Consider the following 72,089-nt stretch of genomic DNA (forward strand, 5'->3'; position numbering starts at 1 on the left):
ATGTAGCAGACCTAGACCTGTCGCGCAACAAATGGATGATTTTATTCACGTCAGGGACAGGTGAGGATGATGATGCTTTATTATTTTATTTCAATTGACATCGGCTTCAATGGAATGGGTGTTATGTTATTAGTTAAATTTAGATTTATTAAAGGAGTCTGTGTGTTTCTTTCAAATAAATTAACTGATTCTGGGTATTTAAAAATTGAACGGCACTCGCAAGGTCCGAGAGCCGTGTGATTTTATTTTTCTCGCACCCATTGACTTGCGATTTTTTTTCTAAGTCCGATTTCAGCTGTGAAAAAAATTACAGATGAGCGGTAACTCATAGATTAATATTGGTCAAAGTAGAATCCAATTTTTTATCGGATTGCACTCGTTCGTTTTCCTTGAAAATGAATGTGAGATAAAACATTTCCCTGCCTGTTTTTAAAAAATGTTTTACCTCAAAGAAAGAATTTTTTGTGATCCAGTCCTGTAATGTCTGTAGACTCTTTTGCGTCTCCCCCTTCCCAGGAGCTGTGGAATTATCTGTCCATGTCCCTGCACCGTCAGACAAAGCCATTACACAGTACACAGCAGGGGCCCATTTATAAGATTATCTCAGCACAGGAACATTTTATTTAAACACATCCAATTGTGGAATTTATTATTATCAAGATCTATTGATTAAAATGAACTTTGCGGGTAAACCCTTTAAGTTTTACTTTGGCTGTGTTCACATATGTTGTGTTTTTCAGCTTCAGAAAACTGCATCAAAGCACAATCTCTGGCAGGAAATTAGCTGCGTCAAAAACGTTTTGCTGCGTTTTTTGATGCATTTTTTGTGAGTTTTTTCAGCGATTTTTTTCACTGTCCTGTCTCTATTTATGCATGTACATAAAGTTCTGTTAAAAAAGAACCCCATTCTATTTCACCATCAAAAACGCTGCTGCAAATTTTGGTGCATTTTTTCAGCGTTTTTTTCACCACTGTATAAGGATGTGATTTTCCTCCAAAATATCAGTAATTAATGGGGGCACTCTCCTACACCTCTACTGAGGTCCGATATTAACTATTAACATCAAACTTGACTATTAATAATTAATTTCCACTAACGTTATCTGTGCCTTATACTATATACCAACTGAGACAAAACCGTGTGCTAATAAAAGGTATTTATTACACAAAAGTCTACAGTTAATATACTACTAGGTATCACACTAACACAGTACACAAAACGGATTCACAATTCCCAATTACCTAATATATTTTCCACCCACGTTTGCTAATCACTCATGCAATATCGGCCCACCCAAATATACCAACTTTGCCTATATATATCTATCAATATCTAGGAGGGTTAGTACAGGGTATGTAGGGCTAGTAAGTAAAGAAGTTACAGGGGAAGAGAGATACTCAGCCATGTGTTGTTATGTCCATCTTCAAGAGTCTAAGGGGCCTTAGCACATGTGCATTCTGGGTTTTTAAGTCCAGCCAGTGTCCAGCTTCATGTCACAGGAAATGATGTATTATTCCCCGCCCACTGGCTAAGATCTTTGTTCATGTCCAACCATACTCGCAAAACCTGATTTAGCACATGGCTGGACATTCTATTGAAACCTCCTCCAGCAGCAAACAGACTGAAACACATGGGGAGATGTGGGGCCAATATATACATGTATACTTATCTGCAAGCATGGCTAGCATGCAGATACGTATATACATGTACAACCTGGGACACTTCCCTTTACAACCACCCATTATTTCCCATGGGTGAAAAAACACTGACAAAAATGCTGAAAGAAGTGACATGCTCTATTTTCCAAAAACCCAACCAAGGCACAAAATACACAACAACAAAAAAGCATGATGTGTGAACAGAGAATTCTGGTTTCTCATAGACTTTGCTGGTACTGCAAAACACAACTGAAAATTTGCATAAAAATCTGCAGCAAAAAATGCTAAAAAAACACAACATGTGTGAACATAGCTTTTAAGTGAAGTTTAACTTGAACTTATTATATGTTGTCAAAATTACTCATAAAACGTCACTTTCAAAAGCCACAAAAGACGACGGAGGGGTTTCCTCATTTCTTATGAATTTCTTTCTGTAGAAACATACAAATCAAGGTCTGTGTTAAGAGTCAAAGTGAAAAGAAAAATACTATTTTAAATGATAAAACCATCAAGGTAGAGGGAGTTGTACTTGCAAATGTGGAGTGAAGAAATGTTCATTGTTCTCATGGGTCTTAATTCACCAACAACTACTTGGATATTGCATTTTACCTAACCAGGAGGGTGTCAAAAAGGGCAGATAGACACCTACACCATCACAAGACCCTACAATTACCATGAAAGGCAGCACCCACCACTTCCTCACTGATACCTCAGATGACGCTCCTAGATAAGAGCAGTCTATGCGGTATGCAATGTATCGTCCTTCAGGGAGCGCTTCTTCCCAGACCATTTCAAGGTCTCTATCATATCCAACTCCTTTTGAGTACCAGCCTACTGCTCCAATCATGCATTCCCCGTCACCTCTTTTGCCATACTTACGGATGCAAAGTCTGCTTCCAATATCACGGGCTGGAGTGACTTGTAAGTTTCGTAATAGTGAGATCACAGATGTCTGTGGAAGCACCGTGTAAAGCATGTTACACAAGTCTTGAATGGTAGCTCAAAAAAAGATGAAGAAGCATCGACTTCAATATCATCATAAGAAGCGTCGACACAAGTTTGCAAAAAGGTATGAAAAGTGAACTGTAGAAGATAGGAAACGGGTGGTTTGGAGCTATGGGACAAAAGTCAATAGACTAGGCTATGATGGATGAAAATGGGTCTGGAAGAAACAAAGGAAAATGGGGCTAAAGGATGGAGAAATTGAAGGAACTGTCAAGTTCGGTGAAGGAAGCCTGATGATATGGGGTTGTTTCACAGCTAAAGGCGTTGGATACTTTACCAGAATCGATGGTGGTCTCAATGCTGAGCTATATGTGAGTATCCTACAAGACAAATTACTTTGTACACTCGAGTACCATCGGTATGAAAAGGACAACATAGTGTTCCAGCAGGACAACGACCCAAAGCATATGTTGAGATTGGCAAATAAATGGTTCAATGACAATGAAGTCGAAGTGCTGGATTGGCCCCCACAGACCTCAGACCTTAATCCAATTTAACACTTGTGGGTAGAATGGAATAAAAAACTATATACATATCCAAGCGAGTCGAAGAGCATGCACCAACTGGGAACATGTAAAAGAGACCCGGAATTAGATGTCGGTCAAGACATGTTTGAATCTGATCGAGAGCATGCCCAGAAGGATTCAGGCAGTGTTGAAAGCTAAAGGTGGATTTACAAAATACTAATAAAATAATAAAAAATTGTATTTAGATTTTTAGGAGCAAAACAGTAACAGTGCAGTGACATGACAAGAATCTGCATAATTAATCATATGCCAAATAGTTGCAACTCAAGTTTATATATGAGATAGACAAGATGATTGTCTATAAAATGAGGGTAGTCTCACAATAAAATAAGTAGTGGATGGTGAGATATGGAGCCTGAAAGTCAAAAGTTCAAAAGATTGATACTCTTTTGCTCTTCACTGTATTCATGTGCAGTTGGTGGTTCTGGCGATGTATTCAATTAATAATGATGGTCCCAGTGCTATATTCAATTACCGATTATGGTTCTAATAATGAATTAGTGTATTAATGGTTGTTTTGGTGCTGTATCTAAGTACTGATGAGGATGCTGGTGCCATTCATGTACTGATGGAATGTTCTGGTGATGTATTCATTTAATGATCATGGATCTGGTGCGGTCTTCCCTCATTAAACACAAATTAAACAATTAAAGAAAAATTGGTATGTCCACATCCTTAAAAGTCTGATCTATCAAAATATAAAAAGAACTAACATATGCAGTAAAGAGAAAAAAAAATAGAAGAACTACTTTTTTTTGTCACCACACCTCTTACAGCAAAAAGCCATCCAAATGTATGCACCCTGAATTGATAGCAATAAATATTTCAACTTACTGTGCAAAAAACAGCCCTCACATAGCTTCATAGATATATTTTTATTGTTCTAACAGGTCCTTAAAAAAGCATCACAAGCTAAATGTTGGTTTTTTTTTTACAAAAATAAGAATCTCTGAAAGTTTGGGATTACTGTAATCACAAAGACCTGGAGAATCATGTTCACACGTCACTTTTACCACATAATGAATATCTTAAAAGCAAAACCTAAAAAACAATGATGGGATTGTGTTTATTCACTGCAGGTATACCATGAACTGCTGGGAGGGGTGCCACTTGAATTTTCGCCTTGGGCACCAAAAAAAAAAGCTAGAATCAGGCCTGTCCCCACAGATGTTAGGAAGCTAACCGATTCAAGCCAAAATCACCGGGTTTAGCCAACTTCTATCTCATGAGTCTGAGGGCATTTAGAATTAAATAACTTTTTGATCGCTGGGCATCAAAACAGCTCAGACCCCAAGTGATAAAGTCACAATATGATGCTGTTTTTCAGTTACAGTATGGTGGTTCTAAAATCATGTTATAAAAGTATAATTTAGTAACTATATGGCAGTATTAGTTACGGTATTAACCACACATGGTATAGAGAGATTCAGTAATGCTATGGTGGTATATGGTGGTACTGTTCAATCAATACAATCAGTATAGTTGAGGATTTCTGTCCTTTAACCCTTTCACGACGTTGGGATTTTCCGTTTTTCGCTCCCCTTTTTCCCAGAGGCATAACTTTTTTATTTTTTAATATGTCCCTGTGATGGTTTATTTTTTCTGGGACGAATAGTAATTTTGAACGACATCATTGGTTTTACAATGTCGTGTACTGGAGAAAAAGGAAAAAATTCAAAAGTGCGTCAAAATTGCAAAAAAAGTATAATTCTACACTTGTCTCTTGGTTGTTTTTTTTTTTTACCATGTTCACTAAATGCTAAAACTGACCTGCAATTATGATTCTCCAGGTCATTATGTGTTTGCAGATACCAAACATGAATAGGTTATTTTTTTTAAAGTGGTGAAATAAATTCTAAAGTTTGTAAAAAAAATTATAATGGCGCCATATTCCGAGACCCGTAGCGTCTCCCTTTTTCAGGATCTGGGGCTGGGTGAGGGCTTATTTTTCGCACGCTGAGCTGAAGGTTTTATTGATAATATTTTTAGGTAGATATATATATATATATGTTTTAATCGCTTGTGATTGCGTTTTATTGCGATGTTGCAGCGACCAAAAAAACTTAATTCTGGTGTTTTGATTTTTTTTCTCGTTACACCGTTTACCATTTGGATTAATTCTTTTTATATCTTGATAGATCGGGCGATTCAGAATGCAGCAATATACAGTTATATGAAAAAGTTTGGGCACCCCTATTAATCTTAAGCTTAATGTTTTATAAAAATTGGTGTTTTTGCAACAGCTATTTCAGTTTGATATATGTAATAACTGTTGGACACAGTAATGTTTCTGCCTTGAAATGAGGTTTATTGTACTAACAGAAAATGTGCAATCTGCATTCAAACAAAATTTGACAGGTGCATAAGTATGGGCACCTCACCAGAAAAGTGACATTAATATTTAGTAGATCCTCCTTTTGCAAAAATAACAGCCTCTAGTCGCTTCCTGTAGCTTTTAATGAGTTCCTAGATCCTGGATGAAGGTATGTTTGACCATTCCTCTTTACAAAACAATTCCAGTTCAGTTAAGTTTGATGGTCGCCGAGCATGGACAGCCCTCTTCAAATGATCCCACAGATGTTCAATGATATTCAGGTCTGGGGACTGGGATGGCCATTCCATAACATTGTAATCGCTCCTCTGCATGAATGCCTGAGTAGATTTGGAGCGGTGTTTTGGATCATTGTCTTGCTGAAAGATCCATCCCCTGCTTAACTTCAACTTAATCACTGATTCTTGAACATTATTGTCAAGAATCTGCTGATACTGAGTGGAATCCATGCGCCCCTCAACTTTAACAAGATTCCCGGTGCCGGCATTGGCCACACAGCCCCAAAGCATGATGGAACCTCCACCAAATTTTACTGTGGGTAGCAAGTGTTTTTCTTGGAATGCTGTGTTTTTTTGCCGCCATGCATAACGCCTTTTTGTATGACCAAACAACTCAATCTTGGTTTCATCAGTCCACAGGACCTTCTTCCAAAAAGAAATTGGCTTCTCCAAATGTGCTTTTGCATACCTCAGCCGACTCTGTTTGTGGCGTGCTTGCAGAAACGGCTTCTTTCGCATCACTCTCCCATACAGCTTCTCCTTGTGCAAAGTGCGTTGTATAGTTGACCGATGCACAGTGACACCATCTGCAGCAAGTTGATGCTGCAGCTCTCTGGAGGTGGTCTGAGGATTGTCCTTGACTGATCTCACCATTCTACTTCTCTGCCTTTCTGATGTTTTTCTTGGCCTGCCACTTCTGGCCTTAGCAAGAACTGTCCCTGTGTTCTTCCATTTCCTTACTATGTTCCTCACAGTGGAAACTGACAGGTTAAATCTCTGAGACAGCTTTTTGTATCCTTCCCCTGAACAACTATGTTGAATAATCTTTGTTTTCAGATCATTTGACAGTTGTTTTGAGGAGCCCATGATGCCACTCTTCAGAGGAGATTCAAACAGGAGAACAACTTGCAAGTGGCCACTTTAAGTAGCTTTTCTCATGATTGCATACACCTGGCAATGAAGTTCAAAGCTCAATGAGGTTACAAAAACAAAAAGAGTGCTTTAGTAAGTCAGTAAAAAATAGGTAGGAGTATTTAAAACAAGAAAATGATAAGGGTGCCCATACTTATGCACCTGTCAAATTTTGTTTGAATGCAGATTGCACATTTTCTGTTAGTACAATAAACCTCATTTCAAGGCAGAAACATTACTGTGTCCAACAGTTATTACATATATCAAACTGAAATAGCTGTTGCAAAAACACCAATTTTTATAAAATACTAAGCTTAAGATTAATAGGGGTGCCCAAACTTTTTCATATAACTGTATGTATATTTTAGTTTTATTATTCATTTATTTTGAATGGGGCAAAAGGGGGGTGATTTGAACGTTTATATTTTTAAAAAAAAAAAACATTTTTTTTTTACTTTTTTCTGGCCTTAATAGTTTCCTTAGAAGACTTGAAGGTGCTTTCATCCGATCACTTGTGCTACACATGGTTAAAATGATCATCTGCTATGAGCGATGGCCAACGGGTAACGCTCATGGCAAATCGGCACATGATCCTGCTAAAAAACAGATTGCAGTAAAAAAGAAAACAATTTAAGACATTCCCGTCCTTATTTGAATGAACTAATTTTGCATTGTATCTTTTCATTTTTTATCACCCCTAACAAATCCAAAAACAGGTATAACTACCAGACATGTGAACATAGCCTTACAATACAATGTAACGAATGATAGTCGTATTTAGTGCTTACGTTGGCTGCACCTCCTCATCCTCACTGTCTTCAATTATTGGGTGCTTTAAGCCTTTTATTCTGGACGTCCTTCCTAAAATATATAACAAAACTGATTATGATTCTCATTCACCTCCAGATTTACACATCATCAGAGAAGCAGTCTCCACCTCTCACCATGGAAGAAGCAGAACCTATTACACACTGTAGGGATAAAATTATTGGGACACATACACATTACTCCTGGAGGAAATTTTATGACATTCCTTTTTAAATCCAGGGTCATTAACATGGAGTTGATCTCCCTTTGCAGCTAATAAAGCTTCCACTCTAAAAAAAAAATTGGGGGACATTTCTGTGCAATTTGTTGTCCATTCTTCCAGAAGAGCAGTTATCAGGTCAGACACTGATGTTGGACAAGGGGACCTGGCTTGTAATCTCTGGTTAATCCAAAAGGTATCTATCTGATGGAGTTGAGGTTAGGTCTCTTGAAGGGTCAGTCATGTTCTTCCACACCAAACTCACCCAGCCATGTCTTATTTGAACTTTCATGAACTGACTTGTGACAACATATGACAGCAAGATGCTGAATTCAGGGAGCTCTTTAGAACGAGCCATTTTATCACAACTGTTCGCACAGGCAGACTACATGCTTAGATGCTGGATTTTATACCCATGGCAATGGAACCAAAAGAGAAAACCTTAATTCAATGATTAAGAGGTGACTTTTCATACTTGTTCACACAGTGTGTAAAGCTTCCTTCACATGTACATGTTTTCAGCACGTGTGGCATTCGCTTTCACATGCATTGAAGACACGTATCCACACATACCTATCATAATCTATGGTGATCTTTGCATGAGACTCGTCCGCATGGATTACAAGGGCCAATACACATTTCTGGCTCCGTGTGAAACATCCTTGTGACAACCGTGTGCTGTACATGTTTAACACTGCAAAGTATAGGAGAAGCTTTGGAATTGATATTTAAGTCATGGTGGAAAAAAAATGAATTGCACACGGATGGAACACTGATGGCACACGGATGACACACTGATCCAAAATACTTATGACACCGGTACCATTTTTCCAGTACCGGTATTATATGGACATGTGAAGGGTGGTTTAGTCAAAGGAATCTGTTAAACATGTCGTCGGTCGGGTAACAAACCCTGAGCTGGAGGTTTTCAGGAGGCAGACACAGAGCTTTTCCCCAGGATATTGTAACTTAGTTTTTCCTCTCCTTGTAACAAGAACCATAACCTTTCTAATATTTCGACATAGCCGCAAGAGGGCTTGTTTTTTGCAGAACACCACTTATTCTATGAAATAAGTGGAAACGGTGAGGAAAAAAACTGTAATTCCACATTTTCTTTTTCAAGGTTTTGTACTAGCGCCGCTTACTTTGTGGTAATCAGGTGGTGATCTGTTACCTTTGCTCTATGGGTCAGTATGGTTACGGGATCCCAAATCTATATATTTCTATTCATGATTTACTAATTAAAAATAAAATAAAAACATTTACAAAAACAATTTGGCTTTTGTCACCATATTCTGAGAGCCATATATATATTTTTTTAAAGTGGTCATCCGGCAGTCAAGGTAACCCTTCGTCAATGTGCATTCATACTGCACGGTGGCCCCATGTTCATTAGAACTGATGGCCATTATGTTAAAGTCTGTTACATGTCACCATCACACTTGACAGCGGTATTAACCCCATAACGCCCAATGACGGACACTGCACGGCATGAGCAGGTGTAAGTTAATGCTCCTTGCCGTGCATTGTCCGTTATGGCTTTAACCCCTTAAGCCCCGCGGGTGGTTTGCACGTTAATGACCGGGCCAATTTTTATAATTCTGACCACTGTCACTTTATGAGGTAATTACTCTGGAACGCTTCAACTGATCCCCCTGATTCTGAGATTGTTTTTTCGTGACATATTGTACTTCATGATTGTGGAAAAATTTCTTCAATATCACTTGCGTTTATTTGTGAAAAAAATGGAAATTTGGTGAAAATTTTGAAAATTTTGCAATTTTCAAAATTTGAATTTTTAAGCCCTGAAATCAGAGCGATATGTCACACAAAAGAGTTAATAAATAACATTTCCCACATGTCTACTTTACATCAGCACAATCTTGGAACCAAAATTTTTTTTGTTAGGGAGCTATAAGGGTTAAAAGTTGAACAGCGATTTCTCATTTTTCCAACAAAATTTACAAAACCATTTTTTTAGGGACCACATCACATTTGAAGTCACTTGGAGAGGTCTTTATGACAGAAAATACCCAAAAGTGACACCATTCTAAAAACTGCACCCTTCAAGGTGCTCAAAACCACATTCAAGAACTTAATTAACCCTTCAGGTGCTTCACAGGAATTTTTTGAATGTGGAAGAAAAAAATGAACATTTAACTTTTTTCACAAAAATGTTACTTTAGACCCAATTTTTTTATTTTCATAGGGGTAACAAAAAAAATTGACCCCAAAATTTGTTGTGCAATTTTCCCTGGGCACGCAGATACCCAATATTTGGGGAAGAAACACTGTTTGGGCGCACGGCAGGGCTCGGAAGGGAAGGAGCGCCATTTCACTTTTTGATTGTAAAATTTGCTTGAATAATTAGCGGACGCCATGTTGTGTTTGGAGAGCCCCTGTGTGCCCAAACTTTGGAGCTCCCCCACAAGTGACCCAATTTTGGAAACTAGACCCCCCAAGGCACCTTTATAGATGCATAGTGAGCACTTGGAACCCCCAGGTGCTTCACAAATTGATTCGTAAAAATGAAAAAGTGAAAAAAAAAACACTTTTTCATTTTTACGAATCAATTCATGAAGCACTTAGGGGTTCCAAGTGCTCACTATGCATCTAGATAGGTGCCTTGGGGGGTCTAGTTTCCAAAATGGGGTCACTTGTGGGGGAGCTCCAATGTTTGGGCACACAGGGACTCTCCAAATGCAACATGATATCCGCTAACAATTTGAGCCGACAATTTGTTAGCGGATATCATGTTGCATTTGGAGAGTCCCTGTGTGCCCAAACATTGGAGCTCCCCCACAAGTGACCCCATTTTGGAAACTAGACCACCCAAGGCACCTATCTAGATTGATAGTGAGCACTTGGAACCCCAGGTGCTTCCCAAATTGATTCATAAAAATGAAAAAGTGTTTTTTTTTTCACTTTTTCATTTTTACGAATCAATTTGTGAAGCACCTGGGGGTTCCAAGTGCTCACTATGCATATAGAAAGGTGTCTTGGGGGGTCTAGTTTCCAAAATGGGGTCACTTGTGGAGGAGCTCCAAAGTTTGGGCACAGAGGGGCTCTCCAAACGCAACGTGGTGTCCGCTAACAATTTGAGCCGATTTTCCATTCAATTTGTTAGCGGATATCATGTTGCATTTGGAGAGCCCCTGTGTGCCTAAACATTAGAGCTCCCCCACAAGTGACCCCATTTTGGAAACTAGACCCCCCAAGGCACCTATCTAGATGCATAGTGAGCACTTGGAACCCCAAGTGCTTCACAAATTGATTCATAAAAATTAAAAAATGTTTTTTTTTCACTTTTTCATTTTTACGAATCAATTTGTGAAGCACCTGGGGGTTCCAAGTGCTCACTATGCATCTAGATAGGTGCCTTGGGGGGTCTAGTTTCCAAAATGGGGTCACTTGTGGGGGAGCTCCAATGTTTGGGCACACAGGGGCTCTCCAAACGCAACATGGCGTCCGCTAACAATTTGAGCGGATTTTCCATTCAATTTGTTAGCGGACACCATGTCGCGTTTAGAGAGCCCGTGATGTGCCTAAACAGTGGAGCTCCCCGACAAGTGTCCCCATTTTGGAAACTATACCCCTCAAGGATTTTATTAAGGTGTATAGTGAACATTTTGAACCCAGAGGTACGGCACAGAATTTGTTTACATTAGGTCATCATATTGAATAAGTTGTCATTATTCTTGAGCGCAAGTGCTCGCTACTTGAGTTTGCATCGGGTACTCAGGTATGCACCATGTAAAGCGTGTGCTCGAGTGACATGCTCGAGTCCCTGCTCCGCATGTTTCACGGTTATTAGACACCGAAAAAAAAACATGCGGGGATCGCTCGTGCATGGCAGGCAATCCCTGTAAACTTTTTTGGCCGCGAAGCATATGGGGCAGAGACTCGAGCATGTCACTCAAATACCCACGATACTCAATACATACCAGAGCACCCGATGCAAACTCAAGTAGCAAGCACTTGCTCTCAACACTAGTCGCCATATCGTCATCTTTTTTTCTTACTTTTGAAAAAAATCCCAACCCCAGCCCTAACCCTAGCACAACCCTAACCATAGTGCAACCCTTGCCCTAGCACAACCCTAGCCCTAGCACAACCCTAGCCCCAGCACAACCCTAGCCCCAGCACAACCCTAGCCCCAGCACAACCCTAGCCCCAAACCCAGCCCTAACCCTAGCCCAATCCTAACCCAAGAGTTTATTTTTGACACTGTTCCTTGTGCGGTATAAGTGATTAGACGACTTTATTCTTCGGGTCGGTGTGATTACAGCAATGCCAGAATCATATGGGGTTTTTATGACTGACAGCTGTCACACACTAAAAGACGCATTTTTTGTAAAATCTAGTTTTTGCATCGCCATATTTTGAGAGCTATAATTTTTCCAGATTTTGGCAGACAGTCATGTGACGGCTCGTTTTTTGCGGGATGACTTGACGTTGTTATTGGTGCCATTTTCAGGCACGTGACATTTTTTGATCGCTTTCTATTCCGATTTTTGGGAGGCAGAATAAACAAAAACCAACAATTCAGGAATTGTTTTTTTTTTTTTTTTTTTTTTTATTCTGTTCCGCGTGTGGTAAAATTGATGAGGTAGCTTTATTCTTCGGGTCAGTACGTTTACAGCGGTACCACATTTGTATAATTTTTCTATGTTTTGACGCTTATACACAATAAAAGCTATTTTATAGAAAAAAATATTTTTTAGCATCGCTTTATTCTGAGAGCTATAACTTTTTTATTTTTCGGCTGATGGACGCGGCGATACCAAATATGTGTACTTTTATTGTTTTTTTGTGTTTTTTTATAATAATATTTATTGATGGGTACATTATATTTTTATTTTTGGTGGATTATTTTTTTTATTTTTTTTTTTATATTTTTGCAAATGTTTTTTTTATTTTTTTTTCCACTTTCACACAGTTTATACACTTTCTTACTTTGTCCCACTCTGGGACTTTCACTTTTTTTTCTCTGATCGCCTGCATGGCACAGGAATGCAGCACCATCCCTATGCCATGCAAGCTGTCAGAAATGCACAGTGTGAAGATTGCTTGGAGATGCACTGCGCATGTCCAAGCAATCTTCCTGCTGTCTGGTGACCCGGATGTTGTCATGACGACATCGGGTCGTCATGGCAACACCCGGGAAGCCTTTGCAGACTGCGCTGGAAGCCGGAAGAGGAGGTGAGTATCGGCGATCACCTCCGCTTGCCCCCGCACTGCCGCGATCGACTTCGATCGCAGCATCGCGGGGGTTAATGTGCTGGGAGCGATGCAGGACCGCTCCCTGCACATAGTACCGGGTGTCAGCTGTGACAATCAGCTGACACACAGCGGCGATCGCGCCCGCACAGCCTGTGTGCGCGCGCGATCGCCATGACGTCCTTATACGGGTCTGGCTCTTAAGTCCCAGGGCACAGACGCGTATTAGTACGGCAAATGTTGTTAAGGGGTTAAACTGTCACAGTGTGTAAACACGCAGTGACAGATAAGTGCGGACAGCTATCTGTGACAGCTGAGCAGCACAAGATGGGGTGCAGGGAGCCATATGGTCGGTCCGCACACCTAGATCGCTGCGATCAGTCAGTCAATCTGACTGACCGATCTCAGCATGATCGTGCAGGAGATGCTGAAATATCAGCGTCTCCAGCCCGATCAGTGCCGGAGTTCAGCGCCGCCAGTGGCTGATCTCCGGCACTAAACAGCTAGTAGGAGTGTCAACACCACCCCTGGCTGTTAACCCCCTGACAGATCGGTGGCCCTGCGATGTCGTGGGGCCCAATCATTGCCATGGTGACCAGGGGTCGTCATGACGACCCCCTGGTCACCAAGCTACGGAAAGCTGCTGAAACCATGCTCACAGCATGGGCTCAGGAGCTTTCACTAAAGGTATAATCAATGCACTGCAATCTAGTACATTGCAATACATTATACCTGTGATCAAAGAGAAACAAGTGAAAGTCCCATAAAGGGACTAAGTAAAAAGTAAAGAATAAATGGCAAAAAACTTATACAAATACATAAAAACAAATATTAAATAATATTAATTAAAAAAAACATATTCACTAATAAATACACATTTTTATGTAAAAAAATAACAATAAAATAAAAAAAGTACACATATTTGGTATTGCCGATTCTGGAACGACCCGACCTATAAAAGTGTCACACTAGTTAACCCCTTCAGTGAACGCCACACAAAAAAACCTTAAAAAAACGAGGCTAACGATGCTTTATCATCATACCACTGGGAAAAAAAAGGGGAATGAAACACGATAAAAAAAACAAATATAAATAAAATTAGTACCGCTGAAAACGTCATCTTGTCCCACAAGAAACAAGCCGCCATACAGCCCCATCAGTGGAAAAATAAAAAAATTATAGCTCTCAGAATAAAGCGATGCAAAAAATATATATATATTTTGTATAAAAACGATATTAACCACTTCGCACCAGAGCCTGTTTTTGCCTTCGTGACCAGGCCAATTTTTACAATTCTGATCACTGTCACTTTATGAGGTAATTACTCTGAAACGCTTCAACGGATCCCCCTGATTCTGAGACTGTTTTTTCGTGACATATTGTACTTCATGATAGTGGTAAAATTTCTTCAATATCACTTGCGTTTATTTGTGAAAAAATCGGAAATTTGGCAAAAATTTAGAAAATTTTGCAATTTTCAAACTTTGAATTTTCATGCCCTTAAATCAGAGAGATATGTCACACAAAATAGTTAATAAATAACATTTCCCACATGTCTACTTTACATCAGCACAATTTTGGAACCAACATTTTTTTTTGTTAGGGAGCTATAAGGGTTAAAAGTTGACCAGCGATTTCTCATTTTTCCAACAAAATTTACAAAAACATTTTTTTAGGGACTACATCATATTTGAAGTCACTTTGAGGGGCCTTTATGACAGAAAATACCCAAAAGTGACACCATTCTAAAAACTGCACCCTTCACGGTGCTCAAAACCACATTCAAGAACATTATTAAACCTTCAGGTGCTTCACAGGAATTTTTGGAATGTGGAAGAAAAAAATTAACATTTAAGTTTTTTCACAAAAATGTTACTTCAGACCCAATTTTTTTTATTTTCACAGGGGTAACAGAAAAAAATGGACCCCAAAATTTTTTGTGCAATTTCTCTTGAGCGCGCTCATACCCCATATGTGAGGGAAAACCACTGTTTGGTTCGGAAGGGAAGGGTTCGGAAGGGAAGGAGCGCCATTAGACTTTTTGAATGTAAAATTTGTCTGAATAATTAGCAGACGCCATGTTGCGTTTGGAGAGCCCCTGATGTTCCTAAACAGTGGAAACCCCTGTATTGAGCTGTAAAAATAAAATTTTCACATTTTTCCCACAAAAACGTTTTTCATCCCTTAATTTTGCATTATCATGAGGGTAATAGGATAAATTGCACCATGAAATTTGTTGTGCAATTTCTCCTGAACACGCCAATACCCCATATGTGGGGGAAAACCACTGCTTTGGTGCACGGCAGGGTTTGAAAGGGAAGGAGCGCCATTTGACTTTTTGAATGTAAATTTTTTGGAATAATTAGCAGATGCCATATCGCATTTGGGGAGCCCCTAATGTGCCTAAACAGTGGAAACCCCCCACAAGTGCCACCATTTTGGAAACTAGACCCCTTAGGGAACTTATCTAGATGTGTGGTGAGCACCTTGCACCCCCAGCTGCTTCACAGAAGTTTATAATATTGAGCCATAAAAATAAAATTTTCATATTTTTCCCACAAAAAATGTTTTTCATTCCCTAATTTTGCATTATCATAAGGGTAACAGGATAAATTGCACCATGAAATTTGTTGTGCAATTTCTCCTGAGTACGCCGATACCCCATATGTGGGGGAAAACCACTGCTTTGGTGTACGGCAGGGTTCGGAAGAGAAAGGAGCGCTATGTTGGCTGGGATAGGCAGCAGACACCATGTCACATTTGAAGAGTCGCTGACATGCCGAAACAGCAGAAACCCCCACAAGTGACCCCATTTTGTAAACTACACCTCAAGGAATTCATCTAGGGAAGTAGTGAGTATTTTTTAATTCTTAAATTTATACCATTGGGCAGTGAAAAAAGCATAATTATATTTTTACCACAAAAAAATGTTTTACCCTCAGATTTTACATTTTCACACAGGGCAATGGGTAAAATTGGTGCCAAAATGTGTCACACAATTTCTTCTAAAAGTGTCAATACCCCATATGTGGCTGTATTGTACCGCTCAGCCATACGGTGAGATCTGGGGGGGACGGAGTGCTATTTGACAATTGGAGAACAAATTATTGTAGAATAGGTATTTGGATTTGGGAACACAAAAATTTCTAAATTTCTTTTGGGGGGCAAGGGCCATTTCGCTTTTCCAGAGCCTTTCTGCTACCAGTAACTTGCAATATTTTTAACAGATGACGGACCTGAGTGGGGACTAGCTTTTTTTGAGGACTGAGTTGAAGCTTTTATTGGGAACATTTTACGTAACATTTATCCAGCGCTCTAGGCTGAGCACTTACATCGGGGTTTCCATCTATATTTCCAAGTGATGTAATTCAGATGAAACCCCTGCGGGATCCATTCACTGTAATGAGGCAGCAGAGTTACTCTGGACTCCGTCTGGTCTCTGTTTAGCGGTGTCCTTTTTTTCAGAAGTGCACAAAACTGTGGCCAACCGCACTTTTACTAACGCCTAAAACAAATGACACCGTGGGATCACAGGCCAGACGGCATCCACAGTGGCATATATTTGCCTCATTACAGGGAATCTTCCGTCATGGGTTCCGTCTGAATAACGTATTTCAGAGATTTACACGGAAACTCTGGTGTAAGTGCTCAGCGCAGAACGCAAGATAAATGTGAGCAGAGCCTTACTGCGATCTTTGGGAGACATAATAAACAAATCAGTAGCAGGTGAAGAATTGGTTTTATTTATTTTTTACGCCGTTCCTCGTGTGATATAACTGATTAGATTACTTTATTCTTCTGGTCGGTGCGATTACAGAGATACCAGATTTATATCGGGTTTTTATGATTGACAGCTGTCACACACTAAGAGACGCCTTTTTTGCAAAATCTAGTTTTTGCATCGCCATATTTTGAGACCTATAATTTTTCCATATTTCGGCCGACAGAGTCATGTGACGGCTTGTTTTTTGCGGGACGAGTTGACATTTTTATTGGTACCATTTTTGGGTACGTGACATTTTTTGATCGCTTTCTATTCCGTTTTTTGGGAGGTAAAATTAACAAAAACAAACACTTCAGGAATTGTTTTTTGAGGTGTTTTTTTTTATGCCGTTCTGCGTGTGGTAAAAGTGATAAGGCAGAATTATTCTTCGGGTCAGTACATTTACAGCGATACTACACTTACTGTATATTTTTTTTTATGTTTTGGCGCTTTTACACAATAACACAATTTTATAGAAAAAATATTTTTTTTGCATTGCTTTATTCTGAGAGGTATAACTTTTTTATTTTTCGGCTGATAGAGCTGTATGGTGGCTTTTTTTTCCGGAACAAGATGACGTTTTCAGCGGTACCATTTTTATTTCCATTTTGCTTTCTGATCGCATTTTTTTCCACTTTTTGTTTGGCGATATGATGAAAAAGCATATTTTTTTGCTCCGTTTTTTATTTATTTTTATTACGGTGTGCACAGAAGGAGTTAATTAGTGTGACAGTTTTATAGATTGGGTAGTTTCGGACGCGGCGATACCAAATATGTGTACTTTTTTTGGTTTTGCATAAATATATGGATTTATTGGTTTAATATTTTATTTATTTATTTTTATTTATTTTGTGATTTTTTTTTAACAGTTTAAAAACATTTTTTTTACTTTTTTTTTTACATTTTTACTTAGTCCCTGTATGGGACATTAATTTTTATTTTTCTGCTCACTGATCTCATGTAATGTAATAGACATGTATTACATTACATGAGATCTTTTCTGACTGTTTCACAGTCAGTGTGTCCTGCCAGGCTTCAGCTGCAGGTTGACCCTGGCAGGACACCATATATGGCAGATCTGGAGGCGGTCATGTGACCTCCAGCTGCCATAGCAACGCCAGGTCCTGGAAGGTATCAGGGGTCGTCGGAGAGGTAAGTAAGACGACCACCTCTCCTCTGTCTATCTTCTATATGCCGCGATCACTATAGATCGCGGCATATAGAACATAGCAAAGGGTTAACATCATTGGGACCTGATCCAATCAGGTCCCGATGATGTCCCCTGTCAGAGCTAACGCTCTGCACCAGAATCGCAGCGCTTGCAGGACCCTGGGGGTCCTGAGCGCTGCGGGACCGCCCACCGTTTTTAAACGTCGGCGCTGCACAGAGCCCAGCAAGCGCCGACGTTTATCTACAGTGGGCGGTCGGGAAACGGTTAATGTGGTACCGCTGTAAACGTACAGACCTGAAGAATAACTCTGCCTTATCAATTTTACCACATGCATAAAAAAAAACCACAATTCCTGAATTGCCAGTTTTTGGTCATTTTCCTTCCCCAAAAATTAGAATAGAAAGCGATCAAAATATGTCATGTGACCAAAAATGGTACCAATAAAAACGTCAAATCGTTTCGCAAAAAACAAGCCCTTACATGACAGTCCCAGAGGAAGATTCCCTAAAACAAGGCAGATGGCAACACTGGACGCCGTCTGGCCTGTGATTCAGCGTTGTCCGTCTTTTTAGGTGTGCATAAATGCGCGATCGGCCGCAGTTTTGGGCACCTCTGAAAAGTAGGACAAAGCTGAACAGAGGTCAGATGGAGCCCAGAAGAGTAACTCTGCTGCCTCATTATAATGAATGGATCCCCTGGGGGGTGTCACCTGAATCACGTCACCCAGAGATTTAGATGGAAACCCCAAAATAAGTGCTCAGCATAGAGCACCGGATAAATATGATCCAAAATGTTATGTAAAATGTTCCCAATAAAAGCTTCAAATCTATCCACAAAAAAAACAGAACACTCCGATCCATCATCTGTCAATGTAAATATAGGGGGCTTCCACGTTACTGGTAGCACAAGGGCACTGGAAAAGTGAAATGGCTCCTCGCCCCCAAAAGAAATAAAGCAAATTCTGCGCTCCGAAGTTTTAATGCTACCCCCCTCCCCCACCCCACCCCCGCCCTCCAGAGCTCCAGTGTGTGCCTACATCAGATTTACCATCCACATGTTTGGCAGGGGTATAACTTACAAAATGGGGTCACTTGAGGGGGTATTCTGCTCTTTTTTAGCATTTAGGTTCTGTGCATATGGAGTCCGTAAACTATTCTAGGAAAACCTGCACTCCAGCAGTGAAATAGCGCTCCGTCCTTCCCGAGTGTCGCCGTGTGGCTAAGCAGTACTGTACAGTCACATATGAGGTATTGCTACATTCAGCAGAAATTGTGGGACACATTTTAGGGGCCAGTTTTATCCATTAACCCCATTGAAAAATGTAAAATCTGGGGCTAAAACAAAATTTTTGAGATAAAAACGTAATTATTTTTTCTTCACTGCCCAATGGTATAAAATTCTGTGACACACTCATGATGTCAATATGATCATTTCACCCCTAGATGAGTTCATTGAGAGGTGTAGTTTGTAAAATGGGGTCCTCAGGCTGCTATGGCACCTCAGGGGATCTCCCAGTGGATGATGGCACCCTCAAACAATAACAGTAAAATGTGCATAATATAGCGCTCCTTCCCTTCTGACCTTTGCACTATGCCTCAAAAGTAGTTACCAATTACATGTAGGGTATGTTCTGGCATACTCAGAACAAATTGCACAACAAAATGAGAGGTCTTGTGCAAATAAAAAATTTGGAGCTAAAAGAAAATTTTTGTGGAAAAAATAGATTTTTTATTTTCATGGCTCTACGTTATAAACTTTTGTGAAGCACCTGGGGGTTCAAAGTGCTCACCACACATCTAGATAAGTGATGTCACTTGTGGGGAGTTTGCACTGTTTAAGCACATTACAGGGTCTCCAAATGATACATGGCGTCAGCTAATTATTCCAGCAAATTTTGAATTCAAAAAGTCCAACTGCGCTCCTTCCCTTCCGAGGCCTGCCGTGTGCCCAAACAGTGGTTTTCCCCCACATATGGGGTATCGGCATGATCAGGAGAAATTGCACAGTACATTTTGGGGTCCATTTTTATCTGTTACCCTTGTGAAAATAAAAAAATTGGGTCTAAATTAAATTGTGAAAAAAAAGTTAAATGTTAATTTTTTTTCTTCTTCATTGCTTCAGTTCCTGTGAATCACCTGAAGGGTTAATAAACTTCTTGAATGTGGTTTTGAGCCCCTTGAGGGGTGCAGATTTTAGAATGGTGTCACTTTGGGGTATTTTCTGTCATAAAGGCCCCTCAAAGTCACTTCAAATGTGATGTGGTCCCTAAAAAAATGGTTTTGTAAATTTTGTTGGGAAAATGAGAAATTGCTGGTCAACTTTTAACCCTTATAACTTCCTAACAAGGAAAAATTTTGTTTCCAAAATTGTTCTGATGTAAAGTAGACATGTAAGAAATGTTATTTATTAACTATATTGTGTGACATATCTCTCTGATTTAACGGCATAACAATTCCAAGTTTGAAAATTGCAACATTTTCAAAATTTTCACCAAATTTCCATTTTTTTCACAAATAAACGCAAATGATATCGAAGAAATTTTACCACAATCATAAAGTACAATATGTAACGAAATATTAATCTCAGAAACAGTGGGATCCGTTGAAGAGTTCTAGAGTTACCTCATAAAGTGACAGTGGTCAGATTTAAAAAATAAGGCCTGGTCATGAACCTACAAAGTGACTCTGACCTCAAGAGATTAAAGAAGTAAAACTGATGTGAACAGAGATAACTTGTAAGGCTAGGTACACAGTGTTTGTGCCCACTGGCTGATGCATGCCCTCAAGAGATATATGTCTGACATTGGCCACAGTCAGGATGGGTGTCAAGGCATCTGTCCGCTATAGGGGCGCACTATAAGGAAAACCTATACTGTACAGTATACGTTTCTTTGCTGTGGCTTTTGTGTAGGAAGGCACAGCCCACTGAAATTTCTTTTTCCATTTTTTTTGCTAAGTTTTTAATTTAGTTTTTTTATGGTGTTCACTGAAGACATTAACTTCAATTTTACAAATCAGGTTATTTCGGATGAGATGATAACAAATGCGTTTACTTCTTTTATTCTTGTTTTTACATAAATTTACGCATGTATTGTTTTTTTTTATTCTTTTGATCTTTGTAATTTTTTTTTAAATATTTTTACAATTTTGTACCCCTCCCCTCCTTTTTTACCTAGTCCTTCTATGGGACTTTAAAGGGGTTGTCCACTACTGTTGAAAATAGGCCAATGTATTTTTATGATGAAAATAAGTTTCTTTGTAAATACCTTGAGTGATACTGCCTGTGAGCGGCGCTATCGCTGGCCGCTGACAGGCATCACGTGGCCCCCGGCTGCAGCGGGCTCTGACATCCGCTGATGTCACATCTAGTTCCGACTGTAGCCGGGTGTGACTCAGTACTGCGTTGCATGGTGGATGCTCGGCTGTGGGTGGGGTTACCCCGCACGTCACACCCAGCATCCACAGCGCGTTCTCCCTCTCACCATTCATTGGGAAAGCGCGCAGTAGATGCAGGGTGTGACGCGGGGGGTAACCCCGCCCACAATCCAGTAGCCACCGCGGGACCGTGTCACTGATGTCACGCCTCGCTTGACATGACATTAGCGGCGGGGTCACATTATGCCTGGGAGCGGCCAGCAGTGGTTAATAAAATGTTGTACAAATGTTCTCTCAGTCTTGTTTTAAACTTTCTGGTGGTGGAACCAACGTATTTGAGCTTACAAGCAGTGCACTCAATCACATAAACCACATGCTCTAAATTGCAGTTTACAAAACTTTTAATTGAAAATATTTTAGACTTGTTGTTATTAGAAAAAATAATTTTTTTAGAGGCAAATGGACATGTGCTGCATGAAAGCAAGACACATTTGTGAAAACCACTCACTGATAACCATGTGTTTTTTATAGAGGGACTGGGATTAAAAAGACTGGGGGACAGTTTATTTCCGATTGTGGGTGCTCTACGAGGCACCACTCTGATACTTTAAAAAAAAAAAAAAAGTCCATAGTACTGTCCTCTCTCAGGATATCAATATTTCTTTTTACTATGTCCGAAATAGCTGGATAATGGGTATTGTAGGTGAGGACTAATGTTGGAATCTGCGTATTCATTTTTTATATATTTTTATTTCAACCAGAATTATTTTTTTTGGAGATTAGATCCTCTCTATTTTTATTATCCACAATGCTCTTCGCATGATTAAGGCTATGTGCACACGAAGCGTTTTTGATGCCTTTTCACGTCGGTTTTCCCGCTGGGAAAACGCTTGTTAATAGGTCTGCCAGCTATAGCAATGGTAATCCTGATGTGCTGTGCACATGATGTGGAAATTTCCGCTCAGGATTACAATTGCAGAAAAAAACACAGCATTGAACCGCAGCAAGCCCGCAAGTATAATATCTATACCTGCGGATTTGCTGTTTCAATTAAAGCCAATGGACGCAAATTTGCGCAGGAAACGCGCTGCGGGTGGTACCCAGGTCCGGAGAGGAGGACTACTACTTCTCTCATCCGATCGCCGCTCCCACTAATAACATTGAGAGCGGTACGTCTGGGGAGAGCAGTAGTCGGCTGTGCCCAGCCCACAGTAAAAAAAAAAGACAAAAAAAGTAAAAATAATACAAAAAAAGTATACTCACCTGTCCGTCTCCCCCTGGTCCCTGGCGGCGGTCATTTTTCCAAGAAAAACTAAAACACTTGGTTCAGGAGGGAATAGCATTGGGTATTTTAACAAAAAAAGAATCTGAATTCATTATTGTAAATCATCCAACTATACTTATTATTCATGCATTACCCAAAACACACAAAAAAGAAAAACTACCACTGATGCATCCAATTGCTGCAGGCATAGGCTCCTTTAGCGAACGCCTTGGACAGTGGCTGGATTCAGCTCTCCAACTACTTGTCCTACGTATCCCAGGTTCCATTCAAGATTGCTGTGATGTTTTGAGCTGGAGTGGAACTATATACAAGCATCCCGCACCACGTTGCTATTTCTGCAGTTGATCATCACCTGTCCAAATTTAGTTCTTACTCTCCTGATCTACAGTCATTCATTAAATCTGTTCAATAAAATATTTTTTCTCCAAAACAGCGGAGTTTCCATGGGGGCTAAATTCTCCCCATCAGTAGCGAACATCGGAATGGCATGGTGGGAGGAGTGTTTTATTATTATAGCGCCATTAATTCCATGGCGCTTCACATGTGAAAAAGGGGTATACATAGCAAACAACAAGTACAATAGTTCGAACAAATACAAGTCGCCGACTGGTACAGGAGGAGAGAGGACCTTGCCTGCTAGGGCTCACAATCTAGAAGGATGGGGGGTTAGGATACAGTAGGTGAGGGAACAGCTGGTCGTGCAGCGAGGGTTACTGCAGGTTGTAGGCTTGTCGGAAGTGGTGGTCTGCAGGTTCTTTTTGAAGGTTTCCACGTTAGGGCGAGAGTCTGAAATGTTGGGGTAGAGAGTTCCAGAGTAGGGGGGATGCATGGAAGAAACCTTGTATGCGATTGTGGGAAGAGGAGAAAAGAGGGGAGTAGAGAAGGAGATCCTGTGAGGATCGGAGCTTGCAGGTAGGTACCAGGAGACTAGATCACAGATGTATGGAGGAGACAGTTTGTGGAAGGCTTTGTATGCCAAGGTTAGGGTTTTCTACTGGAGTCTCTGGGCAATGGGGAGCCAGTGAAGGGATTGACAGAGGGGAGAGGTCGGGGAATAGTGGGGGACAGGTGGATTAGTCGGGCAGCAGAGCTAAAGATAGATTGCAGGGGTGCGAGAGCAGTAGAAGGGAGGCCACAGAGCAGGAGGTTGCACTAGTCGAGGCGAGAGATGATGAGGGCATGCACTAGTGTTTTTGCAGATTCATGGTTGAGGAATGTACGGATCTTGGAAATATTTTTGAGTTGGAGCCAGCATGACGTGGAAAGGGCATGGATATGAGGTTTGAAGGAGAGATCAGTTAAGGATTACCCCGAGGCAGAGAGCTTGCAGGAGTGGGGAGAGTGGACAGCCATTGACTTTTATAGATTGGTTAGGTGGGGGGTTGAGTGAGATGGTGGAAAGATGATGAATTCAGTTTTATACATATTAAGTTTTAGGAATCTAGCAGAGAAGAAAGATGAAATAGCGGACAGACATTGCGGGATTCTGGTTAGTAAGGAGGTGATATCAGGTCCAGAGAGGTAGATCTGTGTGTCATCAGCATAGAGGTGATACTGAAAGTCGTGACACTCTATGAGCGGCCCCAGGCCAAAGGTGTAGATGGAGAAGAGCAAGGGTCCTAGAACTGAGCCTTAGGGGACACCAACAGATAGGGGGCGAGATGAGGAGGTGGTGTGTGAGTGGGAGACGCTGAATGTCCGGTCTGTTAGGTATGAGGAGATCCAAGTCTGTAGTAAGAGGGAATGGTCCAGTGTGTCAAAAGCAGAGGACAGGTCCAGGAGGAGGAGAACAGAGTAGTGTCGCTTGGATTTGGCAGTCAGTACGTCGTTGGTGACTTTAGTCATGGCAGTTTCAGTGGAGCGATGCAATTGAAAGCCAGATTGTAAGCGGTCAAAGAGGGAGTAGGAGGACAGGTGGGAGGAGAGTTCAAAATGGACGTGTTGTTCCAGTAGTTTTGAGGCATAAGGGAGAAGTGAGATGGGGCGATAGCTAGACAGAGTGGATTGGTCAAGGGAGGGCTTTTTGAGGATGTTTGAAGCATGAGGGGAAGACGACAGTTGTTAGTGACAGGTTGAAGAGGTGGGTTAGGGTTGGGATGAAGACTGCGGTGAGGTTTGGGATGAGGTGAGACGGAATTGGGTCAAGTTCACAGGTGGTAAGATGTGACTTGGAGAGTAAAGAGGAAAGTTGATCTTACGTAATGGCAAAGAAGCTTATTTTGGAGGCGGAGAGTCGAGTAGTTATGAGAAGAGGCTATGGGGACTAATGGCCAAAGCTTTGCCTTACGTTGTCAATCTTCTGCTTGAAGAATGATCAAAGTCTTCAGCTAAAATAAGCGAGGAGGAGGAGCTGGAGGATGGAAGAGAGAATTGAAAGTACTGAATAGCTGTTTAGGGTTGTGAGACAGGGAGGATATGAGCAATGAGAAGTAGGCTTGTTTTGCTGCAGTTAGTGTGGACTTGAAAGTAGTGAGGGACTGTTTGAATGTGATGAAGTGCTCGTTGGAGTGAGACCTTTTCCATCTTCGTTCAGCAACTCTGGAAACCCGTCTCAGTTCTTTAGTCAGGCTGGTGTGCCAGGGTAGCCTGTTGATGGTGCAAGCTTTGGTATGTGTGAGGGGGGCGACCAAATTGAGAGCTGCAGCTGTTGTGGTGTTATATAAAGCAGCAGCAGCATCTGCATCGTGTAAGTAATTTATGTAAGAGGGAGAAGGGATTCAGAGAATGAGTGTTGGTCAAGGAGTTTGAGATTTCTGCGAGCGTGTGCAAGTTTCTGGATGGGGGATTGCAGACCTGGAGAGGAGAGGGGAAAGAATATGAGTAAGTTGTGGTCAGAAAGAGGGAGAGGTGAGTTAGAGAAGTTAGATAGGGAACAGAGGCTGGTGAAGATGAGGTCCAATGTGTGTCCATCTTTGTGAGTGGCTGCGGAACACTATTGAGCGAGGCAGAAGGAGGAAGTGAGGGATAGAAGCTTAGAGTCAGATGATTGGGAAGTGTCAATGGGGATGTTGAAGTTACCCATGATGATAGTGGGGATATCAGCAGAAAGGAAATGGAGTAGCCAGGTGGTGAAGTGGTCTAAGAAGGTGGTAGCTGGCCCTGGGGGGTGGTAAATGACAGCCAGTTGGAGGTTGAAGGGTGAGTAGTTGTGCACACAGTGCACTTCAAAAGAGGGGAGGGTAATGCAGGATGGCAATGGGATATGTGAGAAGGAGCAGTTATCTGACAGAAGAAAGCCAACTCCTCCACCATACTTGCTGCTGGGGCGGGGTGTGTGGGAGAGGTGGAAACCGCCATAAGAAAGTGCAAATGAAGAGGTTGTGTCAGAAGGGGGTGAGCCAGATTTCAGTGATGCCGAGGAAGGAAAGTTTGTTAGTAATGAAAAGATCATGGATGTAGGAAAGTTTGTTGCAGACAGAGTGTGCGTTCCATAGAGATTCTGTTAGTGGGGCTGGGCGGATGGGTATAAGGTTAGAAAGGTTGCGGAAATGTGTGATCGATCAAGGATGAGAGGTAGATGTGACTGTGGGGATGTGGTGGGTGGGGGGGGGGGCAGGATTTGGGGAGATATCACCAGCAGTGAGGAGGAGTAGAGAAAGTGTTAGTAGGTGAGAGCAGGAGAGAGCATAAGGTGGTTGTCTGGGCTTAGAGACACAGGATTGTATGTTGAGGATCAGTTCTGAGGAGGAGGTGAGATGGATGGGGAGAATGGAGAGACAGATGACCAATTCCTTACTAGGAGTAGGGATTATAGGGGTTAGTAGAAAGTGAAGGACTACAGAGGAGAGAGTGACAACAAACAGGAACATTGTTTACTGTGACTAAGGATCCAGTTACCTTCAGTTACCTTCAGGTTTTATAAATAGTGTCCACAATCCTTTTTGTTCTTCTATTATCATCTATACCAGATTTATTGATGATTAATCATCTGGGGTGGTGAAACTAATGATATTACAGAGTTTTAACTTATTTAAACAACAATGAGTTTAATTTGTGGTTCACCCATACCATAGACATACCATAGACAGAACTAAAATAACATTCCTGGATTTGGAATTAATAGGAGAACACAAGGCTCCCATCCACACAAAAACCTTCAGAAAACCCTCTGCAGGAAATACTATTGTTACGGGTCCGGGTGGAGGAACCTCTGTGCCGAGGTGCAAAGAGGGACCCAGAGGGGTGTGACTAAGTATCAACCCGAACCGACCCTGGTCGGACGGCGACCTTGCGACTCCGTGACCAGGGAGGATCCGGGCAGAGGGACCAGGTGCTACTCTGGGGACGACCTTGTAAGACAGCAGGTGGCTCCCACGGGACAGATGGCTGGGACTGACCAGTAAGATGGATGGACACGGCAAGCAGGCAGAAGTCTCTGGTAGCTGACAGGTGATCACGGTTCGTGACAGCAGAGCAAGTAGTAGTCTCTAGGTTTACCAGGCAGGTGGTCACAGCAAGTGACGGCAGAGTCTCCAGGCAGGCTGGCAGGAAACAGGCGGGTGCCCCCAGGTGAGCGGGCAGACAGACAAAGCAGGTAACAGGCAGGTAACAGGTGGGCGCTCCCAGGTGAGCGGGCTGACGGACACAGCAGGTAACAGACGGATGCTCCCAGGTGAGCGGACTGACAGACAGGGCAGGTAACAGGCGGATGCTCCCAGGTGAGCGGGCTGACCGACAGGGCAGGTAACAGGTGAGCGCTCCAGGTGAGCAGGCTGGCAGGCTTGGCAGGTAACGGGCAGATAACAGGCTGGCAGGCAGGGCGAGGAGTCAGGCTAGCAACGGGACCTGAGGGCTAAAGCAGAGATCAGAAACTGTGCAACAACTTTGCTTGGGCAACTCCATTTTGGAGGAGGTGCCTTATATATGGGAGGTCCTCCGGCAATTGGCCGGGGACTCCTTAGGACAGCGCGCGCAGTCCCTTTAAGAGAGGGGGAGCGCTCGCGCCCTAATCACAGTGCCATGGAAGGAGCGCGCGCCGGCAGCAGCGGGGAGAGAAGCGCTGGAGGACGCCGAGCCAGGAGCGGGAAGGTGTGAGTGACGGAGTCTCTGCCTAGCAAGGGGCAGAGACGCTGATGCTACAGTACCCCCCCTTTAGGCCCCCTCTTTTTTTGGCCTGAAAGAAATTTTTCAAGGAGAAGCGGGGCGTTCTTGTTCTCCCTGGGTTCCCAAGTTCTCTCCTCAGGACCAAACCCCTTCCAATCTACCAGAAAAAGGTCTTTCCTCTTACCCTCTTGGTGGCCAGAATACGCTCTACCTCAAAGACGTCCTCAGCGGAAACCAGAGCAGGGGGAGTACCTGGATTGTTGGAAAAAGAGTTAAAGACAATGGGTTTGAGGAGAGATACGTGGAAGGAGTTGGGAATCCGTAAGGTGGCCGGGAGTTTTAATTTGTAGGCCACTGGATTAATTTGCTTGAGGATTTCGAAAGGGCCGATGAAGCGAGGACCTAACTTGTAGGAGGGTATCTTGAGCCGCACATGTTTGGAGGAGAGCCAAACCTTCTCTCCCAGACGGAATTGAGGCGGATCCAGACGTCTCTTATCAGCATATCTCTTCATCCGCCCAGAGGACTGAAAAAGTGCAGACCTAGTACTCTCCCAAATGGTGGAAAACTCGCTGACAAGAGACTTTGCGGCAGGGTTGTCCACAGAGGCGGAGACGGGAAACGGAATCCGGGGAAGTTGGCCATAGACTATAAAGAACAGGGATTTGGAAGAGGATTCACTCTCGTGATTATTATAAGAGAATTCGGCCCAAGGAAGGAGGTCTACCCAATCAGAATGGTGGACATTAACAAAGTGCCAGAGGTAGCTGGTAAGGATCTGATTGATCCGCTCCACTTGACCATTGGACTGAGGATGGTAAGCGGAGGAGAAATCCAAGGTGACAACCAGGAGTTTACATGTCGCTCTCCAGAAGCGTGAGGTGAACTGAACCCCTCGATCCGACACGATGTGGAGACCATGGAGACGGAAGATATGGCGGATAAAGTCTTTAGCCAGCTCAGGTGCAGACGGGAGACCAGGCAGGGGAATGAAGTGGGCCATTTTGGAGAAGCGGTCCGCGACCACCCAAATGACAGTACACCCGGCAGAAACAGGGAGGTCGGTAATGAAGTCCATAGCGATGTGTTGCCACGGGGCAACAGGTACGGGAAGCGGCAGGAGATGACCGGCTGGTAAGTGTCTGGGAACTTTGTTGCGGGCACAAGATGAACAGGCTGAGACGAAGTCTACCACATCCTTACGCAGGGTAGGCCACCAGTAATGCCGGGAAATGAGCAGGAAGGTCTTCTTTTGGCCAGCATGGCCAGCTAGTTTAGAAGAATGACCCCAGCGAAGAACCTTCTCACGGTCTGGTACCGCTACGAACGTCTTACCGGGTGGAAGACGAGTCAAATCCAAGGGGGCCACATTCATCACCTTGGAGGGGTCGATGATGTGCATAGGCTCCTCCTCTTGATCGGAGGACAGGAAGGATCGGGACAAGCCATCAGTTTTGACATTCTTGTCCGCCGGGCGGAAATGAAGGATGAAGTCGAAGCGGGCGAAGAACAAAGACCACTAGGCCTGACGCGGATTAAGTCTCTGGGCATTTTGGAGATATGCCAGATTTTTGTGATCTGTGTAGATGATCACCGGGTATAGAGCCCCTTCAAGCAGATAGCGCCACTCCTCCAGCGCCAATTTGACGGCTAGCAATTCTCGGTCTCCTATGGAGTAGTTGCGCTCAGATGAGGAGAAGATTTTGGAGAAGAAGCTGCAGGTTACCATTCTCCCGGAAGAAGATTTTTGTGTGAGCACCGCCCCGGCTCCGGAGGAGGAAGCATCAACCTCCAGGTAGAATTGTTTATTACAATCCGGACGGTGCAGTACAGGGGCAGAGGAGAAGGCTTGCTTTAAGGAAAGGAAGGCCTCCTCAGCTTCGGGTGACCATTGCTTGGGATTTGCTCCCTTACGGGTGAGCGCAGATATGGGAGCCGTCCGAGACGAGAAGTGTGGAATGAAGAGACGATAGTAATTGGCGAAGCCCAGGAATCGCCTTCAACCCCTTAGGACGGGGCCACTTTATGACAGCAGAGAGTTTCTCGGGATCCATTCGCAAGCCTGTCTGGGAGATAACATAGCCTAGGAATGGAAGAGAGGTCTGTTCTAAGAGGCACTTCTCGTATTTAGCATAGAGGTGGTTCTGCCTGAGCCTAAGCAGGACCTGACGAACATCTCTCCGGTGTGTGGGAAGATCCGGAGAGAGAAGACCAAGATGTCGTCCAGGTATACCACCACGCAGGAATAAAGAAGATCACGGAAGATGTCGTTGACCAGTTCTTGGAAGACGACGGGAGCATTGCAGAGACCTAAGGGCATCACACGGTATTCATAGTGACCGTCCCGAGTATTGAATGCCGTCTTCCACTCGTCTCCTTGCCAGATACGGACCAGGTTATATGCTCCACGTAGATCCAGCTTGGAAAAGATCCTGGCGCCTTTAAGGCGATCAAACAACTCGGAGATGAGTGGCAGGGGGTATTTATTCTTTACCGTGATCTGATTGGGTCCTCTATAGTTAATACAGGGGCGTAGCGAGCCATCCTTTTTTTTGACAAAGAAGAATCTGGCGCCGGCCGAGGAGGTAGACTTCCGGATGAATCCCCTAGACAGATTCTCTTCAATGTACTCAGACATGGCCGGGGTTTCGGCCGCGGACAACGGGTAAATACGGCCAAGGGGTGGAGTGGCGCCAGGTACCAGGTCGAGTGGGGAATCATATGGCCTATGAGGTGGCAAAGTTTCTGCTTCTTTTTTACCGAAGACGTCAGCATAGGACCAATAAGGAGCCGGAAGACCGGGTAAATTAGCTGGGGTAGGTGGTGGACGAATCGGATGAACCGGAACCAGGAAGGTCTTGTGGCAGTCCGGCCCCCACCGGAGTACTTCATCGGATTGCCAGTTCAACACGGGTTCATGTGTCTGGAGCCAAGGTAGGCCTAGCAATAGGGAGTGAGAGAGTCCAGGTAGCACATGGAAGGAAATTTTCTGAGAGCAGCATTCCCACCTGCAGGGTTATGGGTTCCGTGACGAGCAGGATGGTCACCGGAAGAAGTCTTCCATCCACGGAGGCGACTGACAATGGTTCAGCCAGAGACTTGGTGGGGATATGATATTTCTCAACCAGGGACTGGGAAATGAGGTTTCCAGCAGCTCCAGAATCCAGGTGAGCGAGTTCAAAGTGACGGCTCTCTCCCCAGGAGATAGAGACAGACATAGTCAGGGATGGAGAGGGTTTACTTTTGTATAGGGCGACCTCTCCGAGCGGTCCTAGACACTGGAGTTTCCCGGCCTCTCTGGGCAGGAACGGATCAGGTGCTCCTTACTGCCGCAATAGAAACAGCTCCCCTCGGCTCGGCGTGACTCCTGGCGAGATTTGACCATCTTGGTCTGGTCGATCTGCATGGGCTCAGGTGAGTGCGCCCGAGGAGTAACAGATGAGGAGACAGGTCTCTGGAAAGTAGGAGCAAGGCAGGGAAATCTTCTCTCACAGGTGGTCTCTTTGGTGTGCTCTTGAAACCGGATGTCCGGGTAGCCAGCGACACCAGGTCATCCATCGTAGTAGGAATGTCCCGACCGGCGAGCTCGTCTTTAATCCGGCCAGAAAGGCCTTCCCAGAAGATGGACACTAGGGCCTCGTTATCCCAGGCAAGCTCAGAAGCGAGGGTGTGGAACCGTATGGCATATTGGCCCACGGTGAGACTCCCTTGGCGGAGACATAGCAGAGAGGAGGCTGATGAGGTCTTACGTCCTGGTTCATCGAAGACTTTCCGGAATGCCATGAGGAAAGACGACAGGTCGGACACCAGGGGGTCTCCTCTCTCCCACAGGGGATTTAGCCATTTAGACATCACGTGACCCCCGGCTGCAGCCTGCTCTGACATCCGCTGATGTCACATCAAAAAAAAAAAAACTAAGCAAAAAACAATGCTTTATCATCATACCGCCAAACAAAAAAATGGAATAACACGCGATCAAAAAGACGAATGTAAATAAAAATGGTACCGCTGAAATGGTCATCTTGTCCCACAAAAAACAAGCCGCCATTCAGCTCCATCTCAAAATAAAGCGATACAAAAAAATTATTTTTTCTAGAAAAGTTTTTATTGTGTAAAAGCGCCAAAATATAAAAAACAACATAAATACGGAACCGCTGTAAAGGTACTGACCTGAAGAATAAAGCTGTCTTATCAAATTTACCAAACGTGGAACGGCAAAAAAAAAAAATTCCTGAATTGCTGGTTTTTGTTTATTCTGCCTCCCAAAAATCGGAATAGAAAGCGATAAAAAAAAGTCACATGCCCGAAAATGGTAGCAATAAAAACTTCAACTTGTCCTGCAAAAAACAAGCCATCACATGACTCTGTTGGCCAAAATATGGAAAAATTATAGCTCTCAAAATATGGAGATGCAAAAACTAGTCTTTGCAAAAAAGCATCTTTTAGTGTGTGACAGCTATCAATCATAAAAACCCAATATGAATCTTGAACTGCTGTAATCGAACCGACCTGAAGAATAAAGTCGTCTAATCACTTATACCACACGAGGAATGGTGTAAAAAAATAAACTCTAGGGTTAGGGTTGTGCTAGGGTTAGGGTTGGGCTAGGGTTAGGTTTGTGGTTAGGGTTGGGGTAGGGTTAGGGTTGGGGCTAGGGTTAGGGTTAGGGTTGGGCTACGGTTAGGGTTGGGCTAGGGTTAGGGTTGGGGTTAGATTTGGGATTTTATCAAAAGTAAAGAAAAAAAAAATGATGACAATATGGCGACCCGTGTTGAGCGCAAGTGCTCGCTACTTGAGTTTGCATCGGGTGCTCGGGTATGCACTGAGTATCGCAGGTGTTCGAGTGACATGCTCGAGTCTCTGCACCATATGCTTCGCAGCCAAAAAAAACATTGCTGGGATCGCCTGCCATGCAGGAGCGATCCCCGCATGTTTTTTTTTGGGTGTCTAACAACCGTGAAACATGCAGGGCAGGGACTCAAGCATGTTACTCGAGCACCCGTGATATATGGTGCATACCCGAGTACACAATGCAAACTCAAGTAGCGAGCACTTGCGCTCAAGACTAATGACAATTTATTCAATATGATGACCTAATGTTATCAAATTCTGTCATACCTCTGGGTTCAAAATATACACTATACCCCTTGATAAAATCCTTGAGGGGTCTAGTTTCCAAAATGGAGTCAATTGTGGGGGGTTTCCACTATTTAGGCACATCAGGGGCTCCCGAAATGCGACATGGCATCCGCTCTTGATTCCAGACAATTTTGCGTTCAAAAAGTCACACAGTGCTCCTTCCCTTCTGAACCCCGACATGCGCCCAAACAGTGTATTTTGCCCACATATGGGGTATTGGCGTACTCAGGAGAAATTGCAAAACAGTTTTTAGGTTCCAATTTCTCCTCTTACCCTTGTGAAAGTAAAAAATTTGGGGCTAAAAGATCATTTTTGTGGAAAAAGTTAGATTTTTTTATTTTCACGGCTTCATGTTTTAAACTTCTGTGAAGCACCTGGGGTTAAAGGTTCTCACCACACATCAAGATAAGTTCCCTCAGGGGTCTAGTTTCCAAAATGGTGTCACTTGTGGGGGTTTTACACTGTTTAGACACATCAGGGGCTCTCCAAATGCAACATGGCGTCCGCTAATTATTCAAGCAAATTTTACATTCAAAAAGTCAAATGGCGCTCCTTCCCTTCCGAACCCTGCTGTACGCCCAAGCAGTGGTTTTCCCCACAAATGGGGTATTGACTTACTCAGGAGAGATTGCACAACAAGTTGCATGGTGCAATTTCTCCTGCTACCCTTATGAAAATGCAAAACTGGGGGCTGAAAAACATTTTTGTGGGAAAAATGTGAAAATTTTATTTTCACGGCTACATGTTATAAGCTTCTGTGGGGGGTTCAAGGTGCTCACCACACATCTAGATAAGTTCCCTGAGGGGTCTAGTTTCAAAAATGGTATCACTTATGGGGGGTTTCCACTGGTTAGGAACATCAGAGGCTCTCTAAACGCAACATGGCATCCGCTAATTATTCAAGCAAATTTTACATTCAAAAAGTCAAATGGCGCCTTTTCCCTTCTGAGCCCTGCTGTGCGCCCAAACAGTGTTTTTTAATCACGTATGAGGTATCTGCGTGCTCAGGGGTAATTGCACAACAAATTTTGGGGTCCATTTTTTCCTGTTACCCCTGCAAAAATAAAAAAAATGGGGTCTAAAGTAAAATTTTTGTGAAAAAAGTTAAATGTTCACTTTTTTCGTCCCCATTCCAAAAATTCCTGTGAAGCATCTGAAGGGTTAACAAATTTCTTGATTGTGGTTTTCAGCACCTTGAGGGGTGCAGTTTTTAGAATGGTGTCAATTTGGGGTATTTTCTGTAATAAAGGCTCCTCAAAGTCACTTCAAATGTGATGTGGTCCCTAAAAAAATGGTTTTGTAAATTGTGTTTGAAAAATGAGAAATCGCTGATCAACTTTTAACCCTTATAGCGCACTAATGAAAAAAATGTTGGATTCCAAAATTGTGCTGATGTAAAGTAGACATGTGGGAAATGTTATTTATTAACTATTTTGTGTAACATATCTCTCTGATTTAACGAAATAAAAATTTAAATTTTGAAAATTGTGAAATTTTCAACATTTTCACCAAATTTCCAATTTTTTCACGAATAAATGCAAGTGATATCGAATAAATTTTACCACTGTCATGAAGTACAATATGTCACGAAAAAACAATCTCTGAATCAGGGGGATCCGTTGAAGCGTTTCAGAGTAATTACCTCATAAAGTGACAGTGGTCAGAATTGTAAAAATTGGTTGGTCATTAACGTGCAAACCACCCTGGGGGGGGGGGGGAGTAAGGCTATGTGCCCACGATGCAGAAATGCTCCGAATTTTTCCTGAGCGTTTCTGCATCTCCCTGGCAGAAAAAAACGCATGCGGATTGTACATGCGTTTTTCTTGCCAGGTACATGCGGATGTGAAGCGTTCTTCACATGCATTTCTGCATGCGGGTTGACAAGCGCTTTCCAAGCGATTTTAGCATCACTTGGAAAGTGCTTGTCAACTTTATATAGTGTGACCGAAAGAATGTTTAAAAATAAATCTATACTTACCTTCCGATGGCCCCCGCAGTCTTGCTTCACTCCGTCCTCTCATGCCAGCAGATCGCGGTACACTGAAGGACCTGCCGACGTCAGCGTCACGTGACCAGTCACATGACTATGACATCAGCGCAGGTCCTCCAGTCCATCGCGATCTGCCGGCATGAGAGGACGAGCGCACCGGGGGCCACCAGAAGGTAAGTATCATATTTATTTTTTATTTTATTGTTTTTTTTACAATTTTCTATGGTACCCAGGTCCAGAGGAGAGTCTCCTCTCCTCCACACCCGGGTACCATCCGCACATTGAACGCATATATTCCGCATGTGCTTATCTATTGAAGCGTAATCCATTCGTTCTAATGCAAATCCATGGCGGCGAAAACGCAGCACTTCCGTAAAATAATTGGTAGTGCTGCGTTTTTTTCTGCAATGATAATCCGCAGCGGCAATTTCCGCAGCATGTACACAGCACATGCGGATTATCATTGGGGAACATGGCAGGCCTTCTACCATGCGTTTTTTAAGTGTTTCTGCAGCGTTTTTGCCGCTGCGGAAATGCTTAAAAAACGCATCGTGGGCACACAACCTAAAGCGGTTAAGCTAAAATGTTACTTCAGACTCAAATTTTAGCCTGCACAATGTATTATGCAATTTCTCCTGAACGCAGGATCACCCCATATAGAGCAGACACTTATATTTTATAGCTATATACATCTCATTAAGGGTATACAATTAAGTTTAAAAATTGCAAATTTTTTCTAAATTTTCAGAAAATTTGGAATACTTTCATAAATAACGACTAAACAACTGATCCAGTACGAACAGGTGCAATGTTTTACAAAAACAAAATTACAATCTCAGAATCACTGGCAGAAGAAGAAGCATTTAAGGGTATGTGCACACGATGCAGAAATGCTCAGGATTTTTTCCTGAGCGTTTCTGCATCTCTCTGGCAGGAAAAAACGCATGCGGATTGTACATGCGGTTTCCTGCCAGGGACATGCGGAAATGAAGCGTTCTTCACATGCATTTCCGCATGCGGGTTGACAAGCGCTTCCCAAGAGATTTTAGCATCACTTGGAAAGTGCTTGTCAACTTCACACTATATAAATCCATGCAACCGGCATGGATTTATATAGTGTGTGAATGTCAAAAAATAAAAAATAAATCTATACTTTACCCTCTGATGGCCCCCGGTGTCCTGCTTCGCTCGGTCCCGGCTGCCGGCAGTGAAGACTTTAGGACCTTCCGACGTCAGCGTCACGTGACCCGTCACATGACTCTGACGTCAGCGAAGGTCCTTCATTCAACCGCGAAGTGCCCGGGAAGCCAGCAGGACGCAGCGCGGGCCGTCAGAAGGTGAGAATATATATATTTTTTATTTTATTCTTTTTTTTTTAATGGTACCTGGGTCTGGATGAGAGTCCTCTCATCCACACCCGGGTACCATCCGCACATTAGACCGCATTAAAAGCGCATCAACATATACAGTGATGCGGATTCCATGCGGTCTAATGCAAGTCAATGGCGGCAAAAGAGCAGCGTTTCCGTAAAATTAATTGACATGCTGCGGATTTTTGACCGCAGCGTTTACGCTGCGGAAAAATCCGCATCATGGGCACAGCACATGCGGATTTCCATTGGGGAACATTGCTGCCCTTCTACCATGCGTTTTTCATGCGTTTCCGCGGCGTTTACGCAACTGCAAAAACGCCGCGGAAACGCATGAAAAACGCATCGTGTGAACTTAGCCTTAAAGTTATTACCACATAAAATGACATGTCATGCTTAAAAATGTGGCTGTCAGGTTAATGCTGATTACAAGACAGGGTTAAGAAACATGGAATGATAATGTGCAGTACATACCAATTGGTGAAGGGTCCTCTTCCTCTTCCTCTGTAAAGTAATGAAACACTTATTAGTCAGGGTGATAAAATATATATATATATACAGGTGCATCTCACTAAATTAGAATATCATCAAAAAGTTAACAGGTGCATCTCACTAAATTAGAATATCATCAAAAAGTTAATTTATTTCAGTTCTCCAATACAAAAAGTGAAACTCATATATTATATAGAGTCATTACAAACAGAGTGATCTATTTCAAGTGTTTATTTCTGTTAATGTTGATTATGCATTACAGCCAAGGAAAATACAAAAGTCATTATCTCAGTAAATTAAAATAATTAACAAAAAACACCAGCAAAGGCTTCCTAAGCGTTTAAAAAGGTCCTTTAGTCTGTTTCAGTAGGCTCCACAATCATGGGGAAGACTGCTGACTTGACAGATGTCCAGAAGGCAGTCATTAACACAATTCACAAGGTCCCAGAGTTTCAATTTTCATTTGGAAATCAAGGTCCCAGAGTCTGAAGGAAGAGTGGAGAGGCCACAATCCAATGCTGTTTGAGGTCTAGTGTGAAGTTTCCACAATCAGTGATGGTTTGGGGAGCCATGTCATCTGCTGGTTTAGGTCCACTGTGTTTTATCAAGACCAAAGTCAGCACAGCCATCTACCAGGTAATTTTATAGCACTTCATGCTTCCCTCTGCCGACAAGCTTTTTGGAGATGGAAATTTCATTCTCCAGCAGGACTTGGCACCTGTCCACACTGCCAAAAGTACCAATACCTGGTTTAAAAACAACAGTATCACTGTGCTTGATTGGCCAGCAAACTCACCTGACCTTAACCTCATAGAGAATCTATGAGATATTGTCAGGAGGAAGATGAGAGACTCCAGACCCAGCAATACAGACGAGCTAAAGGCTGCTATTAAAGCAATCTGGGCTTCCATAACACCTCAGCAGTGCCACAGGCTGATCGCCTCCATGCCACATTGCCGCACTGAGCAGTAATTGATGCAAAAAGAGCCCCGACCAAGTATTGAGTGCATTTACTGAACATACATTTCAGTAGGCCAACATTTTGGATTTTACAAACATTTTTCAAGCTGTTGTTATAAAGTATTCTAATTTACTGAGATAATGACTTCTGTGTTTTCATTGGCTGTAAGCCATAATCAACAACATTAACAGAAATAAACACTTGAAATAGATCACGCTGTTTGTAATGACTCTATATAATATGAGTTTCACTTTTTGTATTGAAAAACTGAAATAAATTAACTTTTTGATGATATTCTAATTTAGTGAGATGCACCTGTATATGTATATGATATATACATACTGTATATACATATATATTCCATGCTCACCATAAATGAGTAGACACCATTTGAAAAGTCATTGGACACAACAATTTCAAACATTTTGACAAGACTAAGTTACACAGAACATTTTTGTAACCCAAAACAAGCAAGTAAGATTAATATTATAAAAAATCTTCAGTTGCACTCAAATTAGTTGATGCAAACATGAATACACCCCACATAAAAAAACATTACATCTAGTATTTTGCCTGACTTTCATGGTTTCTAAAGACAGAAAGTCATCTAGGAGTGGAATAAACAACTTGGCGACATAAACCGACCTTTATAGAGCCTGGATGCTGGATGCAGCGTGATGCTCAACTTATCTCTTCAGAATTCCCCATAGGTGTTTCATTTGGGTTTAGATTAGAAGACATACTTGCACACAAGGGGAGAAAAAGAGGAATGAGGGGGGCCATGCATACCAGGATGAGGGATGAAGGGTGTCATGCATACCAGGATGAAGGGTGCCATGCATACCAAGATTAGGGAGAGCATACATACCGGGATGAGGGGGGCCATGCATACCAGGATGAGGGGGGCCATGCATACCAGGATGAGGGGGGTCATGCATACCAGGATGAGGGATGAGGGGTGACATGCATACCAGGATGAAGGATAAGATTCATACCAGGATGAGGGGTGCCATACATGCCAGGATGAGGGATGAAGGGTGCCATACATAACAGGATGAGGGATGAAGGATGACATACAAACCAGGAAGAGGGATGAGGGGGGCCATGCATACCAGGATGAGGGATGAAGGGTGCCATGCATACCAAGAAAGGGGATGAGGGGTGCCATGCATACCAGGAAGAGGGATGAGGGGGGCCATCCCTTTTCAATTCAGTTCACGCTGAACTTTCCTCTCACCTCTCATCTCTCTCTTCGACAACTGACAATCTGGCTTCCGCCCCCACCATTCCACCAAATCTGCACTTACCAAAATTATTAACCAAAATTACTAATGACTTACTTACAGCCAGAGCAAATAGACAATTCCCTGTACTCCTTCTTCTTGACCTGTCCTCTGCCTTCGACACAGTTGATCACTGCCTCCTACTACAGATCCTCTCTTTCTTTGGGTCAAAGACCTTGCCCTATCTTGGATATCCTCATACCTTTCTAACCGCACTTAGCGTCACCCTCTCCCACACTACCTCCTCATTCCGCCCCCTCTCAGTTTTAGTCCCTCAAGGCTCTGTCCTAGGACCCCTACTCTTTTCAATCTATACCCTTAGGCTGGGACAGCTCATAAAATCCCATGGCTTCCAGTACCATCTGTACGCTGATGACACCCATATCTACATCTCTGGCCCAGATGTCACCTCTCTGCGGTCCTTAATCCCAGAATGTCTATCAGTCACATCCTCCTTGTCCACGATGTCAATTTCCCAAGCTCAATGTGGACAAAGGTGAATTCATCATCTTTCCCTCATCACACATATCTTCCCCACCTGATCTATCTATCACAATAAATGACATCACACTTTCCCCTGTACCGGCAATCTGCTGCTTCGGAGTAACCCTTGACTCTGCCCTGTCCTTCAAGCCCCACATCCAAGCTCTCGCCACCTTCTGTCGCCTACAGCTCAAAAATATTTCCAGAATCCGTCCTTTCATCAACCCTCAATCTACTAAACTGCTTGTGTATGCCCTCATCATCTCCTGCCTCAACTACTGCAACACTCTCCTCTGTGGCCTACCTGCTAAGACTCTCGCACCCCTCCAGTCCATCCTTAACTCTGCTGCGCGACTAGTTCACCTCTCGCCTCACTACTCCTCTGCTTACCCACCTTTGCAAATACCTTCACTGGCTCCCATTTGCCCTGCATATCCAGTTCAAAGTACTAACACTGACCTACAAAGCCATCCATATCCTTTCTCCTTCGTACATCTCTGAACTAATCTTCTAATATATTGCCTTACGTAATCTCCGGTCCTCCCAAGACCTCTTTCTATTCTCCACACTTCTTCGTTCCTCACCCAACCGCCTCCAAGATTTCTCCCGAATATCTCCCATGCTATGGAATTCTGTGCCTCAACACATCAGATTAGCCTCCACATTTGGATCCTTGAGACTGAACCTGAAAACCTACCTCTTCAAACAAGCTTACAGTCCGCCATGACCTTGCTTGCTGCCACCTCAACACTGGAGCTACCGCAACCCCCCAAAACTACTGTCGCCTTCCCCATTCCTGTAGAATGTAAGCCCGCAAGGGCAGGGTCCTCTTCCCTCTGTACCAGTATATCATTGTTTGTTACTGTAAGTGATGTTTGTATTTGGTATGTAACCCCTTCTTATGTACAGTACCATGGAATCAATGGTGCTATATAAATAAATAATAATTGGCCACAGTCAGGATGGGTGTCAAGGCATCTGTCCGCTATAGGGGCGCACTGTAAGGAAAACCTATACTGTACAGTATACGTTTCTTTGCTGTGGCCTTCTGTGTAAAAGGGAACAGCTCACTGAATTTTACTTTTCCATATTTTTGCAAAGTTTTTAATTTATTTTTTTATGTTGTTCACTGAAGGCATTAACTTCAATTTCATAAATCAGTTTATTTCGAATGAGACGATAACAAATATGTGTACTTCTTTTATTTTTGTTTATATATAAATATACCTATTTATTTGTATTTTTTTTTATTTTTATCATTCTAATTTTTTTTTAATATTTTAACAATTTACTTTTTTTTCCACTTTTTTACTTAGTCCTTCTATGGGACTTTAACTTTTATTACTCTGATTACTGGTACAATGCATTTAAATGCACCAACACTGCAATGCATTATACCTGTCAGTATTAAGCTATGTTCACACATTGCGTTTTTGATTAGTGTTTTTTATGGAAATTAACCTTCACCCACTGGCCATTTTCTGCTTTTGCACTTCCGTTGTTTTGTTCCCCTTCTTCCAGAGCCATAATTTTTTTTATTTTTCTGTCAATATGGATGTGTAAGGGCTTGTTTTTTGCCGGGCGAGTTGTACTTTTGAACAACACCATTGATTTTACCATATACAGTGTTGGGCAACCCCGAACAGTAAAGTTCGGTGTCCGTACCAAACATCTACTGTTCGGTCCCGGACTCCGAACACAGACTTCCTATGGAAGTCTGTGTTACTGTTCGGGTTCAGGCATGACAGCGCAGGAAACACAGGCTCTAATAGGCGGTAATTGCATACCTGTAATAAAAATAAAATAATAAACCAACCTCATCCTTACCTTGCTGACGCAGTCCAAATAACAAAGGTCCCACAAAGATTGCATGAACACAGCATCCACATAGTATGTGACTGCCCTGATCATTTGCCGGCAATACACTGACTCAGTGTATTCCCGGCAAATGAGGTCAGTGCACGCGCAATGAGTATTCTCCCACGCTTGCAATGAGGTGAACTCAGTTCAATTAATTGTATGCGTGTGAAAATACTCACTGTGCATGCGGTGACCTGTTTTGCAGGGAATACACTGAGTGATTGTATTGCCGGCAAATGATAAGGGCAGTCACATACTATGTGGCTGCTCTGTTTATACAATCTTTGTGGGACCTTCGTTATTTGGACTGGGTTGGCAAGGTAAAGATGAGGTTGGTTTATTATTTTATTTTTATTAAAGGGGACCGTCCAACATACTTTAAATGGGACAGTTTCCATCCAAAACACATAAAAAAATTATAAATCTAATGTCTACAGCCAAGCCATCAGATGCAATCGGGTATGTTCCAACCCTATGGATAGAGACAAACACCTTGGTGGCCTCAAAGACTTTTTTGAATCAGGGCTACCATCCAAAAAAATTGAGAACCAGATTACAAGAGCCACCAGAATATCAAGGAATCACCTCCTACATTACAAAACTAAACAAAAAAGCAACCAGGTTCCTCTAGTAGTCACCTACAATCCCAATCTGGAGGCACTAAGGAGATATGCATGGAAACTACAACCCTTATTACAAAAAGATGCCCGATTACAATCCATATTTCCAGACCCCCCACTTTTGTGTTTCAGGCAGCCCCCAAATCAAAGAAGCATCATTGTCAGAAGCTCCCTGTATCTCCACCAGCTACAGGTACCTTTCCCTGCAACCATAAAAAATGTAAAATCTGTCCGTTTATAATGACCATAGACAAGATAAAATCCCCAATTCACATCAGAACTGCAATATCCCAGGTACTTTCAGCTGTATCACATCTAATGTAGTGTACTTAATTATATGTACCAACTGGGGTCTGTATGTAGGCGAGACAGGGCAAAAACTTAGCACAAGGATAAATCATCGCCACACAATAAAAGAAAAAAGAATAGATCTGCCTGTGTCCAAGCATTTTTGTCTCCCTGATCACAGCATCAAGGACATGAAATTACTGGTATTAAAAGGTAATTTCAAATCTCAGAGAGACAGAAGAGTCTGGGAATATAAACTAATGGTGACCTTTGACACCTTCAGAGCAGGAATGAATGTGTTGTATGGATTTATGTCATTCTACATCAACTAAGGAATGTGCCCATTAGACTTGTGGGGTCATCACAACACTAGACCCAGTCACAGGACAATAAAACCTTCACACTCCTCATCTATGAACTGCTAAAATATTTACACGCAGAACTGTTAGTAATAGCTCTGCTTTTCATCACCTTTCTCATCTACTGCATTATTTCTGTGTCCTATTGTGTATAAATATTTGACTTCATATTTTGGGGTATACTAGCCTGATGAAGAGAACTGAGTAGTCTCAAAAGCTTGCAACTTGTTACCATCTTTTCAGTTAGCCAATAACCCCTTTACCCCCGAGGGTGGTTTGCACGTTAATGACCGGGCCAATTTTTACAAATCTGACCACTGTCACTTTATGAGGCAATACCTCTGGAACCCTTCAATGGATCCTGCTGATTCTGAGACTGTTTTTTCGTGACATACTGTACTTCATGATAGTGGTAAAATTTCTTTTATATCACTTGCATTTATTGGTGAAAAAATCTGAAATTTGCCGAAAATTTTGAAAATTTCACAATTTTCAAAATTTGAATTTTTATGGCTTTAAATCAGAGAAATATATCACACAAAATAGTTGATAAATAACATTTCCCACATGTCTACTTTACATCAGCAGTTAGGGAGTTAAAAGTATTAAAAGTTGACCAGCGATTTCTCATTCTTACAACAAAGTTTGCAAAACCATTTTTTTAGGGACCACATCACATTTGAAGTGACTTTGAGGGGCCTTTATGACAGAAAATACCCAAAAGTGACACCATTCTAAAAACTGCACCTCTGAAGGTGCTCAAAACCACATTTAAGTAGTTTATTAACTCTTCAGGTGCTTCACAGGAATTTTTGGAATGTGGAAGAAAAAAATGAAGATTTAACTTTTTTCACAAAAATGTTACTTTAGACCCAAATGTTTTTATTTTTGCAGGGGTAACAGAAAAAATGGACCCCAAAATTTTATGTCAAAATTCCCCTGAGCACGCAGATACCCGTTACGTGGGGAAAAAAAACTGTTTGGGCGCACAGCGGGGCTCAGAAGGGAAGGAGCCATTTGACTTTTTGAATGTAAAATTTGCTTGAATAATTAGCGGACGCCATGATGCGTTTAGAGAGCCCCTGATGTGCCTAAACAGTGAAAAACCCCAATAAGTGATACCATTTTGGAAACTAGACCCATGAGGAAACTTATCTAGATGTGTGGTGAGCACCTTGAACCCCCAGGTGCTTCACAGAAGCTTATAACATGGAGCCGTGAAAATAAAATGTCCACATTTTTCCCACAAAAATGTTTTTCAGCCCCCAGTTTTGCATTTTCATAAGGGTAACAGGAGAAATTGCACCATGCAACTTGTTGTGCAATCTCTCCTGAGTAAGCCGATACCCCATATGTGAGGGAAAACTACTGCTTTGGCGTACAGCAGGGTTCGGAAGGGAAGGAGCGCCATTTGACTTTTTGAAAGTAAAATTTGCTGAATAATTAGCGGACGTCATGTTGCGTTTGGAGAGCCCCTGATGTGCCTAAACAGTGGAAACACCACATAAGTGACACCATTTTGGAAACTAGACCCCTCAGGGAATTTATCTAGATGTGTGGTGAGCACATTGAACCCCCAGGTGCTTCACAGAAGTTTATAACATGGAGCCATGAAAATAAAATTTTCACATTTTTCCCACAAAAATGTTTTTCAGCTCCCAGTTTCGCATTTTCATAAGGGTAACAGGAGAAATGGCACCATTCAATTTGTTGTGCAATCTCTCTTGAGTAAGTCAATACCCCATAAGTGGGGGAAAACCACTGCTTTGGCGTACGGCAGGGTTCGGAAGGAAAGGAGCGCCATTTAACTTTTTGAATGTAAAATTTGCTTGAATAATTAGCGGATGTGCCCCTGATGTGCCTAAACAGTGGATAACCCCCACAAGTCATACGATTTTGGAAACTAGACCCCTCAGGGAACTTATCTAGATGTGTGGCGAGCACCCTTAACCACCAGGTGCTTCACAGAAGTTTATCACATGGAGCCGTGAAAATAAAAAAATCTAACTTTTTCCACAAAAATGATCTTTTAGCCCCAAATTTTTTATTTTCACAAGGGTAAGAGGAGAAAATAGGACCTAAAAACTGTTGTGCAATTTCTCCTGAGTACGCCAATACTCCATATGTGGGGAAAATACACTGTTTGGGCGCACATCAGGGTTCAAAAGGGAAAGGAGCACTGTGTGACTTTTTGAACGCAAAATTGGCTGGAATCAAGAGTGGACGCCATGTTGCATTTCAGGAGTCTCTGATGTGCCTAAATAGTGGAAACCCCCCCCCCCCCACAACTGACTCCATTTTGGAAACTAGACCCGTCAAGGATTTTATCAAGGGGTATAGTGTACATTTTGAACCCAGAGGTAAGACAGAATTTGATAACATTAGGTCATCATATTGAATAAGTCATTAGTCTTGAGCGTAAGTGCTCGCTACTTGAGTTTGCATCGGGTACTCGGGTATGCACCATGTATCACGGGTGCTCGAGTGACATGCTCGAGTACCTGCATGTTTCACGGTTGTTAGACACCCAAGAAAAAACATTCGGGGATCGCTCATGCATGGCAGGGGATCCCAGCAATGTTTTTTTTGGCCGCAAAGCATATTTGGCAGAGACTCGAGCATGTCACTCAAACACCTGCGATACTCAGTGCATACCCGAGCACCCGATGCAAACTCAAGTAGCGAGCACTTGCGCTCAACACTGGTCGCCATATCGACATCATTTTTTTTTTCTTTACTTTTGAAAAAATCCAAAATTTAACCCCAACCAAAATACAACCCCAACCCTAGCCCAACCATAACCCCAACCCTAGCCCAACCCTAACCCTAGCTCAACCCTAACCCTAGCCCAACCCTAACCCTAGCTCAACCCTAACACTAGCCCAACCCTAACCCTAGCACAACCCTAACCCCAACCCTAATACAACCCTAACCCTAGCACAACCCTAACCCTAAAGTTTATTTTTTTACACCGTTCCTCGTGTGGTATAAGTGATTAGACTACTTTATTCTTCAGGTCGTTGCGATTACAGCGATAACAGATTCATATCAGGTTTTTATGATTGACGTCTGTCACATACTAAAAAGCCCTTTTTTTTTTTTTTGCGAAGACTAGTATTTGCATCACCATATTTTGAGAGCTATAAATTTTCCATACTTTGGCCGATAGAGTCATGTGACAGCTTGTTTATTGCGGGAGAAGTTGACATTTTTATTGGCACCATTTTCGGGCATGTGACATTTTTTGATCGCTTTCTATTCCGATTTTTGGGAGGCAGAATAAACAAAATTCAGGAATTGTTTTTATGGGTTTTTTTTTTATGCATCTCCGTGTGTGGTAAAATTGATAAGGCAGCTTCATTCTTCAGGTCAGTGGTACCAAATTTATATAATTTTTTTAATGTTTTGGCACTTTTACACAATAAAAACTATTTTCTAGAAAAAAAAAAATGTTTGTATCGCTTTATTCTGAGAGCTATAACTTTTTTATTTTATGGATGATGGAGCTGTACAGTGGCTTGTTTTTTGTGGGACAAGATGACATTTTCAGCGGTACCATTTTTATTTACATTGGTCTTTTTGATCGCAAGTTATTCCATTTTTTGTTTGGCGGTATGATGATAAAGCATTGTTTTTTGCTTCATTTTTTATTTTTATTTTTTACTGTGTTTACTAAAGGGGTTAACTAGTGGCACAGTTTTATAGGTCAGGTCGTTCCGGACGTGGCGATTCCAAATATGTGTACTTTTATTGGTTGTTTTTTTCTTCATAATAAATAAATATTATGGGTTCAATATATTTTTATTTTTTGGGGATTTTTTTTTCATTTTTTTAAATATTTTTTATATTTTTTTTTTTTTCACTTTCTTGCACTTTTTTTTACTTTTACACATTGTCCCACTATGGGACTATAGAGAGCAGCAGCTCCCTATGCCATGCAGCCTGTCAGCGCTGCACACAGGGCTCATGCACTGCGCATGACCAAGGTAACGTCCTGCCTCCGGGTGACCCCGATGTTGTCATAACTGCATCGGGTCGTCATGACAACATCCAGAAGCTGCCGCAGACATCGGTGGATGCCGGCAGGAGATGAGTATAGCGATCACCTCCCCCCTTGCCCCTGCAATGCTGGGATCAATTTCGATAGCAGCATTGCGGGGCTTAATATGCAGGGAGCGGTGCGGGTGCAATCGGCGCATGCGTAATAGTATGTATCTGGTCCATAAGTCCCAGGGCGCAGCTACGTACTATTACTGACCTCGTCGGAAAGGGGTTAAAAGGTATCAACCACTGAGGACTCTCAAATCTAAATATTTCTCTATCTATCTATGAATCTATTTATCTATCTTTATATCTATCCATATATCTATTATTTACCTATGTATCTATCCATATATCTATCTATCCGTATATCTATTAATCTATTTGTGTATCTATCCATATATCTATTATCTAGCAATATATCCATATATCTAACTATTATCTATCTATAAATCTATTTATCTACATATCTATTTATCGATCTATTATCTATCTAGATATCAGTATATCTATATATCCATATATCTATCTATTATCTATCTTAGATAATTAGATAGGTCAACAGATAATAAATACATATATGGATAGATAAATAAATAGATAATAGATCCATAGATATATGGATAGCTAGATATATACACACATGGTCAAAATTGTTGGTACCCCTCGTTTAATGAAAGAAAAACCCACAATAGTCACAGAAATAACTTGAATCTGACAAAAGTAATAATAAATTAAAAATCTATGAAAATGAACAAATGAAAGTCAGAAATTGCTTCTCAACCCTGTTTACACAGAAGTTTTAAAAAAATTAAACTCCTGAAATAGGCCTGGACAGAAATGATGGTACCCTTAACTTAATATTTTGTTGAACAACCTTTTGAGGGAATCACTGCAATCAAACGATTCCTGTAACGGTCAATGAGACTTCTGCCCCTCTCAACAGGTATTTTGGCCCACTCCTCATGAGCAAACTGCTCCAGTTGTTTCGTGTTTGAAGGTTGATTTTTCCAGACGTCATGTTTCAGCTCTTTCCAAAGATGCTCAATGGGATTTAGATCAGGGCTCATAGAAGGCCACTTCAGAACAGTCCAATGTTTTACTCTTAGCCATTTTTGCGTGTTTTTAGCTGTGTGTTTTGGGTCATTATCCTGTTGCAAGACCCATGACCTGCAACTGAGACAAATCTTTCTGACACTGGGCAGCACATTTCTCTCTAGAATCCCTTTATAGTCTTGAGATTTCATTGTAGCCTAAACAGATTCAAGATACCCTGTGCCAAATGCAACAAAGCAGCCCCAGAACATAACAGAGCCTCCTCCATGTTTCACAGTAGGGACAGTGTTCTTTTCTTAATATGCTTCATTTTTCCATCTGTGAACATAGAGCTGATGTGCCTTGCCAAAAACTTCCATTTTTGTCTCATCTGTCCATAGGACATTCTCCCAGAAGCTTTGTGGCTTGTCAACATGTAGTTTGGCAAATTCCAGTCTGGCTTTTTTGATTTTTTTTCAACAATGGTGTTCGCCTTGGTCGTCTCCCATGAAGTCCACTTTGGGTCAAACAACGAAGGATGGTGCGAACTGACACTGATGTTCCTTGAGCTTGAAGTTCACCTTTAATCTCTTTAGAAGTTTTCCTGGGCTCTTTTGTTACCATTCGTATCATCCGTCTCTTTGATTTGTCATCAATTTTCCTCCTGCGGCCACGTCCTGGGAGGTTGGCTACAGTCCCATGGATCTTAAATTTGTGAATAATATGTGCAACTATAGTCATAGGAACATCAAGCTGTTTGGAGATGGTCTTATAACCTTTACCTTTAACATGCTTGTCTATAATTTTTTTTCTAATCTCCTGAGACAACTCTATCATTTGTTTCCTCTGGTCCATGTTGAGTGTGGTACACACCATGTCACCAAACAGCACAGTGAGTAGGCCTAAATACAGGCCCACTGACTGATTACAAGATTGTAGGCACCTGTGATGCTAATTAGTGGACACAACTTCATTTAACATATCCCTTTTGTCACATTATTTTCAGGGGTACCATCATTTCTGTCTAGGCCTATTTCATGAGTTTAAGTTTTAAAAAAATTCCGTGGAAGCAGAGTTGAAAAGCAATGTTTGACTTTCATTTTTTCATTTTCATAGATTTTTAATTTATTATTACTTTTGTCAGATTCAAGTTATTTCTGTGACCATTGTGGGTTTCTCTTTCATTAAACGAGAGGTACCAACAATTTTGACTATGTGTGTTGATAATATATAATAGATAGATATACAGATAGATAATGACACGGGGTCCCCCTATTTTAACAGCTAGCAAAGGCTATGCAGACATCTGTGGACTGATATTAAAAGCCTAGGAAGGGACCATGAATATTGGCCCCCTCCGAGGCTAGAAAGAGAAGCCCTCAGCCGTCCCAGAATTCTGGCACTTAGCCTCGCTCTACCCACTGCCCTGTAGTGGTGGCGGTGGGGTTATAGGGTTGGGGTTGATATCAGCTTATAATGCCAGCTGACATCAAACCCAGGTTAGTATTGCAGAGGCCCCCCCATTACTAACCCCATAGTGAAGGTAAAATGTAAAATAAAAACACTCACAACCAGAATAAAATATTTTATTTGAAATAAAGACAGGATTCCTGTAATATTCTAAATTAAACCATACTTACCATCTTGGCCATTCCAGCTGAAGCCAACGTCCCCTGTAACAAAATAAAATAAACCAACCTCATCCTTACATTTCCGACGCAGTCCAAACAACAAGTGTCCCACGAAGATTCCATGAACAGAGCAGCCACATAGTATGTGACTGCTCTGTTCATTTGCCGGCAATACACTGACTCAGTGTATTCCCGGCAAAACAGGTCACCACATGCGCAGTGAGTATTTTCCCACGCGTGCAATGAGTTGAACGGGAATAAAGGTGTAGGTAAGTATAATGTGTTTTATTTTTATTATAATATTTTTTTTAATAATTTAATTTTTTTTTTACTTACAGCAGAGCACAGGCGCCAGTGGATTGGAGACTACTGCTCCCATCCAGCGGCGTCTGTATCTGCTGCTTCCTATGGCAGGAGGTGCCAGCTAATGGTGGTAGTACCATCAGCTGGCACCTATGACCCGCGGTAAGCTTTTTACCGCCGGGTCACTGCCACAGCGCTCTGCAATTACCGCCGATCAGAGCCTGTGTCTCCTGTGCTGCCACGCAAATGACAGTGCTGGATACCAGGTAAATTCGGATCCCCCATTCACATGAATGGGGTCCGTGTTTGGGGTCTGGGTACAGTTCTGGTACCCGAACTTTAAAAAAACTGTTCGGTGTTTGACTATATTAGCCGAACTCTTAACACTGACAGGTTCACCCATCACTAACCATATAATGTACTGGAAAACAGGGAAAAACTTCCAAGTATAGTGAAACTGCAAAAAAGTGCAATTCCACAAATGTTTTGGGCTTTTTTCTCTACCATGTTCACTGAATGGTAAAACTAACCTGACATTAAGATTATCCGGGTCATTACGAGCTTGAAGATACCAAACATGTGTGCATTCTTATTTATTTAAGTGGTGAAAAAAACAATTTAAAAAATTTTTCCGAGACCTGTAGTGTCTCCATTATTCGGGATCTGGACCCGGGTGAGGGCTCATTGCTTGCGTGCCAAGCTGACGTTTCTACTGATACTATTTTGGGTTAGATACAATGTTTTGATCGCCTGTTATTGCATTTTAATTTTATCCTCATTTCGCCGTTTACTGATCAGATTAATTCTCTACTTGATAGATCGGGCGTTTCAGAACGTGGCAATACCAAATATGTGTATTTTTTATTGTTTTGTTTTGAATGGGACAAAAAGGGGGGTGATTTGTACTTTTATATGATCTTTTTTTAAACTTTTTTTTTTTTTTTACTTGCTTTAATAGTTTGTTCAGGAGATGTGAAGCTGCTATCATTTTTGAGATTTTCCCAAGTTTAAACCATAATGTCTTAGTCGCCTCACCTCAGAATGGCAGTTAGGATTACTAAAGTTTAATTAAATTACTGATGTGTGTAAAGTAAACATTGCCTGACTGTAACATCCCTGGCGGCGTGCTTGCATAGTGCACCACCTCCCACTATGCAAGACTGCAATCTTACCTGTCAGTCCAGCCTACAAACCTTGCTTCATCCAGTTCATGCTGTGTGCATATCTTTTGACTGACTGCTTAGGGCGGCGGCCCGGTTACTTCCTGATTCTTATAGCTGCTGTGGGCACACTCCTAATGCGTCTCCAGCCTATTGCTGTGAGTCACTGGATATTTAAACCCCCTCCACCCAGAAGGAGGTGCCTGAGCAACACTAACATTCAGTGTGCTCCTTGACTCTGAAGTTGCCAGGTCCAGTTCTGCTTCTTGTCTGTTTCCGCCACTATGGGGGCTGCATTCCCAGACCTGTTATCTGTGACTTCTAGTATGTTTCCGCCACTCTGGGGGCCGTATACCCAGGCTCGTTCCTGTATCTCGTTGCAGTATCAGTTCCAGTCTGAACTGTCTCTTAGCCTGTTACCTGTTTTGTCTCTATGTCCGTACCCTCCCTTTTCCTGCAGTGTCTGAACCTGCACCTAACTCCAACTCGTTGTCTCTGTACTTCTGTTTGTGAGTTTTGTGTCCACTCGCTACTTCATAGGAAGTACCTTGTGTGTATCTGGTTCTGCTAGTCCCTTTTCCCTTCCTTCATATCTTCCCGTATTTTCCTTGTCCACCGCACCTGCGGTTTCGCTCCGCTCGACTTGCCCACCGCTCAGGCGGCTTCCCTCTGCTCTGCCTTACCCACCGCTCCGGCGGCTTCTCTCTGCTCTGAATTGCTCACCGCTCCGGCGGCTTCTCTCTGCTCTGCCTTGCTCACCGCACCAGAGGTTTCTCTCTGCTCTAACTTGCCCACCGCTCCGGCGGCTTCTCTCTGCTCTGCCTTGCTCACCGCACCAGAGGTTTCTCTCTGCTCTAACTTGCCCACCGCTCCGGCGGCTTCTCTCTGCTCTGCCTTGCTCACCGCACCTGGGGTTTCTCTCTGTTCTGACTTGCCCACCGCTCCAGCGGCTTCCCTTTGCTCAGCCTTCCCCACCGCTCCGGCGGCTTCTCCCTGCTCTGACTTGCCCATTTTCTCTGCTCTGCCTTGCTCACTGCACCAGCAGTTTCTGTCTGCTCTGCCTTGCTCAGCGCTCGGGCGGCTCCCCTCTGCTCTGCCTTGCTCACCGCTCCGGCGGTTCCCCTCTGCTCTGCCTAGCCCACCGCTCCGGCGGTTCCTTTCTGCTCTGCCATGTTCACCGCTCCTGCGGTTTAGTTGTGCTCTGCTTGCTCACCGCTCCGGCGGTTCCCCTCTGCTCTGCCTAGCCCACCGCTCCGGCGGTTCCTCTCTGCTCTGCCTAGCCTACCGCTCTGGCGGTTCCTCTCTGCTCTGCCATGTTCATCGCACCTGCGGTACCACTCTGCTCTGCCTTGTCCTCCGCTCCGGCGGTTTCGCTTTACTCTGCTTGTCTACCGCATCTGCGGCTCTGTTCCTGTCTCCCAGTCTGTACTGAACTCTATCCAGCCTGCGCTCCAACCTGCTAGTACCCACCTGTCTACACTCCAGCCATGTTTGCCAGTATTTCCCTGTCTGCACTCCAGCCGTGCTTGCCAGTACCCACCTGTCTGCATACCAGCCGTGCTTACCAGTAACCCCCTGTCAGCATACCAGCCATGCCTGCCAATACCCACCTGTCTGTATGACAGCCTAACCTGCCTGTTCCTGCATTCCCTGGTGTGGGTCAAGAGCTGTGACCGGGATCTGACCTGGAGTAGCACCTGGTCCCTCTGCTCGGTTCCTCCTTGGTTCATGGAGTCGTTAGCCGCCATGCGACCTTGGTCGGATCAGGTAGATACTTAGTTACGCCCCTCCAGGCACTTCTCGGTTCATTATACAGTGGGATCACTAATCACGCTCATGCCAGTCAGTCCGGGCGCGAGCGTAACACTGACCAAGATGTGAAATTGAACATTACCTGACCAACTGGAGGGCCGACCAATGCATGAAATTAAACAGTGTGCTAAAAACTCAATGCTCTGCTAATGTCACGCCAGGTGTGGGAAAGACTTAGTACAACACAAAGGGAAGAGGGAAAGGGATCCCAGACTCTAGGGAAAGGGGGAAAGTGGAGACCTCTTAGGTTGAGCTAGCTTCACCCTGTCTCCCCTAACGTCCCTGTATTGATTCTGCAACAATCGCCGCACCCGTACCTCGCCCTGTCTTTCCCTGGCGTATGGCTAGGGAAGGAATATGAGCCCTACTAGATCCACTAAACACTATAGACAACAAGGGTACACAAACGGGGAAATTGGTTAGCTTTAGACAACTCCAGATAAATGCACATACGTCCTCAAGCTCCAGAAAGGACGAACTACTGCTCTTGCTAAGCCTTCACAAGTAATCAAGGACTGCACGGATCTTCACCGGTTCCATCCGGAAACCTGAAGACAACAAGTACCCCAAAAACTGCACCTCCTGAACAGCAAAAACACATTTTTCCAGTTTAGCATAAAGTTTGTTATCCCTTAATATCTGGAGTACCTGCTTAACATGCCACCGATGTGTCTCAAAATCAGGTGAGTAAACCAAAATATAGTCCAGATAGACCACCACAAACCTCCCCACCAAATGATGAAAAATATAATTTATGAAATGCTGGAATACCGTAGGTGCATTGGTCAAACCAAAAGGCATAACCAAACTCTCAAAATCTCCTGTTTTCCATTCATCCCCTTCTGTGATTCAAACCAGATTATAGGCTCGTAGCAAATTGGGAAAGGGGAGAAAACGGTATGAGTAAAATTAATAAATCTTTATTTAATAATGTTAAAAACCTAATAATCCGTACATCCCATAGATGATGTATATTGAATCACGGTTAATATGAATTATAATCCTATAAAACCATGATACACTAGATTCCTGATAGGTTCAGACAGTGAATCGAATTACAAATAGAATAAATCCCTAGCCAATGTCCATTATAATTATTATGCCTAATAATTGACCGTATGCTGCAGAGTGCAGTGTTACAACGTTGCACGATACATATCTACCCCATTTTAGTTGTCAGCTTTATCTAGACCTGAAAGATCGCAGACATAGTTGAACTTCGAAATTGCCTCTCCCGCTGATCGCACTTACACATTTGTTGACAGTGTGGGAGAATCCGACAGCTGCACATGTGAGTCGAATCTGAGATCAAAGTAGGCAGATTGTTTGTTGGATCCCCTGTACAACCAGGGGATCATGATCCATATATATTATCTGCCTCCCCTGCTGACCGGTAATTTGTGTGCGAACAGCGTGAGAGGCTGCCTGCGGCATAGCTGAGCCGCACGTATACAGTTATATGAAAAGGTTTGGGCACCCCTATTAATCTTAAGCTTAATGTTTTATAAAAATTGGTGTTTTTGCAACAGCTATTTCAGTTTGATATATGTAATAACTGTTGGACACAGTAATGTTTCTGCCTTGAAATGAGGTTTATTGTACTAACAGAAAATGTGCAATCTGCATTCAAACAAAATTTGACAGGTGCATAAGTATGGGCACCCTTATCATTTTCTTGTTTTAAATACTCCTACCTACTTTTCACTGACGTACTAAAGCACTTTTTTGGGTTTTGTAACCTCATTGAGCTTTGAACTTCATAGCCAGGTGTATGCAATCATGAGAAAAGCTAATTAAAGTGGCCACTTGCAAGTTGTTCTCCTGTTTGAATCTCCTCTGAAGAGTGGCATCATGGGCTCCTCAAAAAAAACTGTCAAATGATCTGAAAACAAAGATTATTCAACATAGTTGTTCAGGGGAAGGATACAAAAAGCTGTCTCAGAGATTTAACCTGTCTGTTTCCACTGTGAGGAACATAGTAAGGAAATGGAAGAACACAGGGACAGTTCTTGTTAAGGCCAGAAGTGGCAGGCCAAGAAAAATATCAGAAAGGCAGAGAAGAAGAATGGTGAGATCAGTCAAGGACAATCCTCAGACCACCTCCAGAGAGCTGCAGCATCAACTTGCTGCAGATGGTGTCACTGTGCATCGGTCAACTATACAACGCACTTTGCACAAGGAGAAGCTGTATGGGAGAGTGATGCGAAAGAAGCCGTTTCTGCAAGCACGTCACAAACAGAGTCGGCTGAGGTATGCAAAAGCACATATGGAGAAGCCAATTTCTTTTTGGAAGAAGGTCCTGTGGACTGATGAAACCAAGATTGAGTTGTTTGGTCATACAAAAAGGCATTATGCATGGCGGCAAAAAAACACAGCAGTCCAAGAAAAACACTTGCTACCCACAGTAAAATTTGGTGGAGGTTCCATCATGCTTTGGGGCTGTGTGGCCAATGCCGGCACCGGGAATCTTGTTAAAGTTGAAGGACACATGGATTCCACTTAGTATCAGCAGATTCTTGACAATAATGTTCAAGAATCAGTGACAAAGTTGAAGTTACGCCGGGGATGGATCTTTCAGCAAGACAATGATCCAAAACACCGCTCCAAATCTACTCAGGCATTCATGCAGAGGAACAATTACAATGTTCTGGAATGGCCATCCCAGTCCCCAGACCTGAATATCATTGAACATCTGTGGGATCATTTGAATAGGGCTGCCCATGCTCGGCGACCATCAAACTTAACTGAACTGGAATTGTTTTGTAAAGAGGAATGGTCAAAAATACCTTCATCCAGGATCCAGGAAATCATTAAAAGCTACAGGAAGCGACTAGAGGCTGTTATTTTTGCAAAAGGAGGATCTACTAAATATTAATGTCACTTTTCTGGTGAGGTGCCCATACTAATGCACCTGACAAATTTTGTTTGAATGCAGATTGCACATTTTCTGTTAGTACAATAAACCTCATTTCAAGGCAGAAACATTACTGTGTCCAACAGTTATTACAGATATCAAACTGAAATAGCTGTTGCAAAAACACCAATTTTTATAAAACATTAAGCTTAAGATTAATAGGGGTGCCGAAACTTTTTCATATAACTGTATCTAAGCCGGCTAAGCCTGTGTTAATGCCTCCTTATCTTTACTGCGTACCGCAATAAAGGAGCTTCAGGCATAATTTAAGATCAACCACACAGACACAGTTAGGTGTAATAGTGTGTCCTGACAAATAAATCATTGTATAAAGGCTCATTATAATCACATCGATTAGACCTGTTAGGGTACGTGCACACAGTGCGGATTTGTTGCGGTTTTGACGCTGCAGAATTTCTGCACCATTTCTGCACCTAATATGCAAATTAGGTTACTTGCGGTTTTTACATGCGTTTTGCTGCATGCATTTTTTGATGCGGTTTTGCCGCATGCGTTTTTCATGTCTTCATGTTGAAATTAGAGAATAGGTTTTTTTTAAACAAACTTTATTGATCATCATGTAGCGTTTCTGTGTGCGTTTCCGCTGTGGAAACGCACATAAAACGCACATAAAACACACATGTGGTTTTTAAGCATGCGGATTTTCCTCATCTAATGCAAGTCTATGGGGAAAATCCGCATGCATTTCCGCAAGAGAAATAGACATGCTGTGGATCTGAAAAACGCACCTCATGTCAGCTTCCGCAGGTGCACAAAAATGCATAGTGGGCATGGGATTTCTTGAAATCTCATCCACTATGCTGTAACATCTGGCCGCTGCGATTTTGACACTGAATAAACACACAGCGTCAAAACCGCAGCAAAATTTGCACCGTGTGCACATAGTCTTACACTTCCTGCATATAATATGGGGAGTGTATTCCTTGGGTTAGGATAATGTGTTTATTATTAATTATATATTGGCTATATGAGCCTTCAATTTGACAAAAACCTTCTCCTGGATGAAGATACTAGAATAATCTAGTGCACTTTGATATAATTTACGGCATTTACTTTGAAAATATAAACCCAGCCATTATCCCCTTCACCCAGAAGCCTGTTTTCACCTTCCTGACCGGGCCATTTTTTTTAATTCTGACCCCTGTCACTTTATGAGGTAATTACTCTGGAACGCTTCAATGGATCCCCCTGATTCTGAGATTGTTTTTTCATGACATATTGTACTTCATGATGGTGTTAGAATTTATTTGATATGACTTACATTTATTTGTGAAAAAATCGGAAATTTGGTGAAAATTTTGCAAATTTCAAAATTTTAATCTTTATGTACTTAAATCAGAGAGATGTGTACACAGTACGCAGACATATGCGCGCGCACACACAGTACGCAGACATATGCGAGCGCACACACGGTACGCAGACACGCACGCACACACAGTACGCAGACATATGCGCGCGCACACACGGTACGCAGACACGCGCACGCACACACAGTACGCAGACATATGCGCGCGCACACACGGTACGCAGACACGCACGCACACACAGTACGCAGACATATGCGCGCGCACACACGGTACGCAGACACGCGCACGCACACACAGTACGCAGACATATGCGCGCGCGCACACGGTACGCAGACACGCACGCACACACAGTACGCAGACATATGCGCGCGCACACACGGTACGCAGACACGCGCACGCACACACAGTACGCAGACATATGCGAGCGCACACACGGTACGCAGACACGCACGCACACACAGTACGCAGACATATGCGCGCGCACACACGGTACGCAGACACGCGCACACACAGTACGCAGACATATGCGCGCGCACACACGGTACACAGACACGCGCACGCACACACGGTACGCAGACATATGCGCGCGCACACACGGTACGCAGACATATGCGCGCGCACACACGGTACGCAGACATATGTACACATACAGACATACACATAGATAAAACAGACAAATATATATACACAGTCATATACACTGACATTCACATACATGCACTCACACAGACCCATTACTAATATTTTTAATATGGGGATTGGGGAAGCCTCACTCACCTGTCCCCGGTCCAGTGTCCTGTCCAGCAGCTCCTCAGGTATGGGGCAGTGCAGGGCCCCCGGCGTGTCACACACTTCATGGCCCTGGAACATCAGAGGGGCCCACTTGCTCTCGGGTCCGGGCCCCTCCCGCCCATCTGTGCAGGACCTCCGACGGTGTTTGATTGCCGGCACTCCCCTAGACATGGCCGCGCGCTGTGTGGTTGTGTCTGCTAGTAATGACGCGGCAGGGGCGACACACAAGCACAATTAAAGGTGCAGTGCCGTCGACCCTGCCGCGTCATTACTAGCAGACACAGCCGGACAGCGCGCGGCCATGTCTGGGGGGAGTGCCGGCAATCAAGCAGCGCCTGCGTCACTGAACAGGTGCCGAGGAAGCGGCCAGGGCCCCGACAGTGAGTGGGTGTGTGGGCCCGGCCCCGACAGTGAGTGGGCGGGTGGGTGTGTGGGCCCGGCCCCGACAGTGAGTGGGCGGGTGGGTGTGTGGGCCCGGCCCCGACAGTGAGTGGGCGGGTGGGTGTGTGGGCCCGGCCCCGACAGTGAGTGGGCGGGTGGGTGAGTGGGCCCGGCCCCGACAGTGAGTGGGCGGGTGGGTGTGTGGGCCCGGCCCCGACAGTGAGTGGGCGGGTGGGTGTGTGGGCCCGGGCCCCGACAGTGAGTGGGCGGCTGGGCCCCTCTAATTTTCCAGGGCCCCGGCACTTGCCCGGGTACGCCGGGTGCTGACGCCGGCCCTGGTGCAAAGCTCAGAAGGGAAGAAGCACCATATTACAGTTCAGATTTTGTTGGACTAGTTTGTGGGTGCCATGTCACATTGGTAGAGCCCCTAACGTGCCAGATCAGCTGAGCCCCCCCATAAGTGACCTAATTTTACAAACTACACCTCTCAATGAATTCATCTAGGGGTGTAGTGATCATATTGACACCACAGGTGTGTCACATAATTTTATACCACCGGGCAGTGAAGAAAAAATAATTACAGTTTTACCACTAAAATTTTGTTTTAGCCCCAGATTTTACATTTTCACACTGGAAAATGGGTAAAAATGACACCAAAATTTGTCCCACAATTTCTGCAGAATGTAGAAATACCCCATATATGGCTGTACAGTACTGCTTAGCCATACGGCCATACGGTAAGACTCGGGAGGGACGGATCACATTTTGCCTCCTGGGAGCAGATTTTCCTAGAATAGTTTGCGGATTCCATATACAGAGACCCTATAAGAGCAGAATCCCCCTCAAGTGACCCCATTTTGGAAATTATACCCCTTTGTGAATTTATCTACAGTTGTAGTGACGATTTTGACTCCATGTGTGTTTTCCAGAAACAAGCATAGTGGATGTTGCTAAGTGAAGATTGCAAACTGCTGTTGTAGTGACCAGTACACTGTAGTGAACAGTACGTTGTAGTGACCAGTACATTATGCCCAGCTCGTTCTTCTGAAGACATGCACCCATTAATTAGGCAGTCTCTCATTGCTACAGGAATGCCAAACATGTGGACGCTAACTGCGGTTTAGACACATCCTGGAGCTCAGAAGGAGGGGGACATTTGGATTTGAGAGCGCTGGATTTCTTTTGGAGGGCGAGGAGCCATTTTGTTTTTCCAGAGCCTTTGTGCTACCAATATTGTGGAAGCCCCTATATTATTGTTAACAGATGACGGACCTGAGTGGGAGCTTTTTTGTAAATGGAACTGAAGCTTTTATTGGGAACATTTTACATAACATTTTGGATCACGTTTTTCGTGCGCTCCACTATAATGAGGCAGCAGAGTTCGTCTGGACTCCGTCTGGCCTCTGTTCAGCGTCGTCTTTCTTTTCAGAAGTGTATAGAACTCTGGCTGACGGCACTTTTATGCATGCCTAATAAAAAGACGGACACCGTGGGATCACAGGTCCTATGGCGTCCACAGTGCCTCCATCTGTCTCATTACAGGGAATCTTCCGCCGGGGGTTCCGTCTCAATCACATATTTCAGAGATTTACACAGAAACCCCGGTGTAAACGCTCAGCACAGTCCACCGGATAAATGTATGCTGAGCAATCTTTGGGAGGCAGAATGAATAAATCAACAGCATGTGAAGAATAGGTTTTATATAATTTTTATGCCTTTCCTCGTGCGGTATAAGTGATTAGACGACTTTATTCTTCGGGTTGGTGCGATTACAGGGATAACAGATTTATATGAGGTTTTTATGATTGACAGCTGTCACACACTAAAAGACGCTTTTTATTGTAAAAACAAGTTTTTGCATCGCCATATTTAGCGAGCTATAATTTTTCTATATTTTGGCCAACAGAGTCATGTAAGGGCTTGTTTTTTGTGGGATGAGTTGACGTATTCATTGGTACAATTTCGAGCACGTGACATTTTTTGATCGCTTTCTATTCCATTTTTTTGGAGGCTGCATGAACAAAATCCAGCAATTCAGGAATTGTTTTTTTGGGGATTTTTTATGCCGTTCCACGTGTGGTAAAATTGATAAGGCAGATTTATTCTTCGGGTCAGTACGATTACAGCGATACCACATTTATATCTCTTTTTATGTTTTGGCGCTTTTAAACAATTAAAACTATTTTATAGAAAAAAATTATTATTTTGGCATCGCTTTAATCTGAGAGCTGTAACTTTTTTATTTTCTACTGATGGAGCTATATGGCGGCTTGTATTTTGCAGGATAAGATGATGTTTTCAGTGGTACAATATTTTTTTACAGGCGTCTTTTTGATCACGTTTTATTCCACTTTTTGTTCGGAAGTATGATGAAAAAGAACAATTTTTTGCCGTGTTTTATACCTTTTTTTATGGTGTTCATTGAAGGGGTTAACTAGTGGGAAAGTTTTATAGGTCGGGTCGTTACGGACGCGATACCAAATATGTGTACGTTTATTGTTTTTTTTACACAGATAAATATATTTATTGGATTAATATTTTTTCTTTTCTTTCTTTATTTTGTGATTTTTAAAAAAAATATTTTTAGAATTTTTATTAAATGTTTTATTACTTTTTTTACATTGTCCCAGGGTGGGACATCAACTTCAAACTGTCAGATCGCTGATCTGATGCTCTGCAATGCATCTGCACTGCAGAGCATCAGAGCAGCGTCTGACAGGAAGGAAAGAGGCGTCTCAGCTCCTGCTCTCTGAGCAGGTGCTGACAGGCCACCTTCCTGCAGGACCCTGAAAGACCCCGCGGCCATCTTGGGACCGGGGGTCACCAAAGAGACCATCAACATAACGCGATCACATCGCGTTGTGTTGATGGGATCACAGAGGGAGCCCACTCCCTCTGCGATGCCCTGCGATGTCGTTGTAACTACTGACAATGGCATCACAGGGGTTAAATGCCCGCGATCGGCTGACACCCGCATGTGATCGCGGCGGCGCTCCCGCAGAGCAGTACATGTACGACGTATGTGGGGAAGGGGTTAATTATAAGTGACATTGGCTAGGGATTTATTCTATTTATAATTTGATTCACTGTCTGACCCTATCAGAAATCTAGTGGATCATAGTTTATAGGATTATAATTCATATTAACCGTGATTCAATATACATCCTCAATGTACGGATTATTAGGTTTTTAACACTATTAAATAAAGATTTATTAATTTTACTCACACCCTTTTCCCCCCTTTTCCCTTTCCCTATTGCTACTTGTAATTTTGGTGGTATCCACCTTGTAAGTACTGTCTGATGAGATCAGACAATACTTTTGCCAGATTATAGGCTCCCATTAAATCCAACTTGGAGAAAACCTTAGCTACCTCAACCTGGCTGAACAAATCAGGAATCAGAGGAAGACAGTATGGATCGCGGATAGTAATTTGATTTAATTCCCAGAAATCTAAACAGGGATGTTGGCCATCATCTTTTTTTTTTTTCACAAAGAAGACCCTGCCGCCATGGGCGAAGATGAGGGTCTGATATGTCCCTTCTCCAGACTTTCCGCAATGAAATACTTCATGGCTTGTCTCTCAGGGGCACAAAGGTTATACAGTCTGGACTTCGGTAGTTTAGCTCCGGGGGTCAGGTTAATAGAGGACAGTCATAAGCTCGATGAGGAGGCAAAACCTGACACCAGCTCACAGAAAAAACATCTTCAAAAACAGACCAAAAAGCAGGTAATATTTCCGTAGAGACAGTAGCAAGGGAGATATCTAAACAGTTTTCATGGCAGTAATCTCCCCATTCAATAATCTCGCCGGTTTGTCAATCCACCAATAGATTATGTTTAACAACCCAAGGTATACCCAAAACAATCCGTGTGGGAAGATTGTCCAGGACATAGCAAGGAATTATTTCACAATGAACTGACCCCACCCTCAGTTTTACATTATATATAATCTGAGTAAATGCTTTCTGTGCAAGTGGCGCTGAGTCGATGTCAAAACTGGAAATAGGTTTATCTAAAATACAGCAAGCAAGACCATGAATCTTCACAAACTCAGCATCAGCCATGCTGACTCCAGCTCCACTGTCAAGAAGCAGAGACATTTTCTCGGTTTTGCTCTCTAGTACCACCTCTGCTGTCAGGACAAACTGGAAACTGCAGTTTGGTCACAAATGCACCCCTTGTTTATCCAACTCCAGACTAGCAAGAGTTAATAGAGTCTCCTTTTGTTTAGAAATTGAAGGAGAGGTCCCAACAAAATGTCCTTTTTTCCCACAAAAAAAAGACACCTTTTTTCTTGTGAATCTCCAGAGAGATTTATGATGCAGAGACACCCCCTAACTGCATGGTTCCTCCACCTCCCCCAGTACTAGTTCACCTCCAGACCGCTCCCCCGGCAGAGGTACACAACTCCGACAAGAAGGCCCCAGAGAAGGCCGGTCTCACCCGTCTATCCCAAAGGCGTGTATCAAGACGTATGGCCAATGACATGTTTGCCTCCAACGACTGAGAGGTTTCATATACTGCCAAGGCATCTTTCAACCTTTCAGTAAGCCCCTCACAAAATTGACTTCTAAGGGCTGAGTCATTCCATTTGGAATCCATTGCCCATCTACGGAATTCCGAACTGTACGTTTCCACTGACCAATTCCCCTGCTCAAGGCGATGTAGCTTAGACTCAGCCAAGGCGACTCGGTCAGGGTCATTATAGATGAGCCCCGAAAAAACCCTCCACAGACTGGAGGCAAACCGAGTCCTGCAGTAAAGAAAACACCTACGACTGAGGATCTTCCAGCAGTAGAGAGATCACAATTCCAACTCGTTGCTCCTCATTTATGGAGGAGTAAGGACGAAGTTTAAAATACAGTTTGCATGCCTCCTTGAATACAAAAAACTTGTTCCTACCTCCAGAAAACCTGTCCGGGAGGGCAACTTTGGGTTCAGTTTGGACAGGCCTACCTAAAGAGACCCCCACATCGGCGACCTGTAGCCGCTGGTGCTGCTGCTGTACCTCACCGTGGAGGTCATTCACCTCCAGGGACAACTTGTGCAGCCGCACGGTGAGCTCTGCAACTGAACTCATACCAAGGGAGAAAGGGAAAAAAAGTACATGCCTAAAAACAACAAAGTGTCAGTTTTCTTTTTTTTTCCTTTCAAAATGTGCTTGGCTGGTGATAATGTCACACCAAGTGTGGGAAAGACATAGTGCAACACAAAGGGAAGAGGGAAAGGGAGCCCAGACTCTAGGTAAAGGGGGGAAGTGGAGACCTCCTATCTGCAGCATCATATCTATCTAGTGTCACCCTGTCTCCCTTAATGTCCCTGTATTGGCTCTGCACCAATCGCCGTACGCGTGCCTCGCCCTGTCTTTCCCTGGCGTATGGCTATGGCTAGGGAAGGAAGGAGATGAGCACTAGTCGGTCTCCACTAAACACTATATACAATAAGGGTACACAAACAGGGGGAAATTGCTTAGCTTTAGACGACTCCAGACAAATGCGCATGCGTCCTCAAGCTACAGAGAGGACTAAGTACTACTCTTGCTAAACCTTCACAAGTAGTAATGAATATCATCGGCAACTCCCTCTGAAGCACAGCAGGTATTTATACAGACAGGCAGGGTGTTAATTAGACGGAGGTAGCCGCTGGGTCCTAGAGACAGCCTCTAAGAAGATGTCTGTAATGCCAAACGTAGAGATCTCCTGCAACCAACTGCAGGGCGACTGTCTGTCACTCTGACACACCCGTGACAGCTAATGTCTTAGATAAACTATACCTGACCAATACAACTTTCCAGGCGGTTACATTTGCAATTGTGTATTTTTCAGTAACTCATATGAACTTTTTTGTTCAGAGTAGTCACTTTTTTTTTCAGACATAAAAATCTTTTTTTATCCCAAATAGTTTCAGCAAATTAACCTTTTTTCCAAAAATGGTTTTATGATTTCACATATGTATTGCATTGCTGACGTAACACCTTCCATTGTTCATGCTTCTGTGATAGAAGCAAAGGTGAACTTTGGGATTCTGGAAAGCACAGCAAAAAAAAACATCCAGCAAAACTGTAACGTGTGAACATAGCCTTACGTCAAAGTACATAGTCTTTCATATTTTCAAGGAAATTTAAAATATACTGCATTTTAGGGCCTTTGAAGTGACTTTGAAGGGCCTCTTTATTGTAACATCCTAAAAGTTACCCCAGTTCAATGAATGGAGGCTTCAAAGTATTCAAATTTGCTAATCCTTAAGGTGCTTTACATTAATTAATGCAAAATGGAATCAAAAAATGAAAAATTCCATTAAGTCAAATTCCATTCAGATAGAATGTTACTTCAGACCCAAATTTTAGCCTGCACAATGTACTATGCAATTTCTCCTGAACGCAGCATTACCCCATATAGAGCATATATTTACATCTCATTAAGGGTATACAATTAAGTTTAAAAATTGCACATTTTTCTAAATTTTCAGAAAATTTGGAATACTTTAATAAATAACGACTAAACAACTGATCCAGTACGAACAGGTACAATGTTTTACAAAAACAAAATCACAATCTCAGAATCACTGACAGAAGCATTTTAAAGTTATTACCACAGAAAGTGACGTATCAGACTTGAAAAATGGGGCTGTCAGGAAGGTTAATGCTGATTACAAGACAGGGTTAAGAAACATGGAATGATAATGTACAGTACATACCTATTGGTGAAGGGTCCTCTTCCTCTTCCTCTGTAAAGTAATGAAACACTTATTAGTCAGGGTGAAAAAAAAATATACCGTATTTTTCGGATTATGAGACACACTTTTTTCCTCCAAAATTTTGGAGAAAAGTGGCGGGTGCGTCTTATAGTCCAAACTGTGTCCCATACTATATAACTATGGCTGTGGGTGGTGGGGGATGTGGGGGCAAAGGCAGCAGGGCACAGGAGGCAGCAGCTGCCTGCTGCAGCCTCCACTGTGCCCGCTGCTACAGAAAATGAATATTCAATTTCCTTAATAGCGCATACACTCTACCGGCTCCTGCTGTGCTCGGTCTGTGTGCCCGATATTAAAGTCCATGAATATTCACTACAATCCACTCCCATGGGTTGTAGTGAATATTCATGGTCTTTAATAGCGGCACACTGAAAGCCAGCCGCAACAGGAGCCGCGCTGCAGGTACAGTGTGTGCGCTATTAAGGAGAGTGAATGGTCACTGCTCCCCACGCACAGAATCCCAGCGCGGGGAGCAGTGACTATTCTGGCACAGCATATCACTGTTTGAGGGCACATGGAAGAGACGCCATGTGCGGCTCACACAGTGAGTGTCGGAAGAAGAGCGAGATGAAGCACTGAAGGAAAGAGGAGGTGAGTGTGATTGTTTATTTTTGTGTGTGCAGCGTGATGGGGATCAGGGGGTGCCAAGCATACCAGGATGGAGTGGTGCCAAGCATACCAGGATGGGGATCAGGGAGTGCTTTTCATACCAGGATGGGGATCAGGGGGTGCCATGCATAACAGGATGGGGATGAGGGGGTGCCATACATACCAGAATGGGGATCATGGGTGCCATGCATACCAAGATGGTGATCAGGGGTGGCATGCATACCAGGAAGAGGGATAAGGGGTGTCATACATACCAGGAAAAGGGATGAAGGGTGCCATACATACCAGGATGAGGGATGCCATGTAACCAGAAAGAGGGATGAAGGGTGCCTTGCATACTAAGATGAGGGGGGCCATGCATACCAGGATGAGGGGTGCCATGCATACCAGGATGAGGGGTGCATGCATACTTGGATGAAGGGTGCCATGCATATCAGGATGAGGGGTGCCTATCATACCAGAATGGGGATCAAGGGGTTCCATGCATACCAGGATGGGTGATTGGGGTGCCATGCATACCGGGATGGGGGATTGGGGTGCAATGCATACCAGGATGGGGATGAGGGGTGCCATGTATATCAGGATGGGGGTGAGGTATGCCATGCATATCAGGATGGGGGTGAGGGATGACATGCATATCAGGATGGGGATGTGGGCCATGTATAACAGGAAGGAGAGGGCCATGTATACCAGGGTGGGGGATATTAACAGAATTGGGGAACATTACCCCTATAATAGTGCCGACAGCAGAACCCCTCCCCCTTAACAGTGCATCATGACCACATTTTTTGCTTAAATTTTTTTTCTATTTTTCCTCCTCTAAAACCTAGGTGAGTCTTATGTTCCGATGCGTCTTAGGCTAAGTGCCCACGATGCAGAAATGCTCCGGATTTTATCTGCATCTCCTTGCCAGGAAAAACGCATGTGGATTTTACATGCGTTTTTCCTGCCAGGTAGAAGCGTTTGTGAAGCGTTTTTGCATGCGTTTCCACATGCGGGTCGTAAAGCGCTTTACCAAGAGATTTTAGCATCACTTGGAAAAGTGCTTGAAAACTTGATCACACTATATAAATCCATGCAACCGGCATGGATTTATATAGTGTGACCAAGTTACGATGCTCCAAATGCAACATCAATAGTAAAAAAAAAAGAATAAAATGGTACACTCACCTTCCGATGGCCCCCGATCTCTTTCTCCGGTGTCTTCGACGGCTCGTGGTGGTGTCGTCAGCGGTCGCATGACCTGTCACATGAGTAAATGACGTCATGGAAGGTCCTTTTACACCACCGCAAGCCGCCGAAGACACCGGACACCGTAAAGGAGACCGGGGGCCATCAGAAGGTGAGTATAATGTTCTTTTCTATTTTAATTCTTTTTTAACTACAGGTGCTATGGTACCCGGGTCTGAAGGAGAGTCTCCTCTTCTCCAGACCTGGGTACCATCCGCGCATTGAATCGCTCAATATCCGCATGTGTACATGTAGTCATGCGGATATTATGCGATTCAATGCAAGTCAATGGCGGCAATTACGCCACGTTTCCGCAAAATTAATGGATGTGCTGTGGATTTTTCCGCAATAATAAGCCGCAGCGGAAATTTCCGCAGCATGTGCACAGCACATGCGGATTATCATTGGGGACCATTGCAGACCTTCTACCAAGCGTTTTTTAAGGGTTTCCGCGGCGGAATTGCTGCTGCAGAAAAGCTTAAAAAAACGCATAGTGGGCACACAGCCTTATAGTCCGAAAAATAAGGTATATATACTATGTATGCATATTATATATATATATATATATATATATATATATATATATATATATATATATATATATATAGTGTATATACATATATATTTCATGCTCACCATAAATGAGTAGACACCATTTGAAAAGTCACAATTTCAAACATTTTGACAAGACTAAGCGTCACAGAACATTTTTGTAGGGATACTTTGTTCACATTGGTATGTGAATCTATCTGTAATGTGGAGCTGGCGCTGAGTCACTTTTTTAATAGCACTTTATTTGTCCATGTGTTATATACAGTATGTCATTTGGAATTTTTAATCCTGAATCATTAAAAGGTATTTTTTAAGTTTACAGAGTCTAATTTCTTGTAAAATACGAACATTTTTTTTATACCCAAAACAAGAAAGTAAGGTTAATATTATAACTTTCATGACAAAATCTTCAGTTGTACTCAAATTAGTTGATGCAAACATGAATACACCCCACATAAAAAAACACTACATCTAGTATTTTGCCTGACTTTCATGATTTCTAAAGACAGAAAGTCATCTAGGAGTTGAATAAACAACTTAGCGACAAAAAAATGACCTTTTTAGAGCCTGGATGCTGCATGCAGCGTGATGCTCAACTTATCTCTTCAGAATTCCCCATAGGTGTTTCATTTGGGTTCAGATTAGAAGACATATTTGCACACAAGTGGAGAGAAAGAACCACATCGAATGACCAGCACACCTCCTAATCATATGATAAATATACAAAATCTTTATTCCAAGAAATATAAAGACATACTATACGCTTAAAAGCATTTAAAAAAACAAACATATATACACAGAAGAATCTTGCCCCTATAATAATCAAGGATATAGATTCAAACTCAAGGTAACGCAATGTAGCTCCAATGCTCCATTAGATGTACCCAACAAGTAGTCAAAACAAAATATAAAAAGGTTTTGAAATGCTGTAGAGAGAAGACTCAAATAATGAACAATTAGAATAATTTCATATATATTAGCAAATCCTGAACAGCAAGAATAGTATCATATGTATTAAAAAATAACAGAGTCTAGAGATATGGACATACCTACACAGTAGTAATTATTTCCCACTATAAATGCAAATATTAGAGTATCACTATACACAGTCTTGTGGAACCTGGCATATCATATATACTAGAAGACATACTTGGTCACTGAATCATTTTCACTCTGTTCTTCAAAAGTGCAACATATGAACATATGTGTGTTTTGGATCATAGCCATGTTGGAAAAATGTATGTCTAGTAAGAACTTGTGGTAGCATCTACTTTTTCAATATAGACCAGTACAATATGAAGTCATGATGCCTACAATGAAATGAAGCTCCCCGACATTAACTGCACCCATGCAGCCCCACATAAGGACACTGCAGCCACCAACATGTTTCACTGTAGGCATCATGCATTTTTCTAAATTCATATTTCCTAATCCATAATGACTACAGTAAACATGGTGGCAGCAGTGTCCTTAAGTGGAGCTGTATGAGTACTGCTGGTGTTGGGGAGCTACATTTCATTGAAGCTATCATGAGTTCAAAGATGTACTGCCCTATATTGAAAGAAAAGATGCAACCAAAACTCTGTGCCCATGGTAGACATACAAGTTTCCAACATGACAATGATCCAAAACACACATGTTGCCTTTCTGAAGAAGAACAGGGTGAAAGAGATTCAGTGTGCAAGAATTAATCTGAACCCAATCAAAAAACCTATGGTAAATTCTGAAAAGCCTGTTATGATCTGCTACAGGGACTAAGGAAAGAAAGGAGATCTGTCCCTACAATAGAACTAAACTAGATCCCTACAATGTAAAGGGGAACCTGATCCTGCGATCAGACCCGCTAAAGTCCTCGGCTAGTCTGTACGAAGACCTATAGATGTGAGGGAGGGATCCCTACAAGAAGTAGGGACTGGGATAAGTTGGACACCTCCTAGCAGAAATAGTAGCAGTCAAAGACAAACACACAACAAAAAGCATAGAGGTCAGAAGACCTAGCAAAACTAACAGAGAACGGCAACAGAGCACCAAGCTAGCTCAAGAGTAGTAAATACAATGAAGTCCAGCAAGGCCAGGAGGGCGGAGCCGGATTAAATAGGCAAAAATGGTCATGTGACCAGCAAACTAAAAAAAAACTAACAGGAGAGTTCTAACAGTACCCCCTCTTCTAAGAGGATCCTCCGGATCCCCTAGGCCCAGGCTTACCAGGAAACCTCCTGTGAAACGCTCTGACAAGTCTGGAAGCAGAAACATCATCTGCCCTCACCTATGAGTAATCCTCAGGTCCGAAACCCTTCCAAGCGACGAGATAGTGCAAACTCCCTCTATACCGTCTAGAATTTAGGATGCGGGAAATTTCATATTCCCCGTCCTCCACCACCGGAGGAACAGGGGCAGAGGCGTCACCATCCGACACATCAGATTTTTTCAACAGAGAAACATGAAACACCGGGTTAATATTCCAGGACGTAGGAACCTCCAACCTAACAGCAGATTGGTTAACTATCTGAAGTACATTAAAGGGCCCTACGAACTTGGGACCCAATTTTTTAGAAGGAATCCTCAATCGCAGATTCTTAGAGGACAACCAAACCATGTCACCAACAGCAAACAAAACCTCTTGCCGTTTCCTATCAAAGTACCTCTTAGATTTTTTGTTAGCCTCCTGAAGATTACCACGCATATCCGTCCAAACTCTCTCCAAATCACCAGAAAAACTCTCCTCCTCAGGCACAGCCGAAACCAATTTGGAGAATGACCCAAAACACGGATGTCTCCCAGAACAACAAAAAAAAGGCGAACACCCAGCAGAAGAGGATGTATGGTTGTTAAGAGCAAATTCAGCAAGTGGCAGAAACTCAGACCACCCCTCTTGATTGTCTGCCACAAAACAACGCAAGAACTGCTCAACATCCTGGTTCTTCCTTTCTGTCTGGCCATTAGACTCAGGATGATATCCGGATGAAAACGACAAATGAACTCCCAACCTGTCACAAAAGGCACGCCAAAAATGAGCCACGAACTGAGGTCCCCTATCAGAAACAATGTCAGTAGGAACACCATGTAGTCTGACAATTTCCTTGACAAAGGCCTTAGCGAGTGTCTTAGCGCAAGGCAGTTTGATGAAGGGAACCAAGTGACACATCTTGCTAAAACGGTCCACGACCACCCAGATGACCGTGAAACCTTCAGAGGGGGGAAGGTCAGTAATAAAGTCCATAGCCAGATGTGTCCAAGGTGCACTAGGAACCTCCAGAGGGCAAAGCAACCCCGCAGCAGGAGCATGCGAAGACTTGGATCTAGCACACACAGTACATTGGCGCACCCACTTAATGACTTCTTTCTGCCATCCAGGCCACCAAAAACTGCGACCCACAAGTCTCTTGGTCTCAGAAATTCCTGGATGACCTGTCAACCGAGACTCATGACACTCAACAAACAAATCTCTCCTAAAGGTCCTAGGCACAAACAACCTCCCATGGGGAGTGTTAGATGGGGCATTCTCCTGAGCTTTAAGAATCTCATCCTCCAAAACGGAGTCCAAAGCAGCAATCACAACACCTTCTTGTAAAATGCTCTCCTCTTCCTCCTCAACACCGACCATGGGAGAAAAGCTGCGAGACAAAGCATCCGCTTTAACATTCTTGGTACCCGGGATGTAAGTAACGGAAAAATTAAACCGCGAGAAAAAAAGTGCCCACCTAGCCTGACGGGCATTCAAGCGCTTGGCAGCATCAAGATAGATCAGATTTTTATGATCAGTGAAAACCTGAATGGGAAATTCAGCACCTTCCAAGAGGTGACGCCAGTGTTCAAATGCGAGTTTAATCGCCAGCAATTCCCGATTACCAATATCGTAATTAAGTTCAGTCTCAGAAAATTTTTTTGAAAAAAAGGCACAGGGATGTACTCCATCCTTGTTTTCCTGAGACAACACCGCACCGACCCCCACCGAAGAAGCATCAACCTCAACCAAAAACGGCTTAGTCACATCAGGCTGCATAAGGATGGGAGCAGAGGTGAACCTCTCCTTTAGAAACACAAAAGCTTCAATGGCCTCAGAAGTCCACTGAACCGCATTAGCAACTTTCCTGGTGAGATCGGTCAGCGGTTTGACAATAATAGAAAAAACTTTTATGAATTTTCTGTAATAATTGGCGAAACCCAAAAACCTCTGTATCGATTTCAAACCAATAGGCCTAGGCCATTCCTGCACAGCTTGAACTTTAACCGGGTCCATCTCAAAACCTTCACTGGAGATAATGTAGCTCAAAAAACTAATTCTCTGTACAGCGAACTCACATTTCTCCAGCTTAGCAAAAAGCAAATTGTCCATTAATAACTGTAATACCTCACGTACGCTCCGCCAATGAGACTCCAGATCAGGCGAATAAATCAGAATGTCATCCAAATACACAACCACATTTTTGCCGATTAAAGGTCTAAGGATGTCATTAATAAGATTCTGAAAAAATGCTGGAGCATTGGTAAGACCAAAAGGCATCACCAGATTCTCAAAATGACCCACAGGAGTGTTAAAAGCAGTCTTCCATTCATCACCCTCCTTCATGCGCAACAAATTGTATGCCCCCCGGAGATCACTTTTAGAGAACCATTTGGCCCCCACTAACTGGTTAAATAAATCAGGAATCAATGGCAGTGGGTAAGGATTGTGTACAGTAATTTTATTAATCTCACGAAAGTCCAGACAAGGACGTAAACCGCCATCTTTTTTTTTTACAAAAAAAAATCCAACAGCCACAGGAGACTTGGAAGGCCTAATGTGACCGGCGGCCAAGCTTGTCTGTATGTATTCCTCCAAAGCCTTTCTCTCAGGAATAGTAAGATTAAATAAACGACTTTTAGGAAGAGTCGCTCCAGGGACAAATTCAATGGTACAATCATAGTCTCTATGGGGAGGCAAAATTTGTGACTCCTCCTCAGAAAAAAACTCTCCAAAAATCCTGAATAGGTACAGGTAATTCCCCTTTTTCCACCGCAGCAATACGTCCGTTACAACACTTGTCATAACACTTAGGGCTCCAAGACTTAATTTCATTGGTAGACCAATCCAGTACAGGATTGTGCAATTTTAACCAGGGTAACCCCAATATTACTGGAGAAGGCAAATTATCCAATACCACCAAATCCAAATTCTCTTGAT

This window comes from Phyllobates terribilis, unplaced genomic scaffold (genome assembly GCF_046119375.1).
Source record: "Phyllobates terribilis strain yellow unplaced genomic scaffold, ASM4611937v1 Scaffold_362__1_contigs__length_1925733, whole genome shotgun sequence".
Lineage (NCBI taxonomy): Eukaryota > Metazoa > Chordata > Amphibia > Anura > Dendrobatidae > Phyllobates > Phyllobates terribilis.